This window comes from Nyctereutes procyonoides, unplaced genomic scaffold, assembly GCF_905146905.1.
Source record: "Nyctereutes procyonoides isolate TBG_1078 unplaced genomic scaffold, NYPRO_anot_genome, whole genome shotgun sequence".
NCBI classification, from domain to species: domain Eukaryota; kingdom Metazoa; phylum Chordata; class Mammalia; order Carnivora; family Canidae; genus Nyctereutes; species Nyctereutes procyonoides.
This window is the reverse complement of record NW_026575120.1, coordinates 14119777-14188825: the sequence shown is the minus strand read 5'-3', so window position 1 is coordinate 14188825 and position 69049 is coordinate 14119777. Positions and strand designations below refer to the sequence as shown.

The 69049-nt window shown below is 42.9% G+C and overlaps 2 protein-coding genes across 2 annotated transcripts; one reads left to right on the top strand and one right to left on the bottom strand.

Annotated features, from left to right (window-relative positions):
• Positions 1–8812: 8812 nt before the first annotated feature.
• STAR (steroidogenic acute regulatory protein) lies at positions 8813–13395 on the top strand. Its single transcript, XM_055334669.1, has 7 exons — positions 8813–8876; positions 9972–10085; positions 10407–10534; positions 11614–11772; positions 11913–12097; positions 12707–12800; positions 13282–13395. Exons 1-7 carry the CDS (start codon positions 8813–8815, stop codon positions 13393–13395), a joined length of 858 nt encoding a protein of 285 aa, XP_055190644.1.
• A 3419-nt stretch (positions 13396–16814) lies between these two features.
• Positions 16815–48603, bottom strand: ASH2L (ASH2 like, histone lysine methyltransferase complex subunit). Its single transcript, XM_055335264.1, has 16 exons — positions 48330–48603; positions 47602–47668; positions 47335–47480; positions 43137–43225; positions 42774–42868; positions 38896–38991; positions 38166–38261; positions 35858–35933; positions 33556–33649; positions 32608–32825; positions 23564–23731; positions 23138–23331; positions 19953–20045; positions 18427–18525; positions 17639–17698; positions 16815–17545 (listed from the first exon to the last, which is right to left on the bottom strand). Exons 1-16 carry the CDS (start codon positions 48515–48517, stop codon positions 17438–17440), a joined length of 1887 nt encoding a protein of 628 aa, XP_055191239.1. The 5' UTR covers positions 48518–48603; the 3' UTR covers positions 16815–17437.
• Positions 48604–69049: the final 20446 nt, after the last annotated feature.

Sequence of the window (69049 nt, the reverse complement as noted above, 5' to 3'; positions counted from 1 at the left end):
TCTACTTTTCCCTCTCCTCTGCAGCTCCCCCTGCTAGTGAGCTCTCTCTTTATCTCTCTTTCTGCCTCTCAAATAAATAAGTAAAATCTTTTTTTTTTTAATGTTTATTTATTTATGATAGTCACATAGAATGAGAGAGAGAGAGAGGCAGAGACACAGGCAGAGGGAGAAGCAGGCTCCATGCACCGGGAGCCCGACGTGGGATTCGATCCCGGGTCTCCAGGATCGCGCCCTGGGCCAAAGGCAGGCGCTAAACCGCTGCACCACCCAGGGATCCCCTAAGTAAAATCTTAAAAACAAAGTTTCTTCCAATAGGGTTTCCCATGACACTGCTTTTTAGGAAAACCAATAAGGATGATCTACCAAAGCCCCTTTCCTGTCCATCTTTAATCTGATAAAATTGAGTTCAAAAGCATATCTCTCTCTCTCTTAGCTGTTCTTTTTCCCTTTCCTTGGCTCTTGATCTTATGTTACATGCTCCTAGCTTGTTTAAACCACAGCCTTGAGGCACCTGGGTGGCTCAGTCAGTTGAGTGTCTGCCTAGAGTCTTGGGATCCCACATTAGGCTCCCTGCTTAGCAGGGAGTCTGCTTCTCCCTCTGCCCCCCACCCCGCTCCTCTCTCTCTCTCTCTCCCCCCCACCAAATAAATAAATAAATAAAATCTTTTAAAAATTAAATAAAATCACAATCTTCCCCCAGCTCTGATAAGCTAACAGGCCCTGGCCCTGGATACTTAGTAGAGCCAAATAGTCTCACACTGTCCAGTGTACAAGGTTTTTCAGGGAAGCCATATCAGGCTGAATCCCAGAGGTATTGCACAGAGTTGAAGGTGGCTGGAAAGTGGTCTTGTTTTGCTCCCAAAAGTAGAGGCTGGCAGGCTCAGGCAGACGCACTGGGCAACCTGTAGTCTCGGAGCCATACAGGAGATTCATGGCAGCACTGCACAGCTCCAGAGCCAATCCCAGGAATTGTACTGGGCAAGAAAATACTAGAAGGGAGATAGTTAACAGTTCCATACCCCTATTCTCCTCCCAAGCAAGTTATACATACGTACCTATCTGTGGGTTATCTGTCACCTTTCAAAAGGCATGCTACAAGATGAGCTCTATCCCACTTTTCCTGTTAGGAGCCAGGATTCCCTGTGAGGTACAAAGAAGGCATCCTGGTGGTAGATGTTGCAGGCTGATGCTCCAATGCTGAAACAACCCTCCAGCTTTAAGCTAAAACCAACCCTGCTAGTTAATCAAGGAAAGAGTAGCAGGAGAGTTGTCTTGAGCTGTTACTGTGGGGTTAATGTGAGCTGAGCAGGAAATATCAGCTGTGATAAAAGCTCACATGCACACATGCTCTACCAATGCAGTTGATTCCTAAAGGTGACAAACAATAGAGGGGTTAGGAACACACCCTCCTGTACACAGTCAAAAATCCCCATGTAACTCCTGACTCCCCAAAAACTTAACTACTAAGAGCCTACTGTTGACTGGAGGCCTTATGAATAACAAACACTTGATTAACATATTTTTTTAAAGATTTTATTTATTTATGATAGACATAGAGGCAGAGACAGGCAGAGGGAGAGGCAGGCTCCATGCTGGGAGACAGACGTGGGACTTGATCCCGGGACTCCAGGATTGCGCCCTGGGCCAAAGGCAGGCGCTAAACCGCTGAGCCACCCAGGGATCCCCTGATTAACATATTTTGTATATTATATGTATTATATACTGTATTCTTGCAATAAAGTAGGCTAGAGAAAATGTTAGTAAAAAATCACACAAGGGGGGGGCCTGGGTGACTCAGCCAGTTAAGTGGCTGGCTCTTGGTTTTGACTCAGGTCCTGCCATCTAACCCCATGCTGGGACTGAGCGCTGTGTTGGGTGCCCGAGCTCAGAAAGGAATCTATTTGAGGATTCTTTCTCCCTTTCCCTCCCCTCTCCCTCTTTCTGAAATAAAAAGTCATAAAAGAAAATACATTTACAGTACTATATTAGATTTATCAAAATAACCACTTATAAGTGTGCCTGCATAATTCAAACACGTTGTTCAAGAGTCAACTGTACAAAAAACAAAAAGTCAACTGTAAATTAAATCCAAGAGATGCCAGGTTTTTGCCAGTGAGACTGAACATGACAACTGGACCCACCAAGCAGCCAACAGGAGTAATTAGTAGAGATCCTTATACTTTTTTGTTTGTAAAATTTATTTATTCATGAGAGAGAGGGGCAGAGACACAGGCAGAGGGAGAAGCAGGCTCCATGCAGGGAGCCCTACCTGGGACTCCATCCCAGGTCTCCAGGATCACGCCCTGGACTGAAGGTGGCGCTAAACCACTGAGCCACCGGGGCTGCCCAAGATCCTTATGCTGAATGTGGAGACATGCTCTTACTGTGGGGCAGCCTTCACCGCAGACCACAGCCCTTCAGGTGTAAGGAATGGAGATACATGGTGTAAAAAAATGTGTGGAAGAGCATCCCAGAGAAACATGGACTTTGGGAGTAGGGGAGGACTTGTCAAGGTTGTTGGAAGAAAAGAATATACTCTTCAGCTTGTTTTCCTTTCAACAGCAGCCCCCTACTCCCATCTTGCAGATCACCCTCCAGTGCCCCCTGGATCATCCTCCTGCGCCTCCCCTCCCCCCCCCCCACCATGGAGAGCAAGAGACTTCATAGCTGCCACTTGGCTGGACCCAGCGGTAGGAAACGGCCTCAGATGCTGCTGCTCTGGGCAGCTAGCTAGCCTGTAGCAAGGACAAAAAGAACAAGGGCTCAGTGTATCTCAAGGTTATATATCCAGATGGCCTGAGAATTTATCTCTAAGATTTTACTCTCAGTAAAATCCCCTCTTTCAGTGCACAGCTCTATGAGTTAATTACATATAGTTAGGTGCCCATGACCCTGCCCCATTGAATTTAACTTCTCCCTCCTTCCCACTCCCTGGCAACCACTGATCTGTTTCCTGTCACTGTAGTGTATGTTGGCAATGAATTAAAAATTTTCTTAAAATAGTGTACAGGTCAAAAGAGGCAAAATCAAAAAAACCTTCTGGGTTAAATTCAGCCCACCTGGGACGTCAGGATGGCTCAGCGGTTGAGCATCTGCCTTTGGCTCAGGGAGTGATCCCGGGGTCCTGGGATTGAGTCCTGCAATCAGGCTCCCTGCATGGAGCCTGTTTCTCCCTCTGCCTATGTTTCTGCCTCTCTCTCTCTGTCTCTGTCTCTCATGAACAAATAAAATCTTAAAAATTCAGCCTACCCGCCTTCAGTTTGAGCTTCTGGTTTAGGCTATTCCAAAAGGCAGAAAGTTTGGTGTTCCCTGCCCAAATCTCTGGGCAAGGAGACCCAAAGCCTGGCTCACCTGCGGGAGATGGAGAGTGAAGGGAGAGCAAGGGACCAAATATAATTTGAATAAGTCATTCATTGCTCCAAGTTTGTTGAATGACTACTATATCCCAGGTATGATAGCTTATGAGAGGGAACTCTTGGCCCTGGTTCCAGAGACAAACATGAGATTTTTTTTAAAGATTTATTTACCTATTTTAGAGAGTGCATGCATGCAAGAGCAGGAGGGGCAGAGGGACAGGGAGAGAAAATCTCAAGCAGACTCCCCACTGAGTATGGAGCCCAACTTGGGGCGATCTCAAGACCCTGAGATCATGACCGGAGCCAAAATCAAGATTTGGGCACTCTATTGACTGCAGCACCGAGGTGCCCCCAGAAACACGAAAATTTTAAAGGTTAAGTTGTGTAACCAAAAGCACAGACTAGACTTCTGGCTTCTTCATAGCTGTCTGAGTTTGGTCAAGCTGCTTAGCACAATGCCTCTAATTCCTCATCTGTAAAATCGGCACAACAATAGCATCAACTCCTTGGTTGGTGGCTATAAAGATAAAGTGAGCTAATATGCATAAAGAGCTTAGAATCATGCCTGGCCCAGAAGGAGTGTCCAGCTGTCAGCTACTATCATCTGAATCCCTGACATGTGCCAGACTCTTGGCATCGACTTCATTCCCTTGATGAACTGACACTTAACAGTCTCCTTTGTACAAATAAGGATACCTTCTGAGATAATGTTGGCTAACTCGGATTAAAAATTAAGATCCTGGGACACCTGTGTGGCTCAGCGTTGAGCATCTGCCTTTGGCTCAGGGCGTGATCCTGGAGTCCCAGGATTGAGTCCCATGTCAGGTTCCCTGCATGGAGCCTACTTCTCTCTCTGCCTGTGTCTCTGCCTCTCTCTGTGTCTCTCATGAATAAATAATTTTTTATTATAAATTTATTTTTTATTGGTGTTCAATTTGCCAACATATAGAATAACACCCAGTGTTCATCCCCTCAAGTGCCCCCCTCAGTGCCCGTCACCCAGTCACCCCCACCCCCTGCCCACCTCTCCAATAAATAAAATCTTTTAAAAAAATTAAGATACTAATGACATAAAACGTATTCTAAAGGGAGGTAATCCATAATTACCTCAAGGCCAATGAGTCAAACTTCCCTGACTTTCTGCTGCCGCCTCACAATGGTGCCTTGGGAGGGAAATACCACATTCTTTTGATCCTAAATAAGCATATACCCTATAAGCAGCCCAGGACCTGCCCTTACTTCCAGGTTGACCACCATTAAGAGATGGAAGAAAATCAGTATTTATTGAGAATCTACAAGGTACCAGGCTCTATGTTTCCAATCATCCATTAAACATTGATTCAGTATCAATTAACTACCACTGTGCTAAGCGCTGGGGATTTGAGAATTTGCAAAGGATCCAAGTTTTAGTGGAGTTTACAGGTCTTTATTGAGCTTACAGACGTGTAAAAGAGGGGGACTTGCCTGTGTGGGGGCAGGGGGTGTATAAAAAATCTCTACCTTCTTCTCAGTTTTGCTGGGAACCTAAAACTGCTCTAAAATAATAGTCTTGGGGCACCTGGTTGGCTCAGTGGTTGAGCATCTGCCTTTGGCTCAGGACCTGATCCCAGGGTCCTGGGATTGAGTCCTGCAACAGGCTCCCTGTGGGGAACCTGCTTCTCCCTCTGCCTGTGTCTCTGTCTCTTTGTGTCTCTCATGAATAAATAAAATATTTAAAATAAAATAAGATAAAAGTCTTTTCAGGGGTGCCTGGCCAGCCCCCTTGCTCAATGGGGAGTCTCCTTCTCCCTCTGCCCCTCCCCCTCATTCTCTCTCTCTCTCTCTCTCTCTCTCTCTCATAAATAAAATAAAATAAAATAAAATAAAATAAAATAAAATAAAATAAAATAAAATAAAATAATAAAACGAGGTGTGTGGGAGGGAGGGGCGGACCGGGCAGTAGTCTTACTGATACTGTGATACACATTTATCAAGGTGGCCCAAAGGGAAAAGTATTGAATTCTAGTTAAAGAACCAGAGTGAAGGACTCCTGGGTGGCTCAGCGGTTCAGCGTCTGCCTTGGGCTCCGGTCGTGATCCCGAGGCCCGGGATGGAGTCCCCCATCCCAGTCCCTGCGAGGAGCCTGCTTCTCCCTCTGCCTGTGTCTCTGCCTTCTCTCCGTGTCTCTCATGAACACATAAATAAAATCTTTAAAAAGAAGAAACAAAGAAAAAGAAAAGGAAACAAAGAAGCAGAGTGAGGTGGGAGGAAGGGAAGCCTTGAGGGGAGGTGATGCTGTGAGCGACCTGCACGTGGACGTGGGCGCTGGAGAAGACAGCCAGGGTGTGAGCCACTGGGGGGCCCAGACGTGGCGCTGAGAGGTCTGGACTTCCTCTCGTGGGCTCCTGATGTATCGTCACCTGATCGCAGCCTTAGAACCACCCCTTGGGAGGGCCATACAAGGGAAAAGGAAAGGAGAACGTACCCCCATTTCACAGGTCAGGAATTTCAGAAGGAAGAAGGGAGCGGCTGGCAATCACGAAGCAAGAGGCAGCGGGGGGGGGGGGGGGGCATAGGCCGGAGCCCGTCGCTACGTGACCCCCGGTGTGACACCTGCGAGCTCTCCGCCGCCTGCCGTCCCGGCGCCCCGCCCCGCCTGCCCAGGCCCGGGGAGCCCACCCCCTGCCCTGCCGAGGAATCTTCGGGCGCCCGCCCTGGTACTGCGCGGTCCTGCACCCGCCGCCACTCCTCCCCGCCTGCGACGGGTGCCTCCTTCCTGGGGCTGCTGGCCCGTGCTCTCCCCGGGAACGCCCCGCACCCCACCCGCCACCTCAAACCCAGCAACTCCTACCCACACTTTCCACACTCAGCTCGAACGTCCCTTCCTCAGGAGCCCTCCTTCTCCCTGCGCCGGGAGGTGTCGCGTCCTTCGTCCCTCCAGACTCCACACGGTTGGCTGCCCTCGCGCGCAGCGCAGCGACCCTGCGCGCCCAGCCCTGCCTCGGCCCCGCGGCCCGGGCCTCCCGCCCGCCCCGCCCCGCCTGCCCACGCCTCTGGTCGCCTTCCCCGGCCTGCGGCCCGCCGGGTCTCCTGCCTCCTCGGGAAGCCAAGCCAGATACAGAGGACTCCGGGGCCCCAGCAAATGACCGACCCGTCTCCTGCACCTCGCTGCTCACAGGGACAGGGAGGGTTAACCGGTCACCGGTCCTGGAAACCACGAGGAAGGAAGACGAGGGCCCGGCCTTGGGGGAGGTCACCAGCACCCCCCCCTGCAGTCAGTGGCCGCCTCTGACATCAGCAACAGCTGTGCGCTTTGGCCCTGCGACCTCCCCAGCCCGGCTCCTCCTGGCTCCCGGCCCTTACCGCCCCCCCAGGATGGCAGCAGCCGGGCCTTGAGCATTATCTCCGCGGCCTGCCCGGGAATAACCCGCGGCCGGTTCCGCTTCGCCGCCGCGGAGGCGCATGTGCGGGAGGGCGCACGTGTACCCGCGCGGAGGAGAAGCGCGGGGGCTGGCCCCGGCCTCCGCAGCTCGCCCTCCGCGCCTTCCCTTCCTGCCCTGAACCTTAAGTCTCCACCCCCACCACCGCAACCTTCACGCGGGCTGGAGACCCGGAGGCCAAGGCCTCTCCCCTTCCCTGCCACGCTGCAAGGGCCCAAAGCCTGCAGGCACGTTTCCTAAGCCAAAGACAGACCTCCACCCCTCTCGGCCCCGCCCCTGCACCCCCCCACCCCGTCACCCAACCGAGGAGCGAGAGCCTGCTCTGTGCCCTCCCAGCCTGGAGCTGAGTGCGGGGCGGGGAGGGGGCGGGGTGCAGGTGTTGAGGAGAAGCGGGCAAGGCACCCGCTTCGGGGAGAAACAGTCCAATGGAAGAGACAAGCAAACACACAAACCACTATACAAGTCGGGCCGACGCGATGCACCCATCTGGTGGTGTGACGAGTGAGGGTGTGAGTCCGAGGAATAAGCCATTCCAGAAGGTTGGGATGGTGGAGGAAGGCTTCCTTCCCAGAGGAAGAGGGCCCACAGTGGGCCTCGAGAAACGAGCTGGAGGGCCTCCAGGCAGCCACTGCTCAGACAGGAGCCCAGGACAAGAGCCTCTGGATTGCTGGACCCTCCTCCCTACTCCTCATGGGGCCTGATAGGCCGCCGAGGGTGTGGGACTCACTCTTCTGCATGGGCTCTGGGCACCAGGTCTGCTCTGAGCAGGTCCTGTCACTTCCATCCTTTCTGCTGTGAGGGAGACAGCAAGAGCCACTGGGGACCTGTTACTGCTCCCTGCTCTTTAGGCCTGTCCTCCCTACCCCTGCGGCAGCAGTGACAGAACCCAGAACGCTCTCCCAAGGAAGGCAGGCCCTGGGCCAGGGGCCACACTAGTGTGATCCTCTGGACTCCTGATACTCTTGCCGGGTGAATCCAGCTTAAACGCAACCTCAAGTTCAATCTTAAAAGGAAAAGATTTCATCAGAGACCAGGACAATGTTTCTCAAAGAGTAGCATGCAATTCACATGGCAACCACCTGGAAATTTTTTTTTTCTTTTTGGAAAATTTTTTTTAATACGAGTTTTAAAGCCTCAATTCTAGACCTGTTAAATCTAGAGTTTCCAAGGCTGGGGGCCAGAAATCCGCATTTTATTATTTATTTATTTGTTTGTTTGTTTGTTTGTTTGTTTATTTTTAATAAAGATTTTATTTATTTATTCATGACAGACACAGAGAGAAAGGCAGAGGGAGAAGCAGGCTCCACGCAGGGAGCCTGATGTGGGACTCAATCCCCGGGTCTCCAGGATCATGCCTTGGGCTGAAGGTGGCCCTAAACCACTGAGCCACTGGGGCTGCCCTATTTATTTATTTTAAAGATTTTATTTATTTATGTGACACAGAGAGAGAACAAGCAGGGGTAGTGGCAGGCAGAGGGAGGGGGAGAAAGCGGCCCCCTAATCCCATATAGGGCTCAATCTAAGGACCCTGGGATCATAACCTGAGCCAGGGCAGATGCTTAACCCACAGAATCACCCAAGACACCTCTCAGAAATTTGCATATTAAGCAGCACCCCCACATGAGATTTGAAAAGCACAGTTGGATGGTGTAGGCTTTGTTCCAAACTGCCTTGGCCTCAGCAGCTTCCCCCCCCTCCATCCACTGGAGTCTGGCACCAATCTCCCAGCTCCCTTCTGTGCACCGGCCTCCCCCAGGCAACCCGCACATGGCCAGAGCCACACTGTGAGGCAATCCCTCTATCCTTGACCCCTTCCTCTGCACAGCCAGTGATGGCTTTATCTCCGGATGATAAAGCACAGCCTTCAGCCGGGGAGCATTTAAGACAGGAACACAGGCTGGTCCCAGCCACAGCTGCAGGACCCAGAGGCAGACCCTGCTGGGCTCGGCCAGGAGGGAAGAAGCCACCTGGAGAGCAGAGGCAAGAGCCCCAGTGGCCACAGCAGCGCTCCCCTGCCTGTCCCCACTGCCTTAAACCATGCTTCTAGCCACGTTTAAGCTGTGTGCAGGGAGCTCCTACAGACACGTGCGCAACATGAAGGGTGAGGTCCCTGGACCGGGGTAGGGGCTGCGGGTGCCCAGGCCGAGTGGTTGTGCGGGACTGGGGAGCGGGCCCCTCAGGCGCTGATCCCATGTGCAACCTGCACCAGTCACTTCCCTTCTGGAGCTCCCCATGTGAACAGCTGGGCTGGATGCTTAGATACCTGTGTCCCTTCTGGATCCTGTCACTGCTGCCCTCCTCTCTGGGGCCCCACCTTTTCTTGAGCTCGTCCTGACTTTGCCTAGATTGGCGCGGAGGCTACCAGGAAAGTCTCAGCCTCGGTGCATGCAGTGGGCGTGAGCCTCGACTTCCAGCGGGCCGTGTGGGCAAGCCTGAGACATGCGCAGGGACGGGGTGGGGAGAAAAAGACGGGAGAGGGAACCCAGAGAAGAGCAGAGGAAAGAGAGAAAGTGGGTGCAGCTGGAAGTCTTATTATGTACCATGGGGAGGCAGAACCAGTTACCGAAGCCTGATTTTGCGGTGCTCATCAAGATTCCAGGTCATCAGAGTCAATCCCCTGCGGTCACTGAATGGTACACAAACCAATCTCGAGTGCTTTCCTGTTACACTGGATTGAACCGGCTTCCATTCAGATGGAAGCCATGCTTGGAAGACTTGTACCAGCAGTGGGCCTGTTGTCACCAGATCAATAAGACCAGCTCGCTCTGACCCAGCGGCACACAAAGCAATTACTCATGCAAAGGCCCCCGGCTGCTGACAGCTACACAGACTACAGGGGATGGGGGTCTTCAATTCTCCTTCGGCAGCAGATTTTTTCTGGTTGAACAAAGCTTCTCTTTCAAGAAGGAAACTTCCCTGGGCTCTGGTACAGCTCCTGCCTCCAGGCAGGACCAGGCCTGGCCCACCCAGATGGAAGGTAGACTCTGGGCCCAGGAGGCAGCCTGGCACAGAGTAACAGCCCTGGGCTGGGAGATGGCCTGGCTCTGGTTCCGGTCCCCACTAGGGATCTGTGTTCCTGAGCAAGTCACCTCCCTCTCCAAGTGTTTCCTCATCTGTGGCAAGGTGAAGAGGTGGATTGGTCGCCCTCTAGGGGTATTTTGCTGTCCTAAGCAACCATTTCCTCTGCTCTCCACAGGCCTGAGGCACCAGGCTATGCTGGCCATCGGCCAGGAGCTGAACCGGAGGGCGCTGGGGGGCCCAACCCCAGGTGCGTGGATTAACCAGGTTCAGCGTCGGAGCTCTCTGCTTGGTAAGCCCAGGCTTCTGGACTTGTGCCAGTGGTGCGAGCTCGAGCTCGTGCGTGCTGCTCTGGTTCCCTCCCACCACCCCCGCCTCCCCCTAACCCTAAGCTGGCCTCACTCACTTACTTTGAGAAGATGGGACTGGAGTTCCTGAAGGCCAGACCCCTGTCAGCTGCAGCTGTGTGTCTAACTTTGCCTGTGAGCCTGACCCCATGGCTTTCGTCTTGGCTCTTCAAGGGAAAGAGCAGACCCAGATTCCAAGGGATGGAAGTCGAAGGGAGGCCAGGGAAACAGAGGCAAACTTGGGCTCTCCTTGGCTGTGTATCTAGGTTCTCGGCTGGAAGAAACCCTCTACAGCGACCAGGAGCTGGCCTATATCCGGCAGGGAGAGGAAGCCATGCAGAAGGCCCTGGGCATCCTCAGCAATCAGGAAGGCTGGAAGAAGGAGAGCCAGCAGGTAAGGGTGGGCCTGGAGGAACCCACGTTCCTCACTGTTCCTCTGCTGTCCTCAAGGCCTCAGAATTCCTGCCTCATTTGCCAAGTGCTAGTTTTAATTTGAAAATTCTCCTTTTCCAAGAATACATCCTCAGATACTCCTTTTGCCCATCACAGACATCCTGGAGACTGGTGTTCTAGAAACACTGTCATCTGGATCCTCAGTTACCCTCCAAACACATTGTACACCCAGTTTGCCAGGGACCACACAGTAACGGTCCTGCATGCATTGGAGGCCTCACCACGCTGGTCAGAAGAGTCAGTACCAAGGCCCAGTGCTGCTGCTGTTCAGCCGTCCTCACAGCTGAGCTTGCAGGGCTGATCTGAGCTCAGCCACAACAGGGCTGGACCCCGAGGCCTTCTGAGTTTCCTGGCTCCTGAGCACCACATCCTGAATGGGAACCAGTAACAGGCACATGTTCAAGGCCACTGGCTCCATTGAGACTCTTGTGGCTGTACTTCACCCAAAAGCTTCCATGCCGCCTGTTGCCTAAAGTTTAGGTAAACCCTCCCCTTCAAGTTCTGAGTTAGCAGACCACTGGTTTGGGAGTCAGGAAATCTGGGGTGTAGGTCCAGCAATGCCCTTAGGCTAAGGGTCTCTGGGCCTACATCCTTCTGCTGTAAGGCAAGGTACTGGACTGAACATGTCTTTAAGATCCCACCTGGCATGGTGTGTATGTAATTAGGTGGTGGTGGAGCAGACTTTCCCACTCCCAGGTTTGTCTCGTTCAGAACTTTGTGCTTCTGAGGTTGAGTAGGGGCCTCTACAGTTGGACTTACCCACACCCAACAGCATTTACCACCAAGAAAAAAGGGTCCAGGAGCAGGCAGGTTGCTTGTTAAAGCTCCGGCAGATGCACGAGGCTTGTGGCAGGAAAGATTAGCAACTGTTTTCATCAGAAGTAATGCTAGGCTTCTTAGTGCTTAGCTTGGAGCTGTGTGTGCCACTTCCCTACCTGTTGCCTGCCTTGCCTGTGTGCCTTACGCTAGGAATACTTTTTTTTAACCTTTATCCTGAAGTTAATTTTTTCTCCCTGATAGGCAAATGGGGACAAAGTACTCAGTAAGGTGGTCCCAGATGTGGGCAAGGTATTCCGTTTGGAGGTGGTGGTGGACCAGCCCATGGAGAGGCTTTATGAAGAGCTTGTGGAACGCATGGAAACAATGGGAGAGTGGAACCCGAATGTCAAGGAGGTCAAGGTAAGGAGAGTCTGGGTGTGAGTGGCAGAAAGCCACAGAAACTCAGTCTGCAAGGTGTGCCACAGAGGCCGCAAGCTGTGGGTAGTGCCTTAGACCCAGCACTGGCTGAGCAGTGATTCTGGCTCCCTGTGGCTTGGTAGGTCCTGCAGAAGATTGGAAAAGATACAGTCATCACCCATGAGCTGGCTGCAGAATCAGCAGGAAACCTGGTGGGGCCCCGGGACTTTGTGAGTGTGCGCTGTGCCAAGCGCCGAGGCTCCACCTGTGTGTTGGCTGGCATGGCCACACATTTCGGGGAGATGCCTGAGCAGAAAGGTGTCATCAGGTAATACTGGCCGTCCCTCAAAACCTCTCTTCCCAAACACAGGCTTGTGGGCATGCACCCACCAGGTGTGTGATGAATCCTCAGCTCCAAGAAACCAGTCCTTGGTCTCTTCCTTCAGCTTGCTTTCACACAGAAGTATTCTTTTTCCATAGTAGGGAAGGAAGACAAGTTTGGCCCTACTTACATAGCCAGTTTGTCCTGACCTTCCAAGAGAGCTTAAACACCTTAGTAATTTTCTAAAATATGAGGCAAGGCTGAGGTTTAGCTGGTATGCTCAGGTATGACCGAACATACTGTCGATTAAAATGTAATCCATACCACTTAGAACACAGCTGCTGCCTCAGTTTCCCAGGGCCCCAGCCACTACCCTGGACCCTTTCTCTGGTGTTCAGCAACTAAAAGGCACCACAGGAGGCCTCCAGGCTCCAGCTCCATTTGGCATTTGTTCTGATGAGCTGGTAACCACGCCAACTGTTAAATATCACCCTTGGCAAATAATATTTCTGAGACTTAGAAAAGACAAGGTAATAGAGAAGCATGACTAGTATTAAGTTGGCAGCATAAGAATTCTGCATGGTTCTCCTGACTTGACTTCTCTTCACTTGCCAGAGGTGAGCATGGTCCCACGTGCATGGTGCTCCATCCACTGGCTCAAAGTCCCTCAAAGACCAAACTCACTTGGCTGCTCAGCATTGACCTCAAGGTGAGGAGCACAGGATGGCTCAGTGGGTGGGTGGTGGGGAGAAAAACTGGCTTTGGCACTCCCATATTGTCCCACAAGGAAGAGGGAAAATCCTCTTACATTCAAAATGCAGATTGTCGGAGGGAAGAGGCTCAAGTTATGGCCTACTGTTCCATCACCTCAAAAGCCTACAATAGCTCCATTTTACCTCTATCAAATTTCAACTCTGCAGTTATCAATGTGGAAAGAAGGAAACTTAGGCCCCAAAAGATATGGTTGCTAGCTCAGAGTCACACACCTGGGAAGAGAGTAGTTCTGTGCTTCTTACACTGTCAGGACAGCAGGGTAGGGATGCAGTCCTCCTGGTCAACTCTAAGGTCGCATCTATAAACAGAGCTGAAGACCAAGCCCTAAGTAACCCATGTTTGTGATAGGGCACAGAGGTTTCTACAGCCGAACATCACCCATAAGATGGCCAAATTCTTCTAATTTTCTACTCTAGGGATGGCTGCCAAAGACCATCATCAACCAGGTCTTATCACAGACTCAGGTGGATTTTGCCAACCACCTGCGCAAGCACCTGGAGTCCAGCCCTGCTCCTGAAGCCAGATGTTAAGGACCAGCCTGCTGCTCCCAACTGTTCCTAGCTACACTGGCTTGCATGCTTGTCAGGAAGATCCCTGCTAGAAGCCTACAAGTCTGTTTAAGATCTTCATCTGGGGACTGAGAAATGAGGTGGGAGTGTATTTATAGAGTATGATACTGGGACTCAGATTGGTAAAATTTTAGGACCAAGAAAATGAGGGCAAGGCTTTTAAGAGCTTTATAGCTTCAATGATTAGCTGTGAAATGAAGGTCAAGGGCCCCAGCATATTTGTAAAGTTTCTTTCTGGCCCTTACATGTCTATTTAAGAGCATCTTTAAAATGCTACTAGCTGATACAGGGTGCAGAGGGCACTAAATACAGGGATTGGGATCTCATACTTTATGGGCTCATGAACTCCCTTCCCTGCAGGCAGTGTTTGTGGACACAGCGGGTCTTATAAAAGGTACTCTAGCAACCCTCTGCTCCTCTACCAGATAGGTAGCAAGGGGCACCAAAGACCAAGCAACTCCCCACAGCAGCAGGTGCCTTCTAGAAATGTAGTCTAAGTTTTCCTGATTGAAAATAAATAAATAAATAAAACTAATTAAACTAGTTCTACTTCTGCCATGAGCACCAGTCAGAAAAAAGAATTATAACTAACACAAAAACTTCAGTCTGTACCTGTTGAAAAATTCTCTTAAAAAAAAATCATTCTAGTAAATTGCAACTTCATGCTAAAGGAGTCCTAGAAATTAACTAGATCCCCTAGCTCATTAGAAGGAAAAACTACTGGGCACATAAATTACTCAATTATTTAGAATGTTACCAGGATCTTTCATAAAGGTTTAATTTCCATGATAAGCACAAGCCAAAATTAATTCTTAAAAGAACTCTAGAACTGGTAGCTGATTGATGAGCACTGGAAGAGGATCATGACTGAGGATTTTTATTTACCTAAAGAAAAGATAGGACAAATATGAGAATGTATGTTGAACAGAAACAAATTTACTTGTTTTTCCTTGAGTGAACACTGAAACCCAAAAAGGGGAGTCTTTAATTCAGAGCTGCTCACATCAGCTTCTAGCATGGCTCAGGGTGGCCACTTTCTCTGCCTTTAACAGGTCAGTGTTTTACAATTTCAAGAGATGGTTGAAAGAGGTGATATAGTGATAGCAAAGCACCCAAGATTCAGAGAATTTATGCTTTAAAAATATAAACTGGGGTGGGATTACTTTGTTAATGTGTATAAGCACGATGAAAACCCAGCCATCACCACTTGAAGCTTTTCCATTCTGGTTTTAATGGCATTGATGATTTAAAGCATTTGGAAACAGAGCTCCAGCTTATTTATTAAACAGCTCAGCAAGAGCAGGAATGCTGGTATTTATTGAGCTACTGAAACTTTACATCTGAGAAAAGTATTTATTATTTATTCTGTTTCTTAGAGTGATCTCTTTTTAGCATAGATCAAATTATTATCTACCTGGGGGCACTTCAGAGTGAGAGGGGATAGTTGTAGAAGTATTTCTAGAATTAGAAATATCTAAATACAGAATTATCATCCATTCCCAGCTCAGAGAAAATGATTACTTGTTTAAAGTTGTGTGAAGCTACACTCTGGTTTTAAAAAAGAACATGCTGAAAGCAAAGAAATGGGACTTCACCACACATCATAGTTGTGATCTTGATTTTAAATTGCCTTCTTCAAACCATGCAACTGTGTCTTTGAGGGGACTGGGAGTTATTTTTCCACTTGTTTAATTTTATGTTGGAATAAAGTAAGTTGTTAGTGACAACCTGCTTGCCGAGACCATTTTATGGAAGTCTATGTGAAGAGTGGGTATTCTGTGAGCCCTTCAAATAAACTTTCTCAAAACACACAAGCACTTTGAATATGAATTATAAACAGGTAAAATAATTACTTCTGTAACTTGATTTATGAAAATATAATGTACAAAATTTTATCATTTAAATGGAGAGTGGGTGTACAAATAACATGTGGTAAATTATATTACAAAGAATTTACCTCCAGGGGTGCCTGGAGGGCTCAGTCCGTTAAACATCTGCCTTCTGTTCAGGTCATGATCCTGGGGTCCTGGGATCGAGTCCTGCTTTGGGCTCCTTGCTCAGTAAGGAGTCTACTTCTTCTTCTCCCTCTGTGCCTCCCCTCCACTCGTGCTTGTTCTATCTTGCTCTCTCAAATAAATAAATAAAATCTTAAAAAAAAATTACCTCCAGCTTCCTCTAAAAGACACTGCCCTCTCTCATTCTCTTTTAAGAGTTCTTCAAACTCTGGTCATCCAGCTTTATAACCAAGTCTGCCCTTTAAGACCAGCCATGAATGAATAGGTGTCGTTAGCCTACGATCATACTAACTCTGTTAGGTCTTCTGTGAAGATATGTGGAATGGCCAAAACAAACAGCCAGGCTGGTTTGTTAGGAGACAAATATATTAGTCAAAGCTACTGTGTTAAGGATACCAATAGTCACTAGAGATTTGGGAGATTTCTTCAACACGCAGGAAATATGGCAACACATTCCCCACCTTGCGGTGAACCCCTCTATTTACCTAGATGGAAGGCTAGAGGCAGGGAAGTCTCTGGAGTAATCCTGGGAGGCTGACGTATTAAAAATGGAGACAGGGAAGCCATAAAAGGATCTCAAGGGAGGGCTCATTCGTTTTTGTTTTTTCTTTAAGATTTTATTTATTTACTCATGAGAGACAGAGAAGCAAAGACATAGGCAGAGGGAGAAGCAGGCTCCATGCTGGGAGCCTGATAGCGGGACTCGATCCCGGGTCTCCAGGATCATGCCCTGGGCTGAAGGTGGCCCTAAACTGCTGAGCCACTGGGGCTGGGCTGCCTGGCAGGGGGGTGGGGAGGGGGCCCTCATTCTTACATTCCAGCTTTTAGTATTCTGAACACTGCCCTTTTATTATCACCTATTCTGAAAACAATCTCTACATACTAACATACATGTTCAACGGGAAGAGTTGGAGGGAGACCATTAACCCTTATTGTTTATTTTTTTAAAGATTTATTATTTGAGAGAGAGAGTGGGCACACTCAAGCGGTGGGGGACAGAGGGATGGCAGAGGGAGGAAAGGAGAGAATCCCCAAGCAGACTCCCTGCTGAGCCCGGAGCCTGATGGAGGGCTCTATTCCAGGACCCTGAGATCATGAGCTAAAATCAAGGGTTAGCTGCTTAACTGACTGAGCCACCCAGGTGACCCCATTAAACTTTTTAAGCTCTTGTTCACCTCAGGAGTCTGATTTCACAGGATAAAGAGAGTGGGTGACTTGGGTGGAAAGAATGGAAGCAAGAGGGTTTGGGATAGAGTCAGCAATGTGCCTGTCTCCCCCAATTCTAGCTACCTTTCCTCAAACTGCCCACATTCCCTACCACTGTCACAAGAGGAACCCAATGTGAAAGGGAAGCAAAGTGCCACAAACACTTGAAGACAAGTTTTATTTGGGAAGAGTTTCTAATTGTTAAAGCTGCAAGCAAGTTCTTTTTACAATTATAGTTCTAGAGACCTAGTAGTTTCAGAGACCCCAGTGTTCAAAAATATTTCAAAATGAATAAAAACCCACACCAAAAGGAAAGACCTTTTAGATCTGGAATGTACAGTCACTGAAATCAGCTGTTCTCAGAAACAGACCATTTCCTTGGAAATCAGATGGGATGAAGTCAATGCCACTAAAGGAAATGCCTTTTTAAATAAGTTAGCTACTTGAACAAGATTATTCACTCCTTAGAAAATACAGTCTACAATACAAGTCCCAGGTGGTGGGATACATGGTACAGCACCAGTTTCATAGGGAGTGTATGGGATCCTAGGGTCAGCAGTTGTTGGCATATGGCACACAACATAGAAGCAGTCACCGGAAGTGGAGAGAGTGCTGAAGGGCAGGCAGTCTTTCCCAGTCTCACCCACACTTTTAACTTGCTAACAGCAGAGGCTGTGTTCCGTAGTATCTTTGGGAGAACGTCTGCAACAGTTAAAAAACAAAAACAGGCCCCCTCCCCAATTTATTCCCCAGAAAGTCCACGTCTGCAAAGAGGGATCTGGTCAGGGTTCCCATGGTGGACTCCGTCTCCCATCCACCTCTGTTTCCACATGATACAAGACATCAGCCAGAGTATGTTCTACCACAGCGCCCCAGCCCATGTCACTCATCTGTGGGGGGAACAAGAAACAGAATTGAGGCGATGAGAATAGCTACAACAAGAAGAAACAGAGATAGGAGGATGTATCGTGAATGTTACTCACAGGGCGGTAAGTGAGATCCTTTGGAGGATACTTGAAACATGGTCCAAAGTTAATGGAAACCTGGGGGAGTTCAATTCGAGCAGACATGAAAGCACAGAAGAAAACAGTGAACAAGTTGAACGTGACATGGGAACTTTTTAAATGTAGCTATGACATTCGGGGCACAAGCAGAACGAATGACATAGATTCACAGTGCTAAAAATGGTCAACATCCTGATGTTTGTCAAAAATTAGGTAGACTTGATGATTTCTGTTTACAACCTAAAGATTTCCTTATTCTATTTAAATGGTGGTTACTGACAGACTAAAAATACATGGAAACTTCCAGACATTACCCTTTTAAACCATTTAAAACAACAACAAAAACCTAACAGGATCTGATGAGAGTCCCTTTCATACTGGATCATATTAAAAAAAAAAAAAACACAACACAGTATAAGCAACAGTTACTAACCAATGGTAGTGGATTATCATGACTTATAACACCAAGTTGACTTCTGTACCTATGTACCTCCTATGTTTTACATGGAACAATAATATTTACCACATAGTACATTCAAAGGAAAAGTATGGGACACACTAACCGCACAATCTTTTATCTATCCAAGCAAATACTTCCTAAAACACCCCACTATTTTTGAAACAAAGAGTAACAGTAGGAACACATTCTCCTTTGACTCTTAGGCTATTCAGACGTCTTTCTAGAACTCACATCAATAGCTCTTCCAACACAACCATTCATCTATTTCCCTCAAGTCCTGTTCACAGGATGAACAGATAATACATACCGTGCAACTCTTATACAGTGAGATGGCTGGAAAATAAACCCCCTCAAAAATATCTTTGTAGGCCACACCTTGATTGACACCGTTTTTATAAAATATTATCTGAAACAAAAACCATGGTTTTACTTCAGAATTTAACCACAGAACAAACTGAAAAATAACTCACTTGGAGAACCCTTTAGAAGTGCTGTCACCATGCTGGTAGTAAGGTCTTCCAAGACCAGCATATAGCTTGTGCACCAACAACATCTTTATACAGGACTTTAGATTTTTCAGAGCATATTCACATGCACTATTCTAGTCAGTCCTCAGGTTTCTTTGCTTTCTGAATTCTTATGTTACTTATATCAATCTGTTTTCCTATTATTCATCACATATTTCTAGAGAGTAATTTGGTCTTCCGGGGATCCCCGGGTGGCTCAGTGGTTTAGTGCCCTGCCTTCAGCCCAGGGCGTGATCCTTGAGTCCTGAGATCGAGTCCCAAACCAGGCTCCCTGCATGGAGCCTGCTTCTCCCTCTGCCTGTGCCTCTGCCTCTCTTTCTCTGTGTCTCTCATGAATAAATAAATACAATCTTAAAAAAAATAATAATAATTTGGTCTTCCACCAATTCCCTGGAACCATACCCTTTTAAGCTTATTTGTCCCCTTCCCTTACATCAGATTCTCACTTCTGTATTTCTCCTTTGAAAATCTCTTCAGATCTTCTAAATCTCTGAATCCTCATTTTCTTTTTGTCCTTTCCCTTTTGAAATTATTCCGAATATTTTCTCTCATCCACTACCTATGGACTTCAGAAAAGGCTCTTCTTTCTGAAGCAAACTTCTCTGCCTATTCCTCCCAGCATGAGTGATCTTCTCCCAGGCTGGATTATCCTTAGATCTATTAGTTGTTTTCCTTTATTATTTTCCCCCTAAAAACAACTGGAACCCTACTTTATTTTCTCCTACATTTGCTTCTATTACTGTCCCAGGCAGCTTCACAACATTTTTATGGAAAAATGTTTCCAGCTTAAAATTTTCTTCCACCCCTTCTCCTTCTAATTTCAGCCCTTGCGGCTAGGTCCTGTCGTGCCAGCCTTTATTTATGCTGGGACTTTGGGCAGATGTGTTTCCATCAGCCTTGGAACAGGAAGTAGGGAAAGTTCTAGAGGACACTGAATGAACCATGACAGCTCCTGCTGCCTTTGGGTCACAGCAAGATCCTCTCCTATTCCAGTGTTCCTTCCTCTGAACCTGACCCTTCCTCTGAGAAGAAGAAATATCTCTGACCTGCTTCCTCAATATCTTGCAGATTTCCCCAGTAGGCTGCTGTTTTTACCTTTTTCTCTATAGACTGGCCCTAAAAGAGCCCTGATGATCCCTTTTATAGTAACAGCATGGTACCACAGGAAGAGCACAAACACAGTAGGCAGGAGTGGGAGCTTGCTCTGATGCCCCTTCAGGTTTCATTTTCCTCACTTTTATAATTAGGAGATTGGTCCCAATCTTCAAAGTCTTCTAGTTCTGACATTTTTATGATCATGACTCACCTCACTATGGGGAGTCTGCTTTAGGCTCTTCTCTGCTTTATCCACAAAGTCTTTTTCCTCAAAATACAAATAACTCTTGAACTTTATCAAAGCCTTGAAAATCAAGAAAGAAAGGAAAAAAGGAACATTGAAGCATGAGCTACATCATCATGAAATTAAAAAAAAAAAAAAGCCAGATTCACACAAATAGCATGGATCCCTTGGGCTTTGCAACAAAAATTAAAAATCTATGTGGGGTTTAGCTTTGCTAGATTTTAAACAACTACATGCATCTTAAAAACTACTGGATGGCACATACTGGTTAAACATTTTCAAAAAAGACCTTTACTAAGATTTGTGAAAAAACACATACATACACATATATACTTTTACCACAACAAAAATACCCATTAAACTAAAATTAATTCATAGTTCTTTTTTCCCTCGATAATCTCAGTGAAATAACAAGTTTACTGAGCCTACAATCTCCTATTCTATAAAAACATTTTTGAGAGCCACTTCCTTTAATCCTAGTTCTGATTCTCCTATAGGTTTCCAGTTCACCCCTTCCTTGCTGGTTCCCAAGAGCCTAATTAATTACTTATTCCCAGGAAAATGTATGACATTATTATTTTTTTTATTTTAAATTTCTTAGCACATAAACACAGTAAAAAAAAAAAATTCAAGAGATTTACAAGAACATAAAATGAAGAGTCTCGGGATCCCTGGGTGGCACAGTGGTTTGGCGCCTGCCTTTGGCCCAGGGCGCAGTCCTGGAGACCCGGGCCCGACATCAGGCTCCCGGTGCATGGAGCCTGCTTCTCCCTCTGCCTATGTCTCTGCCTCTCTCTCTCTCTCTGTGACTATCATAAATAAATTAAAAAAAAAAAAAAGAGTCTCTCTCCCTCTCACCATGTCACTCAACATGCAAGTTTCCCTTTCCCAAAAGCAACCTCTTTTCCAGTGTTCTTGTATCTTTCTAGAAAGTCTAGGCATATATTAGTATCTTCAAAATTAAAATACTACACACACACAAACCCACACCAGACAAAAATAAGGAAGCAAAAAGGACCAATACTACATAATTTGAAGACTTACTCTAAAACTACAATAATCAAGACAGTGTGGTACTGGCATAAAGGTCAACAAACAGAGCAATGGGATAGAGAGCTCAAGAACAAATTCTACTTTCCACTTGTAAAATCATCTGATTTTCACAAAGGGCAACAAAGAAATAAGCATAAAAGTTTTCAAAAAATGGGGTTAGGATAATTGGATATCCATGCATATGGAAGAAAAAATTAACCTTGATCCCTACACTTCATACCATACACAAAGAGTAATTCAAGGTGGATCAGAGACCTAAATGTAAAAGCTAAAACCATGTTTTCGAAGGAAAACATGGAAGAATACCTTCATGAGTGGAAAGTAGGCAAAGAATTATTAACTCATAGAAAGCAATATAAGTGTAAAAGAAAAATTTGATAGATTTCTTAAATTAAAAACTTCCAGTTCATCAGAAAACACCATTAAGACATAAACAAGTCACAGACTAGGAGCCACCAAAATGGCTAAAATTAAGTTGATAGACAACAAATGCTGAGAATGATATGAAGCAACTACAATTACCACACATTGTAGCTGGGAGTGGAAAGAGTCTGGTAACTGCTTCTAAAACTAAATATATAACTACCTTATGGCCCAGTAATTGCATTTCTAGCTGCTGACCCAAAAGAAACAAAAACATGTTTACAAAAACATTTGTATAAGAGAGTTCTAGTCACTTTTATTCCTAACACCCGCAAACCTGAAATAGCCCAAGTGTCTATCCACAGGAAAATGGAGTTATCTTATCTAGTAATTCCATTACTGGGTATTTACCCAAAGAACAAAAAACACTAATTCAAAAAGATATATGCATCTCTATTTTTATTGAGCATTATTTACAACAGCCAAATTATGGGAGCAACCCAAGTACTTACCTATAGATGAATGGATAAAGATGTGGTGTATACAAAATGGGATATTACTCAGCCATAAAAAAAGAACAAAATCTTGCTACTATTTGTAACAACATAGATGGAGCTAGACAATATAATGCTAAGTGAAATAAGTTAGTCAGAGAAAGACAAATATCATATGATTTCATTCATATGTGGAATTTAAGAAACACAACAAACAAAAAAACCCAGACTCAACAAGACAGAACAAACTGGTGGTTACTAGAGGGAGGTAGGTGGGGGGGATGCGTGAAATAAGTGAAGGGGATTAAAAGTACACTTATCATGATAAGCACTAATACACAGAATTGTTAAATCACTACATCATGCACTTGAAACAAATACTGTATGTTATTTATATTGGAATCTTAAAATTTTTTAAAAATAGGAAAATGGATAGTTGTATATCAGTTATATATCAATAAAGCTGGAAAAAATAGGAAAATGGATAAATCCACTGCGTGTATTCATACAATGCAACACTACTCCACAACAGAAGGAAACAAGCTACAGATACATGCAAAAACATAAATGAATCTCAAAAGCATTATGTCAAACAATAAAAGCCAGATACAAAGCCTACATAGTACATGGCTCAATTTACTTAAGTTTAAGAACAATTAAAACTTATAGGATTATGATAGGGAAAAAAAATTTCTAGATGGTGGTTGGGTCTCTAAGGGATGGGAGTTAGGACTGACTGGGAAAGAGCATGAGGGAACTTCTTGGGGTGATAAGATTCTAATGTCTTCTTAGGGATTTAGGCCAAACTCAAAACTCAGTGAATTTATACTTAAAATCTGTACATTTCATTTTAGGTAAGTTTTATATCAAAAGAAAAAGCTAAATCAAGGTTGCACTCTAGGTATTGACATGTATCCTGAAGTACGTGGGCAGGAGTGAGGTATATTGATCGCTATACCTCTCTGAAGTATATTAAAACAAGATGGACGGACAGATGGGTGGGTGGGTGGAGGAATGAGCAAATAATAGGTTCATGGTAGAATCTAGGTGATGGGTATTCGGACACTGACTTTAAAATTCTTTCAACTTTGTTGTATCTAAAAATTTTCATAGCGAAATGTCAGAAAAATATGTGAATGGTAGGTCAGCATTACAAGAGAACACCCAGGCCGCAATTGCAGGCATTTGTTAGCTGCCACAGATCTTCAAACCCTGAGAAATCTCTCAGGAGGACAAACTCACCTTATCTTTGTAAGTATCGGGCAGTGACTTGGCTGTCTCTGTGTCTTCAGGAAGATTGATATAGAATCCCAGCACATCTCCCTGTCCATAGCCAGAAGAGTAGTGTTTGCCAATCGATTGGTGGAACTTGGTTCCTTTTTTACTTCGCCATGAATAGCTAAACTTATCATAACCTAAGGGAGCTTGAAGGTTACCTGTTCCGATAAAGAAATTTACAGGAAGTCAAAAGACTGCAAATCAAATCTGGTTTGCTGACAAAAAAATTCTCCTTTCATTATATTTTTTGGTCAGTTTTACAAAATTGCAAACCACCCAATCCTTCAGGAAGTGACTTTTCTGCCCAATAAGCTGAAAAGTCATGAAGCTCAGCCAGATGGTCTATACCTCTCCGCCAGCTGCGAAGGCCGCACAACAGCTTCCACTCACCTAACGGCTGGGACCAACCCAGTCTGGCAGCGGTGTCTGGCGGCATCTCATCCACTGTGATTTCAAAGTACCAGGAGCCTTTCCGTACCCCATGAGAAGCCCGGACCATGGAATAGCCCTTCTCTCCAACTACAGTGAGCCGGTCATCGGAGATCTTTAGCTGGGGAGCTGCAGTGTGAAGATGAAAACAATGGCCCGCAACTTACTGGAGGCACTTGGAGACAACTGCCCCCCAAGCCAGAGTCTCCAGGAAAATGGAGTAAGAAATCAGACTATTAGGTCAGGAATCTGAAGTATTAGTTCAGGAGTTTCAAAATCTCAACAGAAGACATGGCTGAAGGTGAGAGGGAAAAAAAAGGAATAAAGTGGTCAGGTAATCTAGTTTCTACTAAAAGTGATATTAAATTAACAGGTTAAAATTAATGATGCTAGTCCCTAAAATGTAACAAACCAATTATAATGTGCTTGGGTCTTGATTTGTATAAACCATCCCTTTTTTTTTAAAAGTAAGTTTTATACTGAATGTGGGGTTTGAACTCACAACCCTGGAATCAAGTTGCATGCTCTACCTACTGAGCCAGCCAGGTGCCCCTGTATAAACCATCCTTTAATAGACCCAATATTTTATTTTGAAATAATTTTAGACTTTCAAAAATAGTACACATTCCCCATATGTCCTTCACCTGGCTTCCCCAAATGTTAATACCATCTGTGGCCACAACACAATTATCAAAACTGGAAAATTAGTATTAATAATACAATGCTGTTAACTAACCTATAGATCATCTTCAAATCAAGCCAATTGGCCAAATAATATCCTTCTTCTGTTCCAGGATCTAATCCAACATCCCACATTTCACTTAGTTGTCATGTGTCCTTAGTTTCTTCCAATCTGAGACAGTTTAAGTCTTTCATGACCATGACATTTTGAAGAGTACTGGTCACTTTTCATTTATAGGAAATAAATGTCCCTCAATTAGGTTTTTCTGATGTTTTCTCCAATTTAAATACAGGTAATGCTTTTTGTGACTGGAACATCACTGAAGTAAATAATGCTGTGCTGCTCAGTATATCTTATGAGGAAACACATGATATCAAAATGTCCACGTTACACTTTGAGCACTTGACTATCATGGTGCCTTACAGGTTTCTCCACTATAAAGCTACTATTTTCTAAAACAAGACAAAATCAGAGAGGGAGAAAAACCATAAGAGACTTTTTTTTAAAGATTATTATTATTATTTTTAAGATTTTATTTGTTCATGAGAGACACACACAGAGCGAGAGAGGCAGAGACACAGGGAGAGGGAGAAGCAGGCTCCATGCATGGAGCCTGACGTGGGACTCGATCCCCGGTCTCCAGGATCACGCTCTGGGCTGAAGGCGGCGCTAAACCACTGAGCCACTCGGCTGCCCAAGAGACTCTTAATCATAGGAAACAAACTGAGGGTTGATGGAGGGTAGTAGGGGATGTGGTAACTGAGTGAGGGGCATTAAGGAGGACATTTGATGGAATGAGCACTGGGTATTACATAAGACTGATGAGTGACCTCTACCTCTGAAACTAACAAATTATATGTCAATTAAATGAAATTAAATAAAATTAAAAAAATTTAAAAAATAAAGTTACTATTTTCCCTTTGTAATTGGTAAGAATTTTGTGGGGGAGATAAAAATATATTTGACACAATCAAGGAAATCTGATTATGGACTGAAGTTAGATGATAGCAAGGAATGATCTATTTTGTTAAGTGTGAGCATTGTGGTTATAAGAGAAAACAACCCCATCTTTTAGAAATGCATATTTTTTAGAGGTATGTAGGGTGAGATTTGTCTTAAAAATTCAGGAAAAAAAAGAGAGGCAAAAAACCCAGATAAAATAAATATGGCAAAAACTTGATAATTGTTAAATCTAGGTGAAAAGTATATGAAGGTTCATTGTATTCATCTTTCTACCTTTGTGTATGTTTGAAACTTTACTATGAGGCCATTATGCAAGATAAGGGGACAATCTAAACCAACTGGAGGGGATATTGCGTCTTGGAAGTGAAGAAAAACAATGACAAAAGATAGGAGAACATTTCCAGGTGATGTCGTTTGATTTTTATCAACATAGAAACAAACACAAATCCAGTTAAGGCCAGTGAGGAAAAAGAAGTTGAAATATTGTTTGTAACACTCAAAGTTGTCTGACTTCTACAGGAGGAAGCAAAAACTTGAGATTAGCTATAGCTTTTATTTTTTATTTTATCTTTTTAAAATTTATTTATTTATGATAGAGAGAGAGAGAGAGAGAGAGGGGCAGAGACCCAGGAGGAGGGAGAAGCATGCTCCATGCCAGGAGCCCAACGTGGTTCTCGATCCCGGGACTCCAGGATTGCACCCTGGGCCAAAGGCAGGCGCTAAACCGCTGAGCCACCCAGGGATCCCCAGCTATAGCTTTTATAAAGGCCTTTACGACTTACAAAGTACTTTCACAGGTAGATAGGTAGGTAGACAGACCCTGACTCTCTCAACTACCATTTCTACAGTGCAGATGGAGCAGCAGATGATGTGGCTGTTCAAGAGCGCACTGCAGGTCATTGTGGCATGGCTGACTAAAAAGCCCTGCCCCTGCGCTCTTTCTGTTACACAGAACCACAATGGCTCATGTATTAGGCAGATGATAACTTCCTTAAATTAAATGCATGTTGCTTAGCACAACTTTCTTAGGCATTTTGCAAATTCTAACTTCTCAAATACAAATATTTCTTCCCTTATCCCTTCCTGGGCAATTCACCCCTACAGCCACTAGGTGGGGGCTGAGCAAGGCAAGTGTCCAGGATGGAATAGGACACTAAAGGGTGTACCTCCTCCTAAAGTACTAATTACATAGGGGAAAAAAGTAACTTTTCAGGGGATAACCTGGCAGATACCACCTTAGCCAAATGATCAAAGTGGACATCATCAGTAATGGGACAAATTAAAATCATGTACCACCTGACAGGATACAACGTGAAGAACATAGATAGCATGATTTAATGATATTTCTGTCAAAGATGCAGAACTGAATCAAATCCTAAGGAATCAACCAGACAAACTCAAACTGCAAGATATTCTATAAAACAAGTGCACTCTCATTTTCAAAAGCTTCAAGGTCCTCAAAATCTAGGAAATAGAAAAACTGTTCCAGATTGAAGAAGACTTAAAAGACATGACATCTATGGGCACTTGGGTGGCTCAGTGGTTGAGCATCTGCCTTCCACTCAGGGCATGATCCCGGGGTCCTGGGATCAAATCCCACATTGGGCTCCCTGCGGGGAGCCTGCTTCTCCCTCTGCCTGTGTCTCTGCTCCTATCTCTCATGAATAAATAAAATCTTAAAAAAAAAAAAAGACATGACATCTAAAAGCAGCAAATGATTCTCAATGGGATCCTTTGCTATAATGACATTACTGTGTCAACTGAAGAAACTTGACTAGGATCTGAGGGTCATCAGATGGTAGTAATCAGTGTTAATTTCCTGTCTTTGATGGTTATGTACTGGTTCTGTAAGAATGTGACAGTTAAAAAAAATATCCACTAACTCTTTGATACTCTTCATTTGAAGAGGTAGAGCCTAATTTCCCTCCACCTGAGTGTGGGTTGAACATAGGGACTCACTTCTAACAAAACAAAGTTGAAGCAACTAACCAGCTTCAAAGAGAGGTCACAGAAGACACTCAAACTCTACTGCTCTCCTGGATCACTTGCACTGGGAGGAGTTAACATCCATGGATGAGGATAATTAGTCTATGGAGAGGCCCACATGGTGAGGCTCTGAGAGAATCCTGTCAAAGTGACATGAGTGAGCCATCTTGGAAATAAGTCTTCCAGCCTCTGTCGAGTCCTCAGAGACGATAGGCCCAGCTAAGAGCTTGACTGCAACCACATGAATTCTACTGAAACATGCCACACAGCTAAGCTGCTCCCAGATTCCCAACCTTAAAAACTGTGGGAGATAATGAACATTTATAGTTTTAGACTGCTAAGTTTTATGGTACTTTGTTAAGCAGCATTAAATAACACAAGGGCAACATCCTTACTTGTAAGAATTACATCATCAAGTTCAAAAAATGAGAGGGGGTCATGGCAACTTACTCTCGAATGGTTCAGAAAAAAATAGTTAGGTACTGTTCTTACAACTTTTTTACACATCTGAGATTATTTCAAAATAAAAACTTTAAAAGATAACATACAGATTTATCATTAATTTTTCAAAGGCTCAGCATAAATAGCATAAACAGCAAGCAGCCCCTGCTATCCTATATTAAGTTTTAAAAAAAAATAATTAACTACTAAGGGCCAGTGTTCTTTTTTTTCCTTCTTCCAGGATTATAGCTATTATGTATAATGAAATAAGACAGGTCTCACTTCTTACACCCTGAAGTCACTTATATGGCTCTTCCCTACTATCAAAGTATGCTTGCCACTACCAGAAGTCAAACAATCCATATATAATGGACATGACACCATAGGATTCCTGCCCTTCCAAATGACCAGCATCAATGTAAGTGTTAGTTTTTTTTATAAATTTAATTTTATTTTTAAAAAGTAATCTCTACACCCAGCATGGGACTCCAACTCACAACTCCAAGATCAAGAGTCACACACTCCACTGACTGAGCCAGGCAGGCACTCCTACAAGTCTTAGTTGTTAGCATTAAATCAAGAAATAATGGGCTTCCAAATGCAATAAGTATGTATGTGACCTGTTTAGAGCTAATTCAAAGAAACAACTGAAAGGCATATTTTAAACCATGGAAATGTGAATATGTGAATATTATTAGATCATTAAGGAATTATTATTCATTTTGGTTAGGGATAATAATGGTATAATAGTTATATTTTAAAGAAACCTTGTTCGACATACATACAGAGTGAAATGTTATTTGGAATTTTCATTAATACTCTAGAAAACAACAAAAATTCATAAGGTACACTCATCTAAAAGTAGTGAGTTTAGGGCAGCCCCAGTGGCTCAGCGATTTGGCGCTGCCTTCATTCTGGGATGTGAATTTGGAGACTCAGGATCGAGTCCCACGTCGGGCTCCTTGCATGGAGCCTGCTTCTCCCTCTGCCTCGCTCTCTCCGTGTCTCTCATGAATAAATAAATAAAAAATATATATTAAAAAATGTGAGTTTATTTAAATTCATTTTTACATTCTTTTTTTTTAAATTTATTTATTTATGATAGTCACAGAGAGAGAGAGAGAGAGAGAGAGAGAGAGAGAGAGAGAGGCAGAGACACAGGCAGAGGGAGAAGCAGGCTCCATGCACCGGGAGCCCGATATGGGATTCGATCCCGGGTGTCCAGGATCGCGCCCTGAGCCAAAGGCAGGCGCCAAACCGCTGCGCCACCCAGGGATCCCTCATTTTTACATTCTAAGGGATGTAAGTGACTAAGGGATAATGAAGGCTATTTTAAGTAAATTATGTTATTAAAAGAGCTATTATACATTAAAGAGTTTTTTAGGACAAAAAAAAGTTATAAAGTCAAAAGACAACTGACAAACTGGGAGAAAATATTCACAACACATACCACAAACAAGAGGTCAATATTCCAGTATATAAAGGGACAGATAATTCAAAACATGACTCTTTTTTTTAAGATTTTATTAATTTATTCATGAGAGACACACAGAGAGAGGCAGAGACATTTGGCAGAGGGAGAAGCAGGCTCCTTGCAGGGAGCCCAGTGCGGAACTCAATCCCAGGACCTCAGAATCACAACCTGAGCCAAAGGCAGGCGGATGCTCAACCACTAAACCACCCCAGGTGCCCCCATAATGACTCTTAAACAGGAAAAAGTGTTCAAACTCACACACAAAACAGCTCTAAGGTATCATTTCTCACCAATGAGACTGCCCAGTTAAAATATAGGACAATTGCACATTCTGTTTGTGAGGCTATGGGGAAAATAAACACTCTACACTGCTGGTGGGAATGCAAATTGGCACAACTTTCCTATGGGCAATTTGGCGATGCTAACAAAACTACATATATATCTGCTTATCTTTTCCTCCAGCAAATTCTACTTCTAGAATTCTACCCTGCAAGTATACCAACAACAATACAAAACACACATGGTCATGGTTATTCAGTATCTTTTTGTAATTGCAGAATACTAGACACAAAGTGCCCAAAGAGTGGTTGAATAAGCTATATATCTCCACATAATACAGTATTAAGAAGCTAAAAAAATAGGAAAAAACAAAGATGATCTCTTTGAAGTACTGCGGAGTAAATGCATGAAGGAAAATGCAAAAGAGTATCTGCCCTTCATGCATGAAAAAAGGAGATAAAAGGAAGTACATATATCTGTTTATTTGTGCAGAAGAAACATAGCAAGGATAAATTAGAAAACTAACGAGATTGGTTACCTATAAAGGGTAAGTGAGGGCAGAAAAGAATGAGAATGGGGTGGCAGGGATGACGAGTGAGTGATACTTTGAGTTAACCTTTTTATACAACTTTAACTCCCGGAACCACAGTCATGTTTCACAGACCCTTCACCGACTCTCCTGAATACCCCCCCCCACACACACAATTTTCTCTCTCTCTGTCTTTCCCCCCCGAGCCCCCCAGGAGGTGGGAGAACCTAAAAAAAATAGCATACAGACACTAACAAATAAACCTAACTATTATAAATGACACATACAATCACCCTGAATGAGGTAGGGAGAAAGAGAACGAAGCTAAGTTAACAGTAACCTGATGGAATACTGCAAGATTAAAAGACAAAGAGCTGGACGGAACTACTGTAAGCTAGCTAGTGAGTATTTCTCACAGAGGTTAGCAATTCTGAAACTACATTATGTGCATATTACAAATAAACAAATAAAGGACTACACTGTAGACAAATTAGCCAGGTTTCTCACTGTTGGAGAAAGAAATGACAAATAAGGCGGAGGGCTGGAACTACCCTGTCGTGTTTCACTGGAATCCAAGCTATCAGTGCAAATGCAGTATAGCCCTGTATATATACGTGTTAGCTGATATACATACAACTCCTATTTCTGTCCATTGAAAGAGTCTAGAAGCGACATCTGGGGAGCATAACACTTAAGTCTTTATTTCTAAATCTCATTCTCCAATCAAAGGAACCAGGGCTCATCAGAGAAGTAGCTGATACTTGGCCTGGGATGTAGAAATTACTAGATAAGCCAGAAATATTTTGTGATGCCAGAAAGTAAAGAAGTACTTAAAAAAAAAAAAAAAAAAGATGAGGCCTATCAAAAAAACAATGGAACTAACCTTAAGAAGTTCATTATGGGGGCACTAGAGTGGCTCAGTGGTTGAATGTCTGCCTTTGGCTCAGGTTGTGATCCCAGGGTCCTGGGATCAAGTTCCACATCAGGCTCCCTACAAGGAACCTGCTTCTCCCTCTGCTTACGTCTTGCCTCTCAGCGTCTCTCATGAATGAATAAATAAAATCTTTAAAAAAAACTCACAAAAACCCCTCCCCATGGCCAAAACAAGAATAATTTGAGCAACTAGAGTTCACACTGATATAATCAATTAAATAATAAGTGGAGACAGGAAGAAAGACATAAAAGACCATCACGCAAACATCACATTAATAACTGCTGCAGGGGCGCTCGAGTGGCTCAGTCAGCTGGGTGTCTGCCTCTGGTTCGGGTCATGATCTCTGGGTCCTGGGATTGAGCCCTGTGGGCTCCCTGCTCAGCAGGGAGTCTGCTTCTCCTTCTCCCTCTACCCCTCCCCCTGCTCATGTTCTCTCTCTCAAATAAATAGAATCTTTAAAAAAAATGTTGCAGAAAAGATCCACTGAAGGATAAAATTGAGCAAAACTTTATTTTTTTTTATTTTTATTTTTTTTTTTTGAGCAAAACTTTATAAACAGGATATCTGCAAAGCCTTAAAGCATCTTTCCTCAAGGTATTTATTAACTACAAAGGGAAAGACAAAGAAAGCCACAGAAACCACCTTAACCAGATGACCAAGTCAACATGATCAATAATTAGACATATCCACATCATGATCACCATGAGATGACGCAATGAGGACTCATTTCTGTGGTATTCTTCCAAAGTATGCATAACCTTGGTCTAATCATGAGGTAAAGTTAGACACTTACTGAGCAATATTCGACAGAATCCCTGATTAATATGATCATGAAAGATATACAAGGACTGAGGAACTGTTAAAGGCTTCAAGAGACTATGGAGAAATAATGAAATGCAATGTAAGATCCTTAAGAATAGGCATTAATGAGGAAACTGGTGAAATGTACATGAAATCTTTTGTTTAGTTAATTGCATATTCCAATGTTAACTTCCTGCTTTTGATAACTGGATTATCAATTGTGTAAGATGATAAATAAAAAATCTTAAAAAAAAGGGCACCTGGGTGGCTTAGTGGTTGAGATCTGTCTTTGGCTCAGGTCATGATCCTGGGATCCTGGGATCAAGTCCTGCATTGGGCGTCCCACAGGGAGCCTGCTTCTCCCTCTGCCTATGTTTCTGCCTTTTGTGTCTCTCATAATAAAAAAAAAATAAAAAATCTTTAAAAAAAAAGTTCATGTAAGATGTTACCATTAGAAGCTTGGGGAGGGATATATTAAAACTATTTTTATAACTTTATTCTAAGTTTAAAATTAGTTCAAAATAGGAGTGTCTGGCTGGCTCAGTTGGCAGAGCATGCAACTTCTGATCTTAGGGTTGTAAGTTTGAGCCCCACGCTGGGTATGGAGATTACTTAAAAATAAAATTAGTTCAAAATAGGAAGTTTTAAAAACACACACACACACACACACACACACACACGTATGCATTTACATAAATGGCTAGAGTTTATAGGAAGAGACAAACAAGGAGATTCTTTTTTTTTTTTTTTTTTTTAAAGGAAGGAGATTCTTTCTTGCGTGTTCTAGCTGAGTCCAGCTAGAACTACAGGTGGGGGTAATAGACTGACATTTTTCTCTCATTTTAGACTGAACAAAGCTGAGGACAGTTTTCAAAGTACCATCTGCGTCCAACATGAACATTAATACCTTACATACCTCGATCGTGTAGGGCTAATAAAACCCGTTCATACAAGCACGCTCTGTAGAGGTCTCCAGGAATAGGCTTTCCTGCCCAGCAGTCAAGTTCAAGCTTCTCAGGGTCAGGGGCATGGGGATCGGGCTCAGCTAGAATATACCGATAGCCGTCTTTGTTAAACGGGTGTTCCAAGGGGTAGCCATGAGGCGGAAGGCGCTGAGCAGAAAACAAAGGGTCACTGCAGAAAGGAAAAAATAAAATCAAGAAACTAAAACTCCCTCTAGCTCAAATGCCTTCAAATCTGTAAGAAGGACATCTGATTTGTTAGATTTCAAGAGGAACACATGCAAGGTCACAAATGTTTTCCATTGCTCAAATAGATCATCCTGCCCTCTGCAGGCAAACCAGGAAAAGATTTGCTTTTAAATTTAATGAAGTGGTTTTGGTCAAATTACTCTCTAGTCTGTAGGAATATCTTTGAAACAGAGCTAGTACTTCATAAGGGAGAGAAAGGGAGAAGGAAACAATTACAATTTCCTTTAGTATATTAATTACTATTAACTAATGACATGAAACTCAGAGATATGAGCACTTACTACCTTGCCAAGCTAAATAAGACCAGGATTTATTGAACAAAGCAAAGGGAAGAGGCACAGCAAAGATGAGGTAAAAGAGCTCAAGTTCAATATTGGGTCTGCTCTCCCTCTCCCCAACCTACCCTTTCTCGAGATGTCCTACAGAACTTAACTCCACAGGATGCTGCCCCAGGGCTGATTTTAACAAATCTGTAAATCAGGATTCCTAGCCTGGGATTATTTTACCCCTCAAAGCGCTCAAGATTTGAGAAGAATGGACAGGCTTTTTAATCTCAGACACCTGAGCTAGTGAAGAGTACAGTTCTTTTCCCTCTGATGAACTGTGCCAGCACCAAAGAATGGTGTAACAGTGGGAGCGGGTGTTCTGCCCACCTCCGGGCCTTCTTGGTGGTCCCTGTGGTCCCTCCATCCTGCTGCTTGCGCTTAGCTCCTCTTCCTTTTCCACTGCTTCCTGCTGCAATTCCCCCTTTGAAGAGAAGGCAGATCACTTTCAATGAGTTATGACAGAAGCTTCCCAGGATATGGAAATTCCATGGAGACTAACATTCCCGACGTGCATTTGTGTAACACCACACACAGGAGGATTTCCTTCCTGAAAGCATAGTGGGTTTCACCTTGGTTCTGAAAGAGTCTGCTGAGCTTCTCACAGCTACGAACACTGGGCTCTAGTGGTAAGCTCAAAGGAACGTAGCACTGATAACACCGGTATTACATTTTCAACCTTCCTTTCTTAATAAACTATAACTACAAGTACACTTTCTGAGGATGTGACACAAATGCATTTTCACTCATCCAGATTCCAAATACCCACATCTAAAAACAATAGCAAGAGTAACATTTTTTTCCCACCCAAATCAATACAAACATTCACAAAGAATATCCTCAGTATAAGGAGATGTTCACTTGCTTGAACTGTGCATGATATATTCCATAAACATAATAAAGGCACAATATCTGCTAAAGCACTTAACTAGAATATCCAACAAGACAAAGGTACATAAAACATAGAAAACAGAAACGGAAATACTAAAAAGGTGTTTCTCTCCAGTGCTACTAGGTATCCACTCCAGTTGTGCATGACACAAGTAGAAAGGCTTTAAATTTAGCAGGCAACTTTTACAATTACTGTGCCAATGTATAAAATTCAAGTTAGATTAACCTAGCTTGTGGAATTAAGAGCAAATATCAATAGACAATTTACATATGTCATACAAAAATTAATTTAGCTACATACTCAGGCCACAAGGACTCCTACCTAGTGATTTCTGAAATAGGTACTTTGAAATCCTTGTCCAGTTCTGTCTTTCCTCTCAATTTGTTTTTCCATCTGCCAGAAAATGTCCCTGAACTGCAGGAAAACACCTTTATGGAAACAACTACATAGAGTACTGTATCTTAATTTGGGGCAAGCTTGGAAATTATCAGCAGTTCTGCTGCAATGAAAAAGATCAAGACATTGAGAGCAAGTCATATTCTGCACATACAGGACCAGATTCACACAGAACTTCCTTTTATGAACATATCAGGTATTATTCCTACTTTTCATAACAAGGTTTAATGTTAAACTGTTGCAACATCCATTATCTCTAGTTTGAGTTACCTTAAAAAACTATTAATTTTTAACTGTTACTTGTATTTTGATTAATTTAAGAGAGAAGTTTTAGATCTACCTGAAATAAAGCTACTAAGGGGACTGCTGGCCATGTTAGGCAGAATATGACAATGTATAAGCTTTTAATTACTAACATTCAACTGGAACTATAGTTTCATATCAAGTGCTATTGCCACCATTTTCACGATGCTTTAAAATTTCAACTTAGTTTTAGCTTCTACCACAACTCAGCAAAAAGCATTTTCCAAACCACATAATACTTAAGTCTGAGAGGCTGAAAGAAGACAGAGGAGGAATTCACCTCCAAAAGAGGCTCCACCTGTAAGAACAGAAGTGGCACCATGTATTTGTCAGATTTTAAACAATTAAAAGGGGAAAAAATGGTGTAAAAAGATAAACAATATGCTTAGCTATTTCCAACCCATCTTAGAATATTAGTAACAGTGGAAATGATTACAGATTTAAGATGCTATTGCTCCAAAGGACAAGTTAATGATACCATGTGTTAGCTGAATAGCTAGCTACCTCCCAGCTACCCCAACTTTCATTAGATTACCATTAATCCTGAAGGCCATTCCTGTCATTAGGTGGATTACTGATAGAAAAGCATCTATAGTGAGTGATCAGTACAGAAATGCTGTCATGGGAATAAACTAAAGTTTCAGGGCAAGAAAAATGAGAAGATGGGCAAAGGAGTTCTGTTAAATAGAAGCTGAATTAGGAGTAAGAGCAGAGAGCAACTGAATCTACATTAGATGTTAGTGATGAGGATACAGACATACAGATAGGGAGTCTAAAATAAACACAGTAAATCTAACCTTAAACCTGTATGTTGTCTTATGCTAAATCTGTTTCATTTAAGATCAAACTATAGTGTAAAGGGACAAAAAGATCTCCACTACCATCTGTCTAATCTTTAGCTAGCTTCCAAAAACTGAGTTCGGGACTGTAAAGCCTCTGTAAATATCCAGTTAAGAGTCAACCCAAAGGATGCCCAATGCTAGGCATATTTGGATTCAACAGCTTACAAGTATTTCATCAAGGAGACATTTAAACACTTACCATTTAGATTCCCACTTGTAGACACAGCACTGCTTTGCTTTTGGTTGTCATAAGCAGGACCAATGTTACTAAGATCCTAGAGGGAAAAACATATTCAATTATAAAGGCTATATAATCAAACCACTCTGGCAATGCTCAAAAAACCAGGAAATTCTAATAGAATGTGAATCAAAACTGACAACCCTAAGAATGTGAATCAAAACTGACAACCCTGAAATTTGCAGGGTCCCAAACCTGGATGCTTCAGAGATCAGCAAGTAACAAGTGTGAAGTGGGCCAAATGTAAGGATCACTGTGGTTAAGAATGCATTGGGGGTGGAGTGGTGGAGGGGGGCAATGGCAAACAGCAGTGCCTAAGCCTCATTTTCTCAGCTCCCTGTGGGAATTCAGGCCCATTGTAATCAGATCTTTTAGAAAAAAAAAGACAGAAATCTGAATTTCTAAAATTGGCACATTAAGTTAACAAATGCTGGACTCATCTACTCTAAGAAAACTGACTGATTTATGAGCCTGTTTTGCAGAAGCTGACTGATCAAGGATAAGGCTAGCTAAGACTGGAGCAAACAGGGAATTCCTCCAAATGCACAGAAAGGACAAAGAGCAAACAAAAGTAACCTCTAGGAGGACATACCCCCAGGTGCCCTCTACCTCATCATCCTGAGCTGCTATATTTGGAGCAAATGACCCATAAACAGGCTTGATTCCTGAATGCACATGCCCAGAAAGGAGGACACCTCCTTTTGTCCCTATATCAGTTAGCATATTCCGTTCAACCTACACACCACTCCCTGACATCCTGACTCCTTATGGTTAAATACACCCAACCCCTATCCTTCGAGAAAGCAGATCTAAGAAATTTTCTCCCATCTCCTTGCTTGAAACCCTCCAATAAAACCCCTTTTCTCTGCTACAAAACTGGTGTCAGGTTTTGGCTTACTGTACATCATTGGGCAATGGACCTGTGTACAGTAACATTTCTGTGTGAAACCCTGAATTTTCGGGATGCCTGGGTGGCTCAGTGGTTGAACACCTGCCTTTGGCCCAGGGTGTGATCCTCGAGTCCCGGAATTGAGTCCCACATTGGGCTCCCTGCATGGAGCCTGCTTCTCTCTCTGCCTATGTCTCTGCCTCTCTCTGTGTGTCTCTCATGAATAATAAAAAAAAAAAGAAAGAAAGAAACCTTGAATTTTCAATGCTGACTGATCAAACATTTTTTTTTAATAAAGATTTTATTTGGGATCCCTGGGTGGCGCAGTGGTTTAGCGCCTGCCTTTGGCCCAGGGTGCGATCCTGGAGACCCGGGATCGAATCCCATGTCGGGCTCCCGGTGCATGGAGCCTGCTTCTCCCTCTCCTTGTGTCTCTGCCTCTCTCTCTCTCTTTCTCTCTCTCTTTCTCTGTGTGTGTGTGACTATCATAAATAAATAAAAATTAAAAAAAAAAGAAAGATTTTATTTATTTATTCATGAGAGACAGAGAGAGGGAGATAGAGAGAAGCAGAGACACAGGCAGAGGGAGAAGCAGGCTCCACGTAAGGATCCCGATGTGGGACTCGATCCTGGGATTCCAGGATCACACCCTGGGTGGAAGGCAGGCGCCAAACCGCTGAGCCACCCAGGGATCCCTGATCAAACATTTTAAGGCACATCTGAAAGATGTGGCTTTCTGCCACACCAAATGAGACCTCTGCCATTGTAGAGAGTGGAAATTTTCTTTTTCCTCATTATGCTAGATACACAACACAAATTCTTTTTTTTTTTAAGATTTTATTTATTTATTCATAGAGATGCAGAGAGAGAGAGAGAGAGAGAGAGAGAGAGAGAGAGAGAGGCAGAGACACAGGCAGAGGGAGAAGCAGGCTCCATGCAGAGAGCCCGACGTGGGACCCGATCCAGGGTCTCCAGATCACGCCCTGGGCTGCAGGTGGCGCTAAACCGCTGCGCCACCGGGGCTGCCCCACAACACAAATTCTAATTCACAACAAATTTTTCTTGCTAATATAAAAGTTTTTAAGAGTAAACTTTAAGATGGAAAGAAAATTAGAAGTAACTCAGTACAGCTTATTTGTGATACAAGTGAGGAAAGTTAAAAAAGATAAAAAGGATATGCATAAAGCCATAACATTAAGGGGAAGAGCCAGAACTAAAATGCTAGTCTCCTGGTTTAAGGCAAGGGCTCCCTCTTCCCACATATAGCAGAAACCCTCCCTTGGAGCCCACAATGTGAGAGGCCTCTAGTGGCAGTGGCAAACAGTAAAATGTTAATAAAGCCCAAATCTCAGTCTCCAAATCAAGAGGAGTACACAGTACCTGATCCAAAAGTCCAAATTTGGGGTAATCTTCTTCTGGGTCCTTACTCCCGGGATCAGGATGTTCCTTTACTAAGAATACATCTCTTTCTTTACTCTAAAAGGAAGCAGTATTTTAGCATTATTGGAGATTTTATACTTCAAAGTGGTGCTGAATGGATGATCAACCAGCAACTCCAATTCCTAAGTGTAATCTCCCAAAATGATACTACTGCTTTCCCCTCTGATTAGAAAATTAACACAAGACCATCCAAAAATTCAAACAGAGAAACTTGAAAAAATGAGAGCCAAAGTCCTTCAGAATCCTCACCTATCCCTCCACCTCACAGAGATAAGCACTGTTAACAGCTTGCTGTTGGCTTCTCCCCAGGTGCTCTCTTTAATTCTAAGGACAATAATGTTTAAAACAGTGTTATTTGTTTTTGTTTTTAAAGCAAAGGAAAAAATAGTCTGCAATGTCAATATAAAATTATACTTGCAAAAGTACAGTAGAAAAGGTTTCAGTGTCGTGTATAAAACAACCAGGGTGATATTCACTTTAGACACAACTTTGTGACTGTGTGAAACCTATTAAAATTTACAATTAGTGATACCTCACTCTCCAAGAATTACAACTAAGTTTTCTCATTTTCTTAGTCATCACATTATTTCAGTGAGACTTAAACAAATTTAATTCTTACAAAGAACACTGACTTCCAAAATGTCGAGTCTAATCATTTTAGTCTACTCACCATCGTTTTAACAATGTTATTTGGCCAAGTCATTTTCCCAGGTCTCTGTCTGGTCGTCATGCACTCCCAGTATTTATCAATAAATGGTATGATATCCTAATTTTTAAAACAAAATATATTAAGATTTCTACAGTTGCTTTCAGTTATACTCACAAAAAAAGGAAAGAAAACTGCAGCATTTTCAAAGACCTTGTCAGAACTGAGAGAAAAATCCACATTTAGTCTTTTCATGATTAAACAAACACATAATTGCATGCACTCCCAAATCATTCTCTCCTGAGTTCTTGTTTCTGCTTCTGACATCTCTATATGGATACCCCCCAGGCACCTCAAACTTCTTATAAGAAAACTATAAACTTTGGAGGGTGCCTGGGGGGCTCAGTTGGTTAAGCGTAGGACTCTTGGTTTTGGTTCAGGTCATGATCTCAGAGTCATGAGATGGAGCCCCAAGTCCAGCTCCCGTGCATGGAGCCTGCTTAAGATTCTCTCTCTCCCTCTTCCTCTGCACTTCGCCCCCACCCTCTAAAAAAAGAAAGAGAAAACTAAACTTTGTATCCTACTTCACAAATCTGCTCTGCTGATTTTTATTCTTGCTCTTAATGCTCAGAATCACCTATTACCTAGAATCACAAGCTAGAAACCATGGATCATCTTTGATTCTTCTCTTGTGTACAACTTTTACATCTAAACCAACACCAAATTAATTCTTAAGACTTCAGAAATTCTCACCAATTTAGCCTCCTTTCTATCCCCACTGCTTTGATTGTAGTCCTCACCAGTTCTTGCTGGCGTGACTAAAATAATATCTGAGCTTGATCTGACATTGGCCTTCCCCCATTCTCACCATTCTTCCAAAGTCCACCAGAGTCAGAGTCAATCACTAATACCTTCCACCAATTAGTTCCATGAAAACCAAATTTTTACCAAAAGGAACCAGGGTTGGGGCACCTGGCTGGCTCAGTTGGTGGAGCATGTGGCTCTTGATCTCGGGATTGTAAATTCGAGCCCCATGTTGGGTGTAAAGATTACTTAAAAGTAGTATCTTTAAAATAAATAAATAAACAATAAAATAAAAGGAACCAAGGTTGAATCAGGGAAAGTAGAAAGAAGTCTGGAATATTCTGCTGTTACAGAAAGAAGAGTTCAAAAACTGATAGAGACATATCAAAAAGTGTAAGGAGTCAGCAGTCTGACACTGGTCAAATCCAAGCACCAGAATCAGAAATCCAATAATGGACTATAAAAATCCATAAATCTGGGGCACCTGGGTAGCTCAGTCGGTTAAGTGTCCATCTTCAGGTCGTGGTCCCAGGGTCCTGGGATTGAGCCCCAGGTTGTTGGCTCCCTGCTCAGTGGGGAGTTTGTGTCTTCCTCTGCCCCTCCCCCACCCCATCTAAAATAAGTAAAATCTTAAAAAAAAAAAAACCCACAAATCCGCATACTTAAAAGAAAAAAAAAAAGGATGGACAGAAAGGAAAACTCTTCTTTACAGAAGAATTGCAAGCAATATTCTTTTTCACAGCGACCATTCTATTAACTGATTCAGGCTAGGATAATCAGTGGTTGCTAAAATCACTGCTTGAAAGGGTTCAAACAATACATTCACACAATCCCAAGGCATCACCACACAGATTGCTTAATAATTACAAAGAGAAAAGGTCCCTTTACAATGGAGAAATCTGGCAGAGACCTCCTCTTTACCAAAGTAATCAAATTTAGAACCGCTAATGATAAAACAAACCAGTATTTTATGTCTCTTGATGTGACACAAGGAAAAATGTACACTATGTACATAATACTCTTGCCAAAAATGTTTAACCTGAGAGGATCAGTTGGTTAAGCATTTGACTCTTGATTTTGGCTCAGGTCATGATTTCAGGGTTGTGAGATCGAGCCCTGTATAAAGTTCCGTACTGGGCGTGGAGCCTGTTTGAGATTCTCTCTCTCCCTCTCCCTTTCTTTGTTCTGCCCCACTTCCCTCTCTAAAAAAAAAAAAAAAGTTTAACCTGAATTCAATCATGAGAAAACAATCAGATATAAATGCAACTTGAGGAGCATCATGTCAAACAATTAAGATCCTCAAAATTTCTGTCACAGCAGACTTGGGTGCCTGGTTGGCTCAGTTGGAGGAGCATGAGACACTTAATCTCGGGGTTGTGAGATGGAGCCCCACAGTGGGATTAGAGATTACTTAAATAAACTTTGCAAATAAATAAACATATGTATGTCATAGCAGACTAAAAAAACAAAGTAAAATAAATTCAGGAACTATTTTAAAGACAAAAAAGACATTATAGGGATGCCTAGCTGGTTCAATGGGTAGAGCATGTGATTTTTGATCTCAGGGTTGTGAGTTCTAGCCCTATGTTGGGTGTGGAGCCTACTTTAAAAAAGAGAGAGAGAGAGAAAGAAGGAGAGAAAGAGAGAGACATTACAACTAAATGTAATGTGTGATCCTTGCCGGGAACCTAGATGGAGGAAAAAACTATGAAAGATATTAAGACAATAATAACAGTAAGAAAATATAACTATATATTTTATATAAAAAATAAAAATTTTATATAAGTAGACAATAGTATTACATTAACACTAAATTTTCTGAGTATGATCACTGTATTATCATTATGAGAGAATACCAGATATAATGTTCAATTCAGTCTCACATAGCTTAGAGAAAAAATATAGACAGGATGATAAAGTAAATGCAATAAAATATTAACAACTGGTAAATCTAGGTAAAGAATAAACAGATGTTCACTGTACTACCTGAATTTTTCTATACATTTGAAAAATTCAAAATAATTTGGGAGGAATAAATAAAAAAAAAAAACAAATCTAATCACAACACATCTTTAATGCAGGAATAAAAAGAAGGTGAGCGGGCTGTCTATAGGACTAGATCCTAATTTCTATTCAGTAGAAAATCCCTTGCAGGTCTGATCCCAACTACACTGGTCTCACCAGACACCCTATACAAGTGTCTTTCAAACTGTAGATTGCAATCAATTAGTAAGTTATAAAATCAATTTTGCAGATCAAATCTAGCCCTGCCTAGAACAGGAAATAACAGAGTACAGAGGGAAAAGATCAGAGGATAAGCACTGTTTGGTGAAATTTTTGTTTCAGTTTTTTTTTTTTAAGATTATTTATTTATTTATTCATAGAGACAGAGAGAGAGAGGCAGAGACACAGGCAGAGGGAGAAGCAGGCATCATACAGAGGGACAGCCTGATGTGGGACTCGATCCAGGGTCTCCAGGATCACGCCCTGGGCTGCAGGCGGCGCTAAACCACTGCGCCACCGGGGCTGCCCTTTTGTTTCAGTTTTAAATGAAAAGTAGGTAGGTATAATAGTATACTAGGTACAATGTAAACTCCACATTCTAAAATTTATTTAATTTTATTTTGTTACCATGAATCACAGTATAGGAAAGACTCATGGATGGGTTAATCATCTAATTTTGATTCCTGACTTTCGTTGTGTGGTTCTGCAGTTTAATAATAGGATAACTCATTTAAATAAACTCATCCTCTTCCTTCTGACAAAATCTGTACTAACAATCCATACAAATAGCTAAACTGGGCTGAGAAGGTTCCCCTCAAGATTTGATTATTACTTGCAGGATAGACAGTTGTTACTTCTATAATGCCAACCAAAACTATTTAACAATTCACCCAACTAATAACTAAGCCAAATGACATAATTTGCACATACTAAGAAGTTAGTAAATCACATGAAATAAGTAACATGTAACTACTCAATCTACAGTCGTATATTCACAAAAATTTGGGGGAAAGTACTTATTGTTAAAAAGTATATTTAGAAGTTCCACCTAATTCTTTGGCATAACTGTGCAATTACATTAATTTCTTCTCTACCTTATCTTTGGAGAACATGGTTTTCGGATGTTCATCCTGTGTTCGGGACTGCCATGTTAGGTTGGCCAGAGCACTAAGGCACATTTCCTTCAAGTCTATCAAAAACAAAATGGAAGAAAAAGTTATCTATAGTATTATCTATTACCAAAAGAATATTAACCTAGGTGGTCCACAAATTAGCAATTACAGCAGCTAAAAGTAGAGTCATCATTAATCTGAAATGGACAACAGCCATTACTCAGAGCTAAACCTGAACTTCTACCAGCTACCAGGCAGAGGTTTCTGATTCTGCTATGTCCAAATTCCTTTTGTTTTGCAGCTAACCAGAGAACAATTTTGCAGCACTCCATAGTTTGTTCTTACTTGCTTGCTTCCGGAGGAAATAGGTATTCCCACTATGATGGCACACATTGCAGTGAAAACTATAGTTGGTCATGAAAGGTAGACAGGATCTGCAGAACAGCCAGATTAAACAGATTAGTGAACTTCTCAACACACATTTCTTATGAGAAGTAAATCAACAGAATCAACAAGAATCCCTTTCTCACAATGAAATTAAGGGAATAATATTAATATATTAATATACAATTACAACTTAAAAAGGTCATCAAAACCAAAACAAGGCTTGTATTTTTACAAATAGATGGATTTTTCTGTTACAAAAATTTAATAAGACATTATCTACCATAGTGGATAATTCATCACCAGGAAGGTTCTCACTGGGATCTTGTCCAAGCTAGTTTGTTATAGTATTTGAGCACCTAAAAAGATTATCCTAGGCCAGTTGTGGAAAACAAAGCAGGCTCTTTAAATACCTTTATATATAAATATTTGTATGTAAATGATATGTAAATATAAACAGATATATAAATGTTTGTATATAAATTTTATTTAAATACTTAAATATTTATTTAAAGTGCCAGTAACATGTTGGAAAGGGCAGAGAGAAACTATGACAAGATTAATTAAAAATGTAAATAATTGTGGTGCCTGGGTGGCTGGGTGGCTCAGAAGGTTGGGCATTTGACTCTTGATTTTGGCTCAGGTTGTGATGTCAGGGTTGGGAGACCGAGCCCCGCATTGGACTCTGTGCAGAGCATGGAGTTGGCTTGAGATTCTCTCTCTCTCTGTGTCTCCCTCTGTTCCTCCCCCTGCTCTCTCTCTAAAATAAATAAAATCTTTTTTAAAAATGTAATTATTCAAGAAAACAACACATAGTCACAAAACATTACTTATCTCATTATCAAAGGAATCCTACAGATGGTAATTAGTCTATTAGAGTTTTAAGCATCCAAGTAGTAACTTCAGATTTAAGAGAAAAGATTTCTGGAGGACATAAGTTATGAACTGGATTTGGGAAGATGAGTTGGTTTTCATTTCTCTAGGTGTGAACTATGTATAGAGATGAGAAAGGGCCAACTAGGGGGCAGAGAGGCAAACTGCTGTTAAATAAATTTGTCTCAGAGAGGGGATTTGTCAGGGATATGGTTAAAAAAAAAAGAAAAGTAAAAAGTAAGGCTTGATAGGTAGGAAGTGCAAGGAACCAGGTATAGTTGGATATTTTCTGTGGGTAATACGAATTCCTTGAAGGCGAAGTGACACAGTTAAAATTCCAAGTTGCATGACAGGATGGGTCAGAAGAAAGAGATTACAAAAAGCAAATGTATGTAAGATGCTTTTTTGGCAGCTCCAACAGAAGGTAAAGAAGGCCTCACTTAGGGTGAAATTAATAAAAACAGAAAGGAGGGGATCCCTGGGTGGCGCAGTGGTTTGGCGCCTGCCTTTGGCCTAGGGCACGATCCTGGAGACCCAGGATCGAATCCCACGTCGAGCTCCCGGTGCATGGAGCCTGCTTCTCCCTCTGCCTGTGTCTCTGCCTCTCTCTCTCTCTGTGACTATCATAAATAAATACAAAAATAATAAAAATAAAAACAAAAACAGAAAGGACAAGCCCCTACACAAGAAGAGAAAAAAGTTGGTAAAGCTTGGTGACTAATGGAGGGGGGCAGGAGGTGAAAATTCTACCTACTAAGGGTGCTTATATCACGAAGATGAAACTCCTAAGAGGGAAGTTTGGGGCAAGAGAAGACCTGTCTGTTTAAAGGCAGACAGAAAGATGCCAGAGAAAGGGAGAGATTTAAAAAAATGATGGATACTGAGGATATAACTGAGGAAACCAATGCATTAGAGAAAGAGGTGTGGTAGGGACTGCACCCAATGACTGGAAAAGTAGAGTACAGGGAGACCTTAGTCTTAAAAAGGAGAAAAGTAGGGCAGCCCAGGTAGCTCAGTTTAGTGCCGCCTTCAGCCCAGGGCCTGATCCTGGATACCCAGGATTGAGTCCTGCATCGGGCTCCCTGCATGGAGTCTGCTTCTCCCTCTGCCTGTATCTCTGCCTCTCTCTCTGTCTCTCATAAATAAATAATTAAAAAAAAGAAAAAAGGAGAAGGGTAACAGAAAAATAGGAGACTGGTTTAAGTTGTAAGAGAAGAAATCAAAATAAAAGCAGGATAATCTTGGATTCAACTGAAACTTGCTTGAGATATCCTCAAAGAGAAGCTTCCTGAGTGTGTGTCTACTGTCACCATTCAAGAAATAAACATTGCTGTGAATGTTTAGATTGAGTTCCCTTGCCTTTACATTGCTCTCAAACCCTTTCTGTTCAACAGCCCACTGTGACAAAATCACCTCAGGAAGTAAAGCCTCAGGGTGTCTGGGTGGCTCAGTTGAGAATCTGCCGTTGGCTTAGGGTTGTGATCCAGGGGTCCTGGGATCGAGTCTCACATTGGGCTCCCCACAAGGACTCTGCTTCTCCCTTTGCCTATGTCTCTGCCCCTCTCAGTTTCATGAATCAATAAAGAAAATTAAAAAAAGAAAAGAAAAGAAAAGAAAGAAAAGAAAAGAAAGAAAGAAAGAAAGAAAGAAAGAGAAAAGAAAGAAAGAAGGGATGCCTGGGTGGCTCTGCAGTTGAGGTTCTGCCTTTGGCTCAGGGCGTGACCCAGGGGTCCTAAGATCAGAGTCCCATATCGGGCTCCCTGCGTGGAGCCTGCTTCTCCTCCCTCTGCCTCTCTTTGTGTCTCTTGTGGATAAATAAATAAAATCTTTTTTTTTAAATAAATAAAATCTTAATAAAAAAAGATAAAGCGAAGCCTCAAACTACAGATATGTAGATAGTTGTTATTTAATTGAAATATAACATGTTTACAGCAGCCTTTTTCCTACCCTGCTGGCTCACTTCCTCCATCTCAGCTGTGAAGGGTAATCTGTCCCACCTAGGTGGGCTTTAGGTGTAACTTCTCAAATTCAGGTACAAACTGGTTTTTACCAAAACTCCAAACTGTGCTTTGATTCTTCCCTAGATCTCCCTAAATTATCCCTCTGGTAAATTTCCTTTCCTAGGCTCTACTTATCCAAATAAACTCTCCCGGGCCAAAGCGGCCCAATTTTAGGTCTTGTCTGTCTAGGTGACCAGCTTTGCTTATCTTGTATATTCTCCCTATAGAGCCTTCTACCAAGATCAATTCTTTCTTCCAGATCCTTCAGTATTCTTTTTTTTTAACATTCTATCTTAGGTCATCAATCACATGTTAATTAGAACATTAGCATTTCTCAGTGGTTGGGTGTCTGCCTTTGGCTCAGATCGTGATCTGGGGTCCTGGAAATAAGTCACATTGGGCTCCCTGCCCGGAGCTTGCTTCTCCCTCTGCCTATGTCTCTGCCTCTCTCTCTCTCATGAATAAATAAAATCTTAAAAAACAAAAAAAAGAACATTAGCATTTCTAAAACCCATTATAACTTTTTAACTAGAAAGCATACAATAAATTATAAAGGAAGATATTTCTTCACAAATCCACCCAATGAGGAAGAATTTCATAATAGTCTTATTTTGAGACAATCTAAATTTACTTGCATAATATGGACCATAAGGAACACCACAGAGAGCTAGCAGAATTATTTCCATAGACAGTGGATCAACATCAAGCACTTGCTGTTTACTGAATCCCTACAATAAAGCAACAGCCTTTTATTCTCAATCATAAAATGATTTTAATTCATTAGAAGAGGTAAACGATTGGAAATATGTTGAGGAGTAAACACAGGATACTTAAAGGGAGTGAGTTCAAGAAGCCAAAAGTTAAGAAAAAATGGCTCAAGCATGAATAGGCACAGGTCATCTCAAATTTTTGACAACAGGCTTTGTCTGTCATACACACCAACCCTTTCCCCCAAATCCATTAACACTAATACAACATTTAAATGATACTGTCCCATATTTGTTTATATACTGCTTCACAACTGCACAGCTTTGTCTCCCAACCAAGTAAGCTCAAAGCAAGGATAATACTTAACGTTGCACCTATTTGGTCTGGGCCCTCAATAGGTAGGAAACAAGCCCAGGTTATTAAAACAATTCCTGATTCAAATCCTACTACTCACTGAACAGGGGTTAGAAGACATAGGAAATACGCTTTTATGTTTGCCTACAAACTATCATTCAGCTGTTGAACATGTTGACATTTTTTTCACAAAGCGATTCTCAGAGACCACAAAAAATACTCACGAGGTATCTATGCCAAAGGTGTCTGCTGTGAACCATTTCGTACATATCCCACATTGCAGCTCTACCTCTCCCAACTGCCGGCCATTCTCTTCATCCACCGAGCCAGCCTGGGTATCCATCACCTCTGAAGTATCTCCAGCACCTTCCTGCGTCCACAGAGCAATTAGAAAATCAAGTTAGTTGACCCAACTGTATTTCTGAGTCACTTAAAAACTTAAAAAAACAAAAGCTATTTCGCCTTGCATACATCCAAAAAGAAGTACTTACTAGTGTATCTTTTCCATTAGAGGATTCGGTCTCCAAACCACCACCTACATCAACTGAATTTGCATCCCTACAAGATAATGAAAGCACTCAAGTAAGAATTTTCAAGAGAAACAAACCTCAAAGTGCCTATTTCCAAAGATAATGATCAAAGTACAGCTGAACTTCACGCTCCTACAGCTTTTTTCAACTAAGCCTGTTCTCAGCCTGGATGCCCAGGGTTAGGAAGAATATGGCCTAGACAGACGCAGCCCCACAGGGCACAGGGAAGCCTAATCTGCCCTTACCAACAAATCTACACTGGCTGGAATTGGTCCTCGGGGAGGTTCGCAGAGATGCAGCTCTCCCACTCTGCTTACAGAGGAACCGTTACTTCTTCCAGTCCGTCAATCCAAAGTGGTTTCTTCTCTGGGATATCTGAGGGGTTCCTGCTCTCAGAGTAAGCTACGAGCTCCGTGCTAGGGTGCCAGAGCAGGGGAGAGAACAAGAACCTGGACTCTCACAGAGAAAGATGTGAAAAGGGGCGTAGTTTCAGACCTAGTTCAGAGGGGAGGGCCGAGGGGACGGGCCAAGCGGCGGGCGGGACTACACTCCTCGAGGGGGCAGGGCGAGCCGTTAGCTGCAAGACCTAGGTTCGGAGGGGGCGGGCAAGAGGGTTCCCGGGAGCCGCGGAATTCTAAGAGGGCTGGGCCTCCCTCCCTACATCCTCCTCGGGCCACAGGACGTCTCACCCGCTTTCTGCCTCTCCAGAACTAGGTTCCGCAGTTGGAGCAACAGATGCCCCCTCTCCAGCCGGGGCAGTTGCCACTGCTACCACCGGTTTTATCTCCCCTTCTTCCGCCGTTGTTGCATTTGCGGCCGCTGCTGGGCCGGGTCCTGCATCTACTCCGGGTCCGGGTCCGGTTCCCGCCGCCGCCATCACTGCCGCCTCCCAGGGTTCTCGCGAGAATCCTATCTCGGTCTCGCGTGAGTTGCCGACTGGCTTTGTAATCTTCAAACAGTAAAGGTTCTTGGTGGGTCCACCGCTTGCCTGAGGAATAGGCACTCCCGGACCACTTTAAGGGGGCGGGCGGGCGGGCCGAGGTGGGCGGGGTCTCGGGGTGTGGCCTGCTACGGACCCAGCAGGGTGAAGGCGTCGGAAGCAAGAATACTAGTTGGCTTTCTTCTAGGACTTCCTTGGCCAGATTCTGTACCTTTTCGTGGCCAACGCTGGACGTCACCGCGCAGATGAGGCGCCTTGAGAGGCAGCTCGAGGTGCCCAAGGACTCCGAAGGTTGTGGTGTGCGCTCCAGACGTTCCTCCCCGTGAAATGTGGAAATGTCTTCTACAAACACCGACCAGGACTCGCTGCCCCACCGCAGAAGCTGTTCGCTGCCCTGCCCTCGAGGTCTGCCACCTTGTGCACGCCTAGCCTCGGCTGTGTGAATCTAGAGCCCCAGCTGCACGGGCGCGGACCGGAGAGGGGATGTGGATGGAGCATCCAGACGGAAGAGGTGCGCCGCCCTGCGTGTTCTGGAAGCTGAAGCCCGAGTTAGGAAGTCCGATGCTAGAGGACGCAGCGGTTGAAAGAAGATTGGCCTTGGAGAAGGGAACAGGTGTCCAGCAACGGTAAGAACCCCAGGAATGGGGCACCTGGGTGGCTCAGTGGTTGAGCGTCTGCTTTTGGGGGTCCTGGGATAGACTCCTGCATCGGGCTCCCTGCGAGGAGCCTGCTTCTCCCTCTGCGTATGTCTCTGCTTCTGTCTCTGTGTCTTTCATGAATAAATAAATAAAATCTTTAAAAAAAAAGAAAGGAACTTGAATCAATGGCAGTATTGATAGGTGAAATCACTGGAGTAGTCTCTCATGAATAAATAAAGTCTTTAAAAAAAACAGTACTTTCACAGACTCAAAGTATGTACCCCAAAATATTTATTTATTTTTTAGAAAAGATTTTATTTATTTATTCATGAGAGAGAGAGAGAGAGGCAGAGACACAGGCAGAGGGAGAGACAGGCTCCATGCGGGAAGCCTGATGCAGGACTGGATCCCAGGACCCCGGGATCATGACCTGAGCCCAATGCAAATGCTCAACCACTGAGTCACCCAGGTGCCCCTCCCCCCAAATATTTATTACCTATAGTGGTGGTTTTAACACAGGGCCAAAAAACTTTGGTACTGCTTCCTCTAGGAGATAGAGCTTGAATCCCACCTCTTGAGTGTGTGGGCTGGACTTACTTGCTTCCGAACAGTAGAATGTGGAAAAGGAAAATAGTAATTTTTACCATGGAGAAACTGGCAGGCACCACCTTAACCAAGTGCTCAAGTTTAACACCACCAGTAATAAATCAGATTAATTTCATTTGCTCATTGATATGATGCAGTGTGAAGGACAGACTTCATCTCTGGGATTCTTCCCCAAAATCCCTAACTCTGGTCTAATCAAGAGAAAACAGCCAAATCGAAATTGAGACCTTCTAGAAAATACCTGATCAGTATGCTTCAAAACTGTCAACATCATGAAAGAGAAGGAAAGACTGAGAAACTCTGGCGGAGGCAAGGAGATGACTACTAAATGCAGTGTAGTATCCTGGATGAGGTTCTGGAACAGAAAAGGGACATTAGTGGAAAACTGGTGAAATCAATAATGTCTGTGGTTAATAATATTACAGCAATGTTAATTTTTTAAAAAGATTTTATTTATTCACGAGAGACACAGAGAGAGGCAGAGACACAGGCAGAGGGAGAAGCAGGCTCCTCACAGGGAGCCCAATGTGGGACTTGATCCCCAGATTCCAGGATCATGCCCTGAACCAAAGACAGATGCTCAACCACTGAGCCACCCAGGCATCCCACAGTGATGTTAATTTTTTAATTTCTGATCAATGTACTATGCTTTAAGATGTTAACATTAGGGGAAGCTGGATCAAGGCTATATGAGGGAACTCTTTGAGCTATCTTTGTGATTCTTGTGTAAATCTAAAAGTAATTGAAGATATAAATTTAAAAAACTGATGTTAGGTCACAATGTGATTTGGCATAGAACTTTGAAGGAGTTCAAAGAATTGAGCAGATTCAATAAATCTGTAGCAGATTCAATAAATCCTAGATGGGAATCTGCTTGTTTATGTAAACAAAGATTGTCAGCTCTTGCATATATAAAAAAATGAAAAATAGAATAGTATTGATGCTAAACTGTCTTATTCTAGCAGTGGTGATACTCATCTATGGATGTAAATCAAAGAAATAAATAATCAGTCTCATTAAGAGTTTTATCTCCAGGGATCCCTGGGTGGCTGAGCAGTTTAGCACTGCCTTTGGCCCAGGACCTGATCCTGGAGACCTGGGATCGAGTCCCACATCAGGCTCCCTGCATGGAGCCTGCTTCTCCTTCTGCCTGTGTCTCTGCCTCTCTCTGTGTCTCTTGTGAATAAGTAAAATCTTTAAAAAAATTATATCGCCAATAAAATTTTAATTTATGTTTATCAAAACTTGTACACTTATTTGATCAATTGAATTTTATGCAATCAAGGAGAAAGATTTTGACAGTAGAGCCTTAAGGTCACAGGAGGTTTTTAAAATTGTAATTTCAACTTTCATATATATATATTTTAAGATTTTATTTTATTTTTTTAAAGATTTGAGAGAGAGAGAGAACAGGGGGAGGGGAGAGGGAAAGGGAGAGGGAAAAGGAGAGAAGCAGACTCCCACTGAGCCAGAGCTGATGCAGGGGCTGGATTTCATGACCCTGAGCTGAAATCAAGAGTCTGGAGGCTTAACCAACTGAGCCACCCAGGTACCCCTTAAAATACTTTATTTTTAAGTAATCTCCACACTCAACATGGGGCTCAAATTCACAACCGCAAGACCAAGAGTTGTATGCTCTACCAACTGAGCCAGCCTCATTAACTTTTTTTTTTTTAAGAATTTATTTATTTATTCATGAGACACACACAGAGAGGCAGAGGCTGAGGCAGAGGGAGAATCAGGCTCCCTGTGGGGAACGTGATGCGGTACTGGATCCCAGGACCCCAGGATCCTGCCCTGAGCCAAAGGCAGATGCTCAGCCATGGAGCCACCCAGGTGCCCCACCTCATCAATTTTTATATTTATTTCAGAGAAGTATTATAGACTTTCTAGTATAAAAATAAATGTTTGCACAAATGTATTATCTGTGTATTGTGTATCTATATGTATATTGTGTTTTATGAGGGAAGAAGAACAATTCTGACTTTTTTTTTTTAAGATTTTATTTATTTATTCACGAGAGACACACAGAGAGAGGCAGAGACAGGCAGAGGGAGAAGCAGGCTCCATGCAAGGAGCCCAGCGTGGGACTCGATCCTGGGTCTCCAGGATCATGCCACCAGGGCTGCCCACAATTCTGACTTTAAAGAGAAAATGAGATAATGTAAAATTTCTATTTTTTAGTGTAATATTAAAAGTTGTTCATGTATTTTTTGTATGGATAATGGCAGATATCCAATCAGTACAGTGGAACTTTCTTTTTAGTTTTATTTAACAATGCTGATGTTTGCAATTCACCTGAAATTCTCTACAGGTAATTAAATTTACAGTGATATATTCAGGCAAACAAAATTTTGAAGACCGCTAATTTAGAACAATGTCTTTCAAACGTTTGACCACATCTCACATAATACATTTTGCAATGTGACCCACTATACATGTTATATTATTTACAATTAAAAGATTCATGAAACATTCTGTACTCTATATATCCTTTTTTTTAAAAAAAATTATTTATTCCTGAGACACACAGAATGAGAGAGAGGCAGAGACACAGGCAGAGGGAGAAGCAGGCTCCATGCAGGGAGCCCGACATGGGACTCGATCCTGGGTCTCCAGGATCACGCCCTGGGCTGAAGGCAGGCACTAAACCACTGAGCCACCCAGGAATCCCTTTTCTTTTTTTTTTTTTTTTTTTAATGTCAGTAGTGACACATTAGATTGATTTGACAACCTCAGCAATTTGGAAAACACTGATACAGCATTGTTTTCAAAGTGCTGTGCCTGGGGATTGTGATCTGGGCAGCAACTGCATTTTATTTTATTTTATTTTTTCATTTGTTTTTATTTAAGTTTGATTTTGCAACATATAGCACCCAGTGCTCATCCCATCAAGTGCCCTCCTCAAAGCCCGTAACTCAGTTACCCCAACCCCCTGCCCACCTCCCTTTCCACAACCCTTTGTTTGTTTCCCAGAGTTAGGAGTCTCATGGTTTGTCTCCCTCTAATTTTTCGCAGTTCCCCTCCTTTCCTTTAAAATCCCTTTCACTTCTTTTTTCTTTTTTAATTTTTATTTACTTATGATAGTCACAGAGAGAGAGAAGCAGAGGGAGAAACAGGCTCCATGCACCGGGAGCCCGACGTGGGATTCGATCCCGGGTCTCCAGGATCGCGCCCTGGGCCAAAGGCAGGCGCTAAACCACTGTGCCACCCAGGGATCCCCCTTTCACTTACTTCTTACATTACCTGTATGAGTGAAATTATATGATGATTGTCCTTCTCCGATTGACTTACTTCACTCAGCATAATACCCTCCAGTTCTATCCATGTCGAAGCAAATCGTGGGTATTCATCCTTTCTGATGGCTGAGTAATATTCTAATATATATATATATATATATATATATATATATATATATATATATATACCACATCTTTATCCATTCATGTGTCGAGGGACATTGTGGCTCCTTCCACAGTTTGGCTATTGTGGACATTGCTGCTATGAACATTGGGGTGCAGGTGTCCTGGCGTTTCACTACATCTGTATCTTTGGGGTAAATACCCAGTAATACAATTGCTGGGTCGTAGGGTAGATCTATTTTTAACTTTTTTTTAAAGATTTTATTTATTTATTTATCCATGAGAGAGACAGAGAGAGAGAGAGAGAGAGAGGCAGAGACCTAGGGGGAGAGAGAAGCAGGCTCCATGTAGGAAGCCTGATGTGGGACTTAATCCCGGGACTCCAGGATCATGCCCTAAGCCAAAGGCAGATGCTCAACCACTCAGCCACCCAGGAATCCCTATTTTTAACTTCTTGAGGAACCTCCACACTGTTTTCCAGAGTGGCTGTACCAGTTTACATTCCCACTAGCAGTGCAAGAGGGTTCCCCCTTCTCCACATCCTCTCCAATTTCTGTTGTTTCCTGTCTTGTTAATTTTCGCTATTCTCACTGGTGTGAAGGGTGGTATCTCACTGTGGTTTTGATTTGTATTTCCCTGATGGCAAGTGATGTGGAGCATTTTCTCATGTGCTTGTTGGCCATGTGTATGTCGTCTTTGGTGAAATATCTGTTCATGTCTTCTGCCCATTTGGATTGGATTTGTTTCTTGGGTGTTGAGTTTAATAAGTTCTTTATAGATCTTGGATACTAGCCCTTTATTTGATATGTCATTTGCAAATATCTTCTCCCATTCTGTAGGTTGTCTTTTAGTTTTGTTGACTGTTTCTTTTGCTGTGCAGAAGCTTTTTATCCTGATTAAGTCCCAATAGTTCATTTTTGCTTTTGTTTCCCTTGCCTTCATAGATGTATCTTGCAAGAAGTTACTGTGGCCAGCTTCAAAAGGGTTGTTGCCTGTGTTCTCCTCTAGGATTTTGATGGATTCCTGTCTCATATTTAGATCTTTCAACCATTTTGAGTTTATCTTTGTGTATGATGTAAGAGAACGGTCTGGTTTCATTCTTATGCATGTGGCTGTCCAATCTTCCCAACACCACTTATTGGAGAGACTGTCCTTTTTCCAGTGGATATTCTTTCCTACTTGTTGAATATTAGTTGACCATAATGTTGATTGCCCATTTCTGGGTTCTCTATTCTGTTCCATTTTTCTGTGTGTCTGTTTTTGTGCTAGTATCATATTGTCTTGATGATCACAGCTTTGTAATATAGCTTGAAATCCAGCCTTGTGATGCCTGCGGCATTGGTTTTCAATATTCCTCTGGCTATTTGGGGTCTTTTCTGATTCCATAAAAATCTTAAGATTATTTGTTCCAACTCTGTGGATAAAGTCCATGGTATTTTGATAGGGATTGCATTGAATGTGTAAATTGCCCTAGCATTGACATTTTTGCAATATTTATTCTTCCAATCCATGAGCATGGGATGTTTTTCCATCTCTTTGTATCTTCCTCAATTTCATTCAGTAGTGTTCTGTAGTTTTTAGGGTATAGATCATTTACCTCTTTTTTTTTTTTTTTTGATCATTTACCTCTTTGGTTAGGTTTCTTCCTAGGTATCTTATGCTTTTGGGTGCAATTGTAAATGGGATTGATGCCTTAATCTCTCTTTCTTCAGTCTTATTGTTAGTGTATAGAAATGCCACTGATTTCTGGGCATTGATTTTCTATCCTGCCACACTGCCAAATTGCTGTCTGAGTTCTGGCAATCTTGGAGTGGAGTCTCTTGGGTTTTCTGTGTACATATCATGTCATCTCTGAAGAGGGAGATTTTGACTTTTTCTTTACCAATTTGAATGCCTTTTATTTATTTTTGTTGTCTGATTGCTGAAGCTAAGACTTCTAGTACTATGTTGAATAACAGTGGTGAGAGTGGACATCCCTGTTGTGTTCCTTTTTTTTTTTTTTTTTTTATGATAGTCACACACAGAGAGAGAGAGAGGCAGAGACACAGGCAGAGGGAGAAGCAGGCTCCATGCACCGGGAGCCCGACGTGGGATTCGATCCCGGGTCTCCAGGATCACGCCCTGGGCCAAAGGCAGGCGCCAAACCGCTGCGCCACCCAGGGATCCCCCTGTTGTGTTCCTGATCTTAGGGGAAAGGCTTTCAGTTTTTCCCCATTGAGAATGATATTTGCTGTGGGCTTTTCATAAATAGTTTTTAAGATATTGAGGAATATTCTCTCTATCCATACACTTTGAAGAGTTTTAATCAGGAATGGATACTGTATTTTATCAAATGCTTTCTCTGCATCTATTGAGAGGATCATATGTATGGTTTTTCTCTTGTTGATGCGATCTATCATGTTGATTGTTTTATGAGTGTTGAACCAACCTTGCATCTAAGGGATAAACCCCAGTTAGTCGTGGTGAATAGTCCTTTTAATGTATTGTTGGATCCTATTGGCTAGTATCTTGGTGAGAATTTTTGCATCCATGTTCATCAGGGATATTGATCTATAATTCTCCTTTTTGTTGGGGTCTTTGCTGGTTTTGGGATCATGGTGATTCTGGCCTCATAAAACAAGTTTGGGTATATTCCATCCCTTTCTATCTTTCAAAACAGCTTTAGTAAAATAGGTATTACTTCTTCTTTAAGCATTTGATAGAATTCCCCTGGGAAGCCATCTGGCACTGGACTTTTGTGTCTTGGGAGGTTTTTGATGAGTGCTTCAATTTCCTTGCTGGTTATTGGCCTGTTCAGGTTTTCTATTTCTTCCTGTTCCAGTTTTGGTAGTTTGTGGTTTTCCAGAAATGCGTCCATTTCTTCTAGATTGCCTAATTTATTGGTGTATAGCTGCTCATAATATGTTTTAAAAATCATTCATATTTCCTTGGTATTGGTTGTGATCTCTCCTCTTTCATTCATGATGTTATTAATTTGAATATTTTCTCTTTTGTTTTTTAATAAGGCTGGCTAATGGTTTATGTATCTTATTAATTCTTTCAAAGAACCAACTCCTGGTTTTGTTGATCTGTTCTACAGTTCTTCTGGTCTCAATTTCTTTGAGTTCTGCTCTAGTCTTTATTTCTTTTCTTCTGCTTGGTGTAGGCTTTACTTGCTATTCTTTCTTCAGTTCCTTTAGGTGTGAGGTTAGCTTGTGTATTTTTTTCCCAATTTTTTGAGGGAGGCTTGTATTGCGATGTATTTCCCTTTTAGGACTGCTTTTGCTGTATCCCAAAGATTTTGAATGATTGTATCTTCATTTTCATTAGTTTCCATGAATCTTTTTAATTCTTCTCTAATTTTTGGTTGACCCATTTATCTTTTAGTAGGATGCTCTTTAACCTCCATGTGTTTGAGTTTCTCCCCAATTTCTTCTTGTGATTGAGTTCTAGTTTCAAAGCTTGTGGTCTGAAAATATGCAGGGGATTTCCCCAATCTTTTGGAATCAGTTGAGATGTGATTTGTGACCCAGTATGTAGTCTATTCTGGAGAAAGTTCCATGTGTACTTGAAAAGAATGTGTATTCAGTTGCATTCAGATGGAAAGTTCTGTATATATCTGTGAAATCTATTTGGTCCAGTGTATCATTTAAGGCCCTGGTTTCTTTGGTGGTGTTCTGCTTACATCTGTCATTTGCTGAAAGTGGGGTGTTGAGCTCTCCTACTATTAGTGTATTATTATCTAAGTATTTCTTTACTTTGGTTATTAATTGCTTAATATACTTGGCAGCTCCCACATTAGGGGCATAAATATTCATGATTGTTAAGTCTTCTTGTTGGATAGACCCTTTAAGTATGATACAGCGTCCCTCTTCATCTTTTACTACAGTCTTTGGTATAAACTTTAATTTATCTGATATGAGGATTGCTACCCCAGCTTTCTTTTGAGGACCATTTGAATGGTAAATGATTCTCCATCCCTTCATTTTCAGGCTGGAGGTGTTCTTAGGTCTAAGATGAGTCTCTTGTAGACACATATAGAGATGGGTCTTGCTTTTTTATCCAGTCCGATACCTTGTGTCTTCTGATGGGATTATTTAGCCCATTCCTGTTCAGAGTAACTATTGAAAGATATGAATATAGTGTCATTGTAATACCTATTCAGTCCCTGTTTTGTGGATTATTTCTTTGGGCTTCCTCTTTCTTTTTACAGGGTCCCCCTTAATATTTCTTGCAGAGGTAGTTTGGTGGTCACATATTTTTTCAGTTTCTGCCTACCTTGGAAGTTCTTTATCTCTCCTATTCTGAATGACAGCCTTGCTGGATAAACTATTCTTGGCTGCATGTTATTCTCATTTAGTACCCTGTATATATCATACCAGCCCTTTCTGGCCTGCCAGGTCTCTGTAGAGAGCTCTGCTGTTAATCTGATATTCCTCCCCATATACGTTAAGAATCTCTTGTCTCACACTGCTTTAAGAATTTTCTCTTTATCTTTGAAATTTGCAAGTTTCACTATTAAATATCGAGGTGTTGAATGGTTTTTATTGATTTGGGGAGGGGGCATCTCTACCTGAATGCCTATTTCCTTCCCCAGATTTGAGAAGTTCTCAGTTAATGATTTGTTCAAATATACTTTGTGGTCACCCCTCTCTCTCAGCCTCTTCTGGAATCCCAATTAGATGCATATTCTTCCTTCTCAAGCTATCATTTATTTCCCTAAGCTTTTCCTCATGGTTTCTTAATTGTTTTTCTCTTTTTTTCCCAGCTTCCTTGCCATCAACTTGTCTTCTATGTGACTCATTCTCTCTTCTACCTCATTAACCCTAGAAGTTAGAACATCCAGATTGGATTGCATCTCATTTCATCTGTTTTTAATTTCGGCCTGATTAGATCTCAATTCTGTAGTAACGAAGTATCTAGAGTCCTTTATGCTTTTTTCCAGAGCCACCAGTAACTTTATAATTGTACTTCTGAATTGAATTTCTGACATCATATTTAAATCTAAATTCTGTAACTGTGGCAGAGTATTGTTTCTGGTTCTTTGTTTTATGGTGAATTCTCCCTTCTAGTCATTTTGTCCAGTGCAGAGTGGCTGTATGAGTGGGCTGAGTCAAAAATATCAACCATTACCAAGTAAAATACACCCTAAATGATTCTGAAGACGTCAGAGACCAGAAAATAAATAATAAAAAAAGAACAAAATAAAAGGACCACTAAAGTGAAAAACACATTCTTAAACAAAGCAGTAAAAATAAAAAGCCAAAACCAAAAACAATGAAGAAGAACAAAGAAAAAGAAAAAAGTAAAGAGGAAAAAGAAAAAAAGGAGGGGATGGTGGTGGTGAGGAAGTGGTAGTGGAGAGAGAATGTCTATCTGAGGGGTCCTAGAGGGTGATCATCTTGGTTCTGAGTGTTTTTTATTCTCTGTGTTAGAAGGTGCTCAATCCTAAATTTATATAAACCAGCAAAAGTTATATAAAGCCCCAACATTGACCACAAAAACACAAACAAGATAAAAGAGGGGGGTGGAATGAGGAGGAAGAGGGAATAGAATCTCATAGAATGAACCAACACGGTATTCTACTTGGTTCTGGGTATATGTTGGTCGTGTTTTAGAAGGTACTAACACCCACCATTGTAAAACAAAATGAGGCAGAAAAACAACACAAAACAAAAACCCATATCTTGTATATCTACCAAAATTAAACTGAATACGTTGAAGGGAATCCAGAAGTGAAAAATATGTCTAAGACATGTAATTTTAGAAATATGAAAGTCAAAAAGGAAAAAACTTAAAAATGAAGAGCTGGTAAAATATTGTAGTTAAGGTAGGAAAAGAAAAAAATATTGGAAATTTTTAGTCTGATATAAAAACGAGTAGTAATGGAAAAAAAAAAAAGACCCTCTTGTTCTATGTACTATTTTCCCGCAGTCCTAGAGAATCAGCATAGGCAGCTTTCCAGTGCTGCTTGGTCAGTAAACTTGCTCTTCCCTTGTTCTTCCAGCTGGTCTCTTCTGGGGTAAGGGTCTGCTGTCCTGATTCTCAGGTGTCTGGGCCTGGGTGGAGATACCCCATCCCTCACCAGGTGCCAGGCTCAGAGTGAGTTGATGATCCCGTGAGGTCTTTGTTTCCTAGAGGCCCCTCCTCTCCTAGGCACAAGGTGAAACACAGAGGAAAAACAAAAATGGTAGCGGCCAGATTTCCAGCTCTGGAGTCTAGCTGCCGGTGAGTAACTAACCACAGCTCCCAGTCCACACTGGCCTAGATGCTCCTGGGGGCAGGCGCCGGTGCACTGATCTGCACGGCTTGCTGGGTACCTAGTAGCAGTTGAGTTCTCACCGTCCTGTGCCCTCCCCGCTTCCGCCTGTCCCAGAAGGAACACCCGCTTTGCTTTGGCGCCCTGGGATTCAGGGCCCTGTGCCTCTGGACTCGCGCTCCTGGGGACTGCCTGTCCCGAAGGAAATGGGGTACAGCCACCTCCGCCCAGAGCCAGCCCACCTAACCAACTGGCTTTTCCCAAATGCACCAGAGGATTGCGGCGCTCCCAGCCCTTTACCGATAATGGACCGTGGTTTGTGGCGCACTTTCCTCCAGGTGCCCCTCCTCTTATAGTGACTCTGGGAATCTTGAGGCTTGCCTGCCCCTCCTGCGATTTCCTGGCTAAGCACTTTTCTGTCAGGGAAAACTCTGGTGCAGATTTTTAAAGTTCCCACTTTTCCAGGGCTGGCTTTCCTGCCCCAGGAGGCTTTCACTGCTCCGCTTTAGCCCTCCTGGTTGCGGTTCCTCTCCCTTAATTCTTTTTTGTTTTTTGTCTTCCTACCTTGTTAGAAGCGAAAATTTTTCTCTCTGTAGCATTCCAGCTATTTTCTCTTTAAATCTCAGGTCGAATTTGTAGGTGTTCAGGATGTTTTGAAATTTATCTAGGTAAGTTTGTGGGGCCTGGTGAGTTAAGGCCCCAACTCTTCTGCCATCTTGCCAGCGACTACATTTTAAATGAAGGCCATGAATGATTCCAGTAGAGTGGTAAGGGGCAGAACCCACATTATAGTGGATTGAAAAGGGAGAGGAAGACAGGTCTTTCCAGGTTTTTCTTGAGGCATTTTATTTCCTCCAAGAAAAAACTTGAGTCCATGTGGTAAAAATGTTGACATTTGTTAAATCCTTGTTTGTTACGTGATTCTCTGCACTGTTTCAGTGTGTTTGAAATAGTCCCTAAGCATATGTCTAGCTCTGAAGGTGAGAGAACAATTGAATGATAGCTAGAAGGGAATGCAGGGTTGGGGAGCTGGCTAATGACACTCATTCATCAGTAGGGAGCCAGAGGTTGAAAATACAAGAGAAGTGGTGGTTGATGGGGTAGCTTTGTAAAGAAACTGATGGGGTCAAGGAGGTGAGGCAACTGGCCGGTGGAGAAGTTTGGCTTGATGGCAAGGAGAGAATCCATTCGTCTGAGACTGGAAGAAATCGGGAGGATGGAATAAAGACGTGGTTTCTAATACAAACAGGAGACCTTGAGTCAGTAGCTGGCTGACAGGGCTTCACTGAGCTCTGAGCCTGCGCAGCTTTGGTGGCCCCAGTTTATATCTTCCAATTCCCGCAACAGCACTAGGCTATATGACAGCAAAAATGAATGGGAACTGTGTGAGTTTTCAGTTTTGCCAGGCAGGTAAAAGGGCTAGGAGAAAAGGCAATCAAAGATGATAGCAAGAAAGCAGTTCAGATGATTGAACCATGGCACTGGAGAAAGCAGGAAGACAGGGGAAAATGGGGGAATCCAGGGGAAAATGGGGGAATCCAGCATCCAGAAGTCTGGATGGATGAGAAGGCAGGAACTGGAATGGGGAGAGGCTGAAGTCAGAATATTTGAGTTTCAAGATTTTAGTAGAATTCTTGAACAGCTGGCTCATGTGTTAGTAAAAAAATGGGTGAGGCTAAGGTGAAACCAAATCTAATTTCTAGGAGTAGAAAGCAAGGCATCCCCCACCCAGGGCAGCTACTCAAGATAAAGGTTAACCAAAATCACTAATGGCATCGGGTTAGAAGTTGAGGATGGATACAATGGGAGAAACTTCACATGTTTTAGAAGCTCTCCCCGTCTGCCGTAGGGAACTCCTCCAGCTTGTCAGGAAGCTGACTGTCTGCAACTGCCCGCTGGAAGGTCTATTGTTCGCCTGGTGAAAATAGGGAGCCCATTCTCTCATCCTCAGACACAGTATTCAGGATGCTCACAATTGTAATTCTTCAGCAGTGGGTTGATAAAGACTGCCTCTTCTGTTTTCCAAGTGCTTGACTGTGTGTAAGTGTTGCTCAAATCAGAAGTAAATAAAGGCTTAAAAAAAAAAAGAAAGAAAGACTTGTCTCCTTCCTCACTTCTCTCCAGATTTGTCTGGGGATTTGAACCTCCAGCCTATTGTAGTTTTTTGTTTTTTTGTTTTTTTGTTTTTTTAACCTCACTAGGATGACCACACCTGAAGCTTCCTGGTTCAGGCTTTCCTACTCTGATTCAGCCCCACCAGTCATTTGACATCTCTGCAGCTCTGCATCTTTCCTTAGCAAGCTACTTACTGCCTTTCAGAGAAAACAGACCCAGTTCCATGTTCAAGAGTGTCCAGCAAATAAGCCCCAGTCCTGTTGGAACCCACCATTCTCAGGATACCCCACCCCATCCTCAGATCTCTAGGTTTGGTCCTCCTTCCTTCCATCTGGATTGCCCCCTACCCCCTTCTTGCATCCATGTGTATTACATCAAGACCCTTATCTAAAGTTATTTTCCCCCTGGAAAACTTGCTTCATGCAGTCTCTATGTAAGTGTATATGATTCAATAGTCCTCAGTTGCAAATTAGAACATTTTATTGTAGTCCCAGTGTCCATAATCCTGTTTGGCTTACCTGTATGAGGTGAAACACAGGCGATCATTTCATTTGTAACAAACTACGATGTCTTATGAATAATTGACTTCTCTAAAATGTTCAAAAGCCAGCGCCTGGGTGGCTTAGTTAAGTACTGCCTTCGGCTCAGGTCGTGACCCTAGAGTCCTGGGATTGAGTTCCACAAATAGGGCTCCCTGCTCAGCGGCCAAGAGTCTTCTTCTCCCTATCCCTTTGCCCCTCCCCCCTGCTTGTGTGCTTTCTTTCACTCTGTTTCAAATAAAATCTTTTTTAAAAAATAAAATGTTCGGGGATCCCTGGGTGGCTCAGCAGTTCGGCACCTGCCTTTGGCCCAGGGCGTGATCCTGGAGTCCCGCGATCGAGTCCCGCGTTGGGCTCCGGGCATGGAGCCTGCTTCTCCCTCTGCCTGTCTCTCTATCATGAATAAATAAATAAAATCTTTAAAAAAAATAAAATGTTCAAAAGCAATCAGTATCCCACTCTGCACTCAGTTTACTTTTGTTTCCTTTTCCTTGCTTGAGCTGTTCCCTCTGGCTTGAATGGCAAATGTTAAAAGCCAAGTTTCAAAACAACATTATTTCTTTCCGTAGGATTTAATGATTTTGGATAAAGTTAGTTGGGTGCCTGGCTGGCTCAGCTGGTAGAACATGAAACTCTTGATCTCGGGGTTGTAAGTTTGAGTCCCATGTTGGGTAGAGAAATTACTTAAAGATAGAATCTTAAAAAAATAAATATAAGAAGCAATTGTTTTGATTGATGGATCATCTGGATTCAAGAATAAAAAGAGTGTAAAGGAAAAAAACAGTTTTGGGGCTCCTGGCTGGCTCAGAAGAACATGAGACTCTTTTTTATTTTTTAAGCTTTTATTTATATGTTCGTGAGAGACACACAGAGAGAGGCAGAGACCCAGGCAGAGGGAGAAGCAGGCTCCCTGCAAGGAGCCTGTTGTGGGACTTGATCCCAGCACTCCGGGATCATGCCCTGAACTAAAGGCAGATGCTCAACCGCTGAGCCACACAGGCGTCCCAGAGTGTGAGACTCTTGATCTCAGGGTTGTGAGTTCAAGTACCACGTTGGGTGTAGAGATTACTTAAATAAATAAATGAACCTTAAACCTATTATGTTGTGTTCCTACTTTCGTATATTTGTTAGTATACACAAAAAAAGAAATCTGGATTGTAGCTATATCAGTGGTTATCTCTAGGGGAATAGAGTTGAATACAGAGACTTTCTGTAATATCTTAGATTTTTCTATCAATTGGATTTGTAATTAGAAAAGGTGAACACATTTTTTAAAATTTTACACATATATGAACTAAACCAAGTAATTTCCCCTAGTATAAATGTTAAAGTGAACTAACCTACTTCTATCATCTTTTTTTTTTCTATCATCTTTTAAACTGAAAAAAGATATTCCAGACCCTTAAGGAACTGAGAATTTTCTTCTCACTTAAAAACAAAACCAAGACATAATATGAGCTGGATTCTAATTGTTGCTAGATTACTTCTCCCTCCAGAAACTTCCCCAAGCTGTGTCCATTTTGTCTCTCCACCAAGCAGCCACACTGACTTCTTGCATGACTATTTTCTTGCTGTTCTCTCTGAGAATGAAGCTTTCCAGAAAACTTTACAACTTAAAAACCTGTTCCAGACCTTCCTCCTCCCAAGAGTATGCTTTAACAAAAGAGCAGTGTCAAGCAGTACTTTGCAGATGCTGAAGGGGGGCGGGGCGTGTGGGCGCGGCTGAGATGCTTGCATTTCTAACAAGCTCCCTGCTGGTGGCAAGGATGCTAGTCTGAGGATCACACTTTGAGTGGCAGGGAGTAGAGTATTTCTAACCCTATTTCACCTCCCCACTAGCTTCTCTCATATGATCCCTTGCAACAGAGCTTGTTGTACAGCTGGTAATAACTAATCCTGCTTAGCTACTAGCTAACAGAATAATAATTCCAAACAGTAATGGATTGCACCTGAGGAGCTTTACAAAAAACAGGCAGTGCCCCTTGGCCAATATAATTTGACCCTATAAAGGCGGGATCCAGGTATTGATAGCTTAAAAAAAAAAAGCTTTCGGGGCACCTGGGTGGCTCAGTTGGTTGAGTGTCTGCCTTTGGCTCTGGTCATGATCTTAGAGTCCTGGGATCAAGCCCCCCATGGGGCTCCCTGCTCAGCAGGGAATTTGCTTCTTCCTCTCCCTCTGTTGCTTCCCTCACTCATGCACACACATTCTCACACTTGCTCGTACTCTCACAAATAAATAAAATCTTTATTTTAAAAGAAACTTCCTATGTGGTTTTTTTTCAATTTTATTTATTTGAGAGAGGACTTCAGCAGGAGGGAGAGGAGGAGGGAAGGGGAGAGGGAGAGGGAGAAGCAGACTCCCCACTGAGACAGGGCTGGATCCCAGGACTCTGGGATCATGATCTGAGCTGAAGGTAGATGCCTAACCACCTAAGCCATCCGGGCACCCCTTCCTGTTTGGTTCTAGGGTGCATTAGGGTTGCCCTGTGCTTCACTGACTAAAGGAGAGATAGGGCAAGATGAAACAGAAATAGTTGGTCATCTACGTCCCTTAGAGGTACAGAAAGGACTCATAACTAAGATACTTGAGGTACATACTTCTACCCCCACGTAGGTTTCTTAGAAGATGAGAAAGGGACGTGCCATGACTGTGGGTAAGTCTAGATAGACTGGGACTGAGCCTTGCAGAGATTTTGGTGCCCTTGTGCGGCACAGGGGAGACAAGATGCCTCCCACACCCTCTCACCTGGCCCATACCTGAACAGCAGATGGGGCAAAGGAAGGCTCAGTGGATGCCGTAGGGGTTAGGCTTAGAACGGAAGCCTACCCCCAATAGAACAGAGTTCTCCTGAACTTTGCTGGATCATAAAAAAATATATAAAGAGAATATAAAGAAAAATCATGTTGGATTATATAGTCCCATTCCTTGCTAATTGAATTGTAGACCAAGATTCACATCTGTAACACTAGCAAAGATTCTAGTGTTGGCCCTTCAGAAGCCCGTATTTGTTCTTGACCACCAGAGGGCCTCCAGTCCCCAAGGGAGAGAACTTATGGGGAAAAAGCAGTCCCATCCCTGTAGCAGCCTTTGCCAGAAGTTTCTGGGCCCTTTTGGAAAAAAAAGAGCAGCGGGTCAGATGTCCAGGGCTCTGCTCCCCGCTCCCCCCATACCTGCATATTTTTTTTATCGTCTCTAAAGCCAAAAAAACCAAAACCAAAAACAAAACGTGTTTAATTATCAAAATATGAAAATAATTATTATACTGGTTTATCTCAATGGAGCTCTTATTTGGTCTCTGCCTGAGTCCTTGGACCTTTATCTCTAGTGTATGTACATGGAGTTAACTAAACACTCTTGATTACTTCCAGCAACCAGGTATCGGAGTCCTAGAAACAGTAAAAAGAATTTTATTCTTCCTTTCATTAGAAAAAGGTAAGTTCCGTGTGGGTGGAGGATTTTTGTGTTTTGCTCACTGATGTATCCCACACACCTAGAACAGTGCCCCCCACAAAGAAGATACTCAGGAAATATTTGTTAAATATATAGAACTGCATCTCTCTCCTGTGAAGGCTGGCCCCACTGTAAGGCCAAACGTACCAGCAGCCCCACTGGGGAAAGTGTCCCAGAGCGTTCAGCAAAGGGGTCCTCTGGAGTCTGAGGAGTTTGGAAACAAGTTGCCTTTGTCTAGCCAAGGACATCCTCAGATTATGTAGCTCAGTGGTTCTCAAAGTGTAGTCTCAGGACTAGCAGTGTGAGAATCAGCTGGGAATTTAGTAGAAGTGCGAATTCTCAAGTTCTGCTCCAGACCCACTGAATCAGAAACCCTGGGGATCCAGCCTAGCAATGTGTCGTAACAAGCTCTCCAAGTCATTCCAATGCTCTCTAAATTTTTTTTTTCTCTCTAAAGTTTGAGCATCACTGATGTAGTGGGATAAAGGGCAGGAGGATGAGCAAGAGGAGGAACAAGTGCTGAAAATTCAGAGCCTATTTTGAGTGCTGGGGGTGGTGGTGTGTGCATTCAAGCAAAAAGATGCTTCCTGTCCTGCAGTTCCTCAGGGAGCTAGTGATGAAGATTGTTTAGAATGCACAGGGTAGGGGAGTCTGGGTGGCTCAGCCACTTAGACATCTGCCTTCAGCTCAGGTCATGATCCCATGTGGGATTGAGCCCCACACCAGGCTCTCTGCTCCGCGGGGAACCGCCTTCTCCCTCTTCCTTTGCCTGCAGCTCTCTGTGCTTGTGCTCTCTCTCTTGCACTCTCTCTGTCAAATAAATGAAATCTTAACACACACACACACACACACACACACACACACAGTACATATGAGTTTCTCTGATGAGAGTCCCTGTGGTATATTGGAGGCCAAAAAAGGTGGGCAGCGAAAGAATATAAAGTTAAAATTTCCACTTGTTCTAGACATAGTAAGTTCTGATCAGGATGTGGTAAATGGTTGTTCTGTTGGAACTGCAGAGGATAAGGCATAGTCAGGAGCTCAGAACATAAATGAAGCTGTATAGTACAAAAAGCACTATACAGAATATCTGGAAAGATCAAGAGGACAGCGGTTATCAGAGGAGAACTGAAGTAGGGGCAGTGAAAATGAGCTTGCCTCATTCAGGAGTCCATGAAGTCTCTGGGGGAGAGACAAAGTTCTGACCTCCTTTCTTCTCCTTTCCTGGACACAAGAAAGGTTCTGACTGAACTGTAAACTTTAATGCAGTTACTCATTTAGGGATTTAAGTTTTCATGATGCAGGCCCAAGAGTTGGGGCTCTCTGCTACCCACCCCTCACTGGATCTAAGTACCCATCATGTATACTTTGTGTAGCATATATGAGAATAGATAGCAGACCAGCTCTTTTGACAGGTCAGGATCATAATGTCTTCCTGTTGGTGATGGCTTGTCTTCAACCCTAGAGGAACATGAAGGGAGCTGTCAAGTCTGAGATAAAGAAGAAAGAATTGGAGTCTCCAGGAGGGAAAAAAGAGTCAGTGGTTGAAAATTCATTCTGGTTGGAGGTGCCAAATCCTGTCAATGGAGGGACTATCCACTGATGGCTGAGTAGCATTTCCAGTTACATCTTGAGTATAGCACAAACAAACAAACAAATAAATAAGGTGCCATCTTCTTCCTTTGTGGTTTGAGATCTCCCAAACCCAGGGCTGAATGGGTGGAGGTGATGAGCCACATTGCACACATACTACAAGGTGCCCACATGAACATTCTCTTTTGCCTCTGGGCCCCTTGCACTGAAAAAAGCTGGTCTGGTTTAGATGCCATCCATAGAGGAAGTCATGTTACTTTCCCCCCAGATCAGTACCCCTAGCATAATTTGTCAGTGAACTGAGTAAAGGGGTGGCAAGGTTCACCAGGCTTACAGACTGAGTTCAGTGCCACTGTTTAGGACATCAGAGCTTTCTAGTATGTAAATACCTCTTGTTAAGAGGCTCAGCTCAGGAGCCAGGAAGCACAGCTCTGGATGGGCTTCTTGGTGGTCCTTGAAGGGCTCAGGGGCTGAAAGTGTCCCAGGAGTTGGGGGATTACCCGAGTGACAACTATCTTTATATCCACAATGCTAGTGCAAATCTGAAGCTATCCTGGTAGAGTCTAAGGAAAGCATTCTTTTTAAAAAGATTTTATTTATTCATGCGAGGCACCCAGAGAGAGGCAGAGATATAGGCAGAGGGAGAAGAGGCTCCCCGAGGGGAGCCCAATATGGGACTCGATCCTGGGACCCCAGGATCACGACCTGAGCTGAAGGCAGATGCTCAACCACTGAGCCACCCAGGCGTCCCATGGAAAGCATTTTTAACAGTTCAGAGTCTTGTCCTTTTGGAAGGCAGTCTTGTTTCTCCCGTGTTAGGGTGGAGTGACTGGGAAAAGGTTTAAAAGCAACCTAATGGCAAAAGCTCAGGTTGAGGAGCCATGCAAGGAGTAAACTTTGTTCCTAGGTGGGTAGAGCCTAAGTGGATGGAGCCTAGGTGGACAGAGTGGTGAGTTGACGTCAGAAGGCACCACGACTGGCCACATGCTTGGCTGTGTTTGGCTGGAGGGTGGATGTCAGGGTTGTCACTAGCTTGTCCCAAACCAGGTCTGAGCAGTGCAGAAGTGTTTTACGCTACCCCTGGTTCTGCCCTCAATACACAATACACCTCTGGTCACACTGTCTGGAAAATTTGTTACTCAGTATTCTTTTCAGAGAATGAGTGGCCAATCGCATAACCTTGAGATAATGTGAAGAAATGTGCTCAGGTCTGCAATACCTGTGTTGCCCCTCACTTCCTCATCTAACTGAAATGAACAGTAAGCTTCCTTCCTTGTTTTAACAGACTCTTCCAGCAGGAGGCAGCACGAACTTGAGTATTGCAGCTGGAAACTAAAAAAACAAAAAACAAAAAACAAAACCTTTCCTATAGAGAATCTGAGAATAAGGAACAAATGGCAGCTAAAAAGTCTGCCTTTAAAAACCAGTGTCCTGTGCTATAGCCTCTGAACAGCTGGGGGAAGGAGGAGTTCACTTCCACTCTGGCCAGGGGGGTCCCCCTCTGCAGAACACACTCAACTCGTATCCTTTGGAAAATATACATTCAAGGAAACCTAATCTTCATGGGTTGTACTTTTCCCCAATTAATCTGTCAGTTCCTCAGCTTCTCTTGATTTAACCTGCTGCAGATGAGGAGGGAGGCTTTCTTCTAGTTATTTCCAGAAACTGAGGGGTCTACTGCCTGGCACTGGGAAGCTGGCTCTTCTTTGCAGGATTCATAGTCCCACAGCAAGGGGAGTGTGTCCTCTGCTTAGGATGGCAGGGAGGGGTGGCTATGCTAAATTCTGAACCTTAGGGGTTACCTGAGTGACTCAGTGGTTGAGCCTCTGCCTTTGGCTCAGGTCCTGATCCTGGGGCCCTGGATCAAGTCCCACATCAGGCTCCCCACAGGGAGCCTGCTTTTCCCTTTGCCTATGTCTCTGCCTCT

Coding starts and splice junctions, on each gene's coding strand:
- STAR (XM_055334669.1), top strand. CDS start 8,813: ATGCTTCTAGCCACGTTTAAGCTGTGTGCAGGGAGCTCCTACAGACAC. Junction 10,086..10,406: donor GCGTCGGAGCTCTCTGCTTG/GTAAGCCCAGGC, acceptor CTGTGTATCTAG/GTTCTCGGCTGGAAGAAACC. Junction 12,801..13,281: donor TGCTCAGCATTGACCTCAAG/GTGAGGAGCACA, acceptor TTTCTACTCTAG/GGATGGCTGCCAAAGACCAT.
- ASH2L (XM_055335264.1), bottom strand. CDS start 48,517: ATGGCGGCGGCGGGAACCGGACCCGGACCCGGAGTAGATGCAGGACCC. Junction 47,669..48,329: donor TCTGGAGAGGCAGAAAGCGG/GTGAGACGTCCT, acceptor ATTATCTTGTAG/GGATGCAAATTCAGTTGATG. Junction 17,699..18,426: donor CACTGTATAAGAGTTGCACG/GTATGTATTATC, acceptor GAACTCCCCCAG/GTTTCCATTAACTTTGGACC.